The sequence below is a fragment of the Corylus avellana genome, chromosome ca6 (assembly GCF_901000735.1).
Source record: "Corylus avellana chromosome ca6, CavTom2PMs-1.0".
Lineage (NCBI taxonomy): Eukaryota > Viridiplantae > Streptophyta > Magnoliopsida > Fagales > Betulaceae > Corylus > Corylus avellana.
Window position 1 is genome coordinate 900907 of NC_081546.1, and position 60948 is coordinate 961854.

Here is a 60948-nt window from a genome sequence, read left to right on the forward strand (position 1 = left end):
GACTTCAATGATTAGTGGGTATATTTTGTGTCGCAAGATGGTTTCTGCACGGTGCCTTTTTGATTTGGCTCCTGAGCGAGATGTTGTGCTGTGGAACACCATGGTTTCAGGTTATATTGAATTGGGTGATATGTTAGCAGCACGCAAGCTTTTTGATGAGATGCCCAACCGGGATGTGATGTCTTGGAATACTATGTTGAATGGTTATGCTAATAATAGGGATGTTGAGGCTTGTGAGAAGCTGTTTGAAGAGATGCCTGAGAGGAACATTTTTTCTTGGAATGGATTAATTGGAGGGTACGCACGTAATGAGCATTTCTTTGAAGTTATGGAGACTTTCAAAAGGATGCTAGCTGAGGGTAATGTACGTCCTAATGACGCCACACTCGTGATCGTGTTGTCTGCATGTGCAAGATTGGGAGCTATTGATTTGGGAAAGTGGGTTCATTTATATGCTGAAAGTAATGGACATAAGGGAAATCTTTACGTTGGGAATGCTTTGATTGACATGTATGCAAAATGTGGAATTGTAGAAAATGCAGTTGATGTGTTCAAGAGCATGGGTACGAAGGATTTGATTACATGGAACACCATAATCAATGGTTTAGCAACTCATGGACGTGGGAGTGATGCCCTAACTTTGTTTTGTCAGATGAAGAATGCTGGAGAAATACCAGATGGAATCACCTTCATAGGAATTTTATGCGCTTGTACGCACATGGGATTAGTTGAAGATGGCTTTTCCTATTTCCAATCAATGGTTGATGATTACTCAATTGTGCCTCAAATTGAACATTATGGTTGTATGGTTGATCTGCTTGCACGAGCTGGTCTTTTAGACCATGCTGCGGAGTTTGTGAGGAAGATGCCCATGGAACCGGATGCCATTATATGGGCTGCCTTACTTGGGGCATGTAGGATTTACAAAAACATTGAGTTGGCTGAACTGGCTCTTGAACGGCTTATTGAACTTGAACCGAAGAACCCAGCAAATTTCGTCATGCTTTCAAATATATATGGGGATCTTGGGAGATGGAAAGATGTTGCACGTTTAAAAGTTGCAATGAGGGATACTGGGTTCAGAAAATTGCCCGGATGTAGCTTGATTGAGGTCAATGATTCTGTTGTTGAGTTTTATTGCTTAGATGAGAGGCATCCTGAGAGAGAGGAAATATATAGCGCTTTGAGAGGGTTGACAAAGCTGTTAAGGTCGTCTGGATATGAATCAGACCTGTTGGAGCTTGGGCAGGGAACTTAAAAGATAAAGGAGTGATATGACAAGCATTACCAACTTATCTCATATCATCCCGTAACTTGTATTGGATCAACCATCTAGGTTTCTTCTGTGCGGCTCCCAGCGGGTAGGTGCTAGTCACGTCCAAGTAGAATAGTTACAATTGGTCTTTCCAACCTATCCTTTTAAAAAATAAAAAATAAATAAAAAGAAAAAGAAAAAAAGAAGAAAAAAAGGAGGTATTGGACCAGATGTTCTTGTCACTAATTGTATTTTCTTTGATATGAATATCAATTTATTGATTTGTGTTTGTTAGATATAATAGTTGAGATACATTAATTAATAATATTATTTAGATAAATATTTTCGAACACATGGATTTTGAGGAACCGGGAATCATTTCATTGTCAATATTTGATTTTACAGAAAATAATATTATGTCTTGCGAACTCCTATCATCATGTCCATCTTTTCATCATGATAACACTCATTTCGCAGCTTCCAATTACTATGCGATACATCATCAATTTTTTTTTAAAAAAAATGTAAAAAATAAAAGTGAGCAATTATACCAAATTAGAGGAAAAAAAAAAAACCTGCAGGCAAGAACCAGGCCAGACCCACGGTGTGGGTCTTGCTACGTGTGGGTCTGGCCGGTAGTGAACGCTTCAAACTCCATCGGTCGTGGCCCGCTTCAAAACCCGTTTCTAATGCCTCAAAATCTATTTTTAATGCCCTAAAACCCGTTTCTAATGCCTCAAAGCCTATTTTTAATGACTCAAAACCCGTTTTTAATGCTTCAAAACTTGTTTTTGTGTTCAAAACTAAAATTTAAAGGTAGAAGGTTAACATTTTAAGGATTTTATCACCCTTAAATTTAGTGTATTTTAGTTTAACTTATTTTTGTGCACTTTTTATATTTTTGCTTATGTATGGTTATTAATTGGAGACTATAAAAAAGTGTTATGAGGATGGTCATGATAAAAAGTTTTCTCTTATATTATTTTAAAGAATTTTTAAATGAATGGAATAAACCAAGAAGTCGCTCTAAAAAAATCCTTGTCCAGATTTTGACAGGCTGACCTTCTTGTGTGTAGCTTCTAATGGGCTTTAGACGAAAGCCCAGGCCGAGACGCAAGTTTGGACCAAGATATCAAGGCCGTCTTAGGAGGACTTGGATTCCAACAGTGTTAGGCCCAGCTCAAGGTTCGGCCCCATGCAGGTAGGCGTCTCTGTGCGTTTCTTTTTTGTTTTGGTTTCTTTTGGGGAGTGGGGTAGTGTTGGACTTCGTACTTTGTAGCACGCCCATGATTTTTGATTTGGTTTGGTTGTACTGCCCGTTGTTGTAATTTGTTGTTTTATTTTTGAGGGTTGCTACACTTACAAACAAATCCTTGTAAACACGTGGCAAGAAAGAAGACAAAATAAATATAATTGTTTTTTTTGGGTGTTTTTGGTCCTTTTCCTTGCCACATGTGTTTGTCAGGATTTGTTTGTAAAAATCTTTTGTAAGTCTAGTATTTCTTTTTATTTTTATGCATTTAAATTTTTTTTAAAAAAAATTTAAAGACACAAGAATTTAACAGGTTTGGAAAAATTGCTTATGTGCGTAGGCAGCAACAAATGGGACAGAACTAGCATTTTAGGTTCGGAGATAAATATGCAAGTGCAGTAGGAATATATAGAAGTCTTCAGTTCTTTAGACAATCGCGTGTGCAATCGGGTGCAGTGGTGAGTGCGTTCGATCACACTACCAAATACTTCAGGCTCATTAGCCGTTACGTGTGCGGTCGATCGCTTTGTGACTAGTGCGATAGATTGCACTATTAGAGACTTCAAATTCATTAATTGCTATTTGTAATTTGTTTGTTCGAATAATAAAATTATTAAAAAATAAATAGAAAAAAAGAGGGGATTCAAATTTTATTTTAAAAGAATTATAAAGATATTTATTAAAAAAAAAACATAGAAAAGGCATTGTGACTTGAGAGACAGAACCACCATATAATTCCGCCCGCAAAAATATTGATGTTTCTTCAAAGAAAAATGCAATGAACGTACATCTCTCCCGGCCCTTTTTCTTCTTATGAAATCTTAAACTACTTATAAGATACAATGTATATGGAAATTTTTTGTGTCTTCTGTCTTGACTCTTGCCTTTTCTTTTTCTTTTCTTTTTTTTGTTGCTATGTTAACAATACTCTCTCTCTCTCTCTCTCTCTCTCTCTCGTATACACAGACACACGTACGTGCCATGTGTCACATGTGCACGCACAACTCGGCTGGAATATTTTTTGTTAACAAGGCCAGGTTTCTTTAATTTCTCGAAAGAGACATCATAATGTTGAAGGCCTTTCGATTAACAAATGTGTTTTAGTGTTATTATCATCGTCTGAGGACGACTGAGATGGTCTTATTAAGTATCTTAACTTGAAAAACCACATTAAAGAAAGGACAATAATTGAAAAACCATTTCCATGTTGACGACGTTCGTGGGTTCCCACTCTCAACGGCTCTCATACTTAGAATTTAATAACTTTATACTCATCTTCTTCTTAACTCCTTAAACTAACACCACCTACTTAATTTGTACATATTAATTATAAGTTCACTTAATTTTTTAATTAATCCATGTTTCTTTTTTATAAAGAAAATAGCTCTCTCTCTCTCTCTCTCTCTCTCTCTATATATATATATATATATAGTTTGGCGGCTTCAAAACCTGGCCCGATATGCAATGTCGAGTAGTGTATATGCCAAGTGGAGGGTAATCTAAGCAAGTTCTGTTTATTATTTGAATTCCCATTCCTTTTTAAAATTGATTAGTAGCTTAATCTCATTGATGTCTTTTTTAAATGCTTTTCTAATGACGGCCTCAAGCCTCATCTTAGCTTTAAACTCCTTTGGGTTAGTGGTAGTTGGTGGGCATATATGATAGTCAACTTGTTTCTTGGCAGAGTCCAGCGAGCCACCTCAAAAAATAATGAAACGAGCAGGACTCTTTTTTTATTTGCTGAGGAAATGAAACAAGACTTGTTATATATAGTTTTTTCAGCTGTACAGTTTTGATGAACTATGAAGGTGGTGACCCTAGTGAATCTAAAGACACATGTACTATATATATATATATATATATATATATATATATATATGCAACTGTCCCTTGGGGAATACTTTATTTTCTGCTTTAAAAAAAAGATTGAATTAGTTACCTATTTGATTGATGTGGCTATATATCTTTCTTTTTTCTTTTTCTTTTTTTTTTTTAATTAAACGATGGTTATGTTTGTTCAAAAAGTTTCAATTAATGTTTTTAATGGGTAGCTCAATTGACTAAAGACCACGTCTCATGAAGCGGAGGTTACTAGGTCGAATTTTCAAGAAAAAGGGAGAGAAAAACAGATCTTCTGAATATTATAGTGAGATCCCCACTCTAAATGTCATAACTCTCTTTGTCGATTACCAAAAATAACTCATAAAAAAATTTAAAAAAAAAAGCTCAATTTTTTCATTTTTTTTTTATCCATGATGCCGCCGGACGCACTGATCTTTTGAGACCCACATAACATATTTTTTTATTATTATTATTATTAATGTTTTTCTTTTTTCTGGAAGTGGTTATCATAACATTTGATTACTTGTGTACGTAGCATCACTTTTAGGGTTTGCCGCCGAGAAAATGGAGGAAATTTGAGATTAAAAAAGGCTAGTCATGTTTAGAAATGATGTTACACCACTTATGAGATTCTAAGTAATAAAATGAAGCAAATTCAACTTCTCTAATGTGTTGATGGGGTTCTTGATGCTGATACTACATTCTATAAGTCGGTCCCCCGACAATGGGTTTCCAAGATTCCAGCAATTAAAGTCGCACAAAAATGTACGACAAAACCAATGAGAACAAAACGTCGGTCGAAAATGGTTTGGTTCACGTTCATTTAGAGAAAATTTGGCCCAAGATGGTCGGTACAAAGGAACTTAATGATTTGCACAACGATGTGATGGGGAAATGACTTTGAAAAGAATGATGCTAGAAATTTTAATGAAAAAAGTTTTATTATTAGTCAAATATATACAAATTGCTGTGCTTATAAGTCAACTATATACAATATTTGTTGTCCATGAATTTAGTTTTTAGGGCATGGTTAAAATTACATATTTATTTCTCTATTTGGTTGTACTATTATTACTCGGACATTCAAATAAAGAAATAACTATTTCGTTAAAAAAAAAAGAGAGTAAAAGAATAGTTATTCCACTTAAACGGAATATCATCTTTTTCAAAACAAAAAACCATTATTTTCATGGGTTGGTCGGCCACCAAAAGGCTATGAGGCATTTTTTTTAACAATGATTTTTAGAATTATGGTATATTTTAGTTGAAATCTGATATAATTTTAATTAGGAAATTTGGTAATTCTCGTATTATCATGAAACGGATGAATAAAAATGATCATTATATTCCAGCTTTCTATATATATATGTTCCAAGTAACTCTCATTCTTATTTTTACGTAATCATCATTTCATATTGCAATATACCAAACATATTTATAACTCAATAATTACATCAATTTTTAATAACTTTAAACTTACATTTATAGTGTTTCATACTTTTTTTTTTCTTTTGAAAATGAGTCGGAGAATATATGATCATACAGTTCATTACGTTTATAAAGATCCTCATGTATAAGTCAACTACTAGATATATTAGATGTACCAGATTAATATTAGCTTCACCTTGAAAATATTCCGGATTCACAAAGGTTTTTCAAACTCCTTTTGTCAAATCTTTGAATTTTCACCTTTTTTTTTTCTTTAGGTAGATAGACGTTACTTTTTGACCCCAAGTAATTATGAACCATGCATTTGATTAGAAAAAAAAAAAAAAGTAATTATGAACCATAAACACTATGCTTGACTCTTGTCCTTGGAGCCTGGAGGTACACGTATTTTTGTGTTTTTTCTTGGTTTTTTTTTTCTCCTCCCCAATAACTCTGCATTTGCATTTAAATTTAAGCAAATGGCAAACGTGTAATTAAAAAAAAAAAAAAAAAAAAGCATGGCAAAGTGTGAAATGTTTGAGTTCAAAGTCTTGCATCTTCTCCCCCAAGAACTCTGCAAATTTCAGAAGATCCTATTCCCACGAGTAACGCACCATTGATGTTTCTCTCTTCCCCATTTGCCCTAATCCATGGCCAAGTGTCAAAGTAAGTGGAGGCCGACAATGGATGAGTTTAGTGAGTGCCGGTCAATTGTTAATCCACGTTGTGTGGCAAGAAGCTCATTTAAGTCATTCTCATTAATTAAGAAGTTGTTACAAGTCCCATTCGCACCATGTACTTCCATGAATTTAGAATCAGTTAATATGTTAGTGTTTAAGATGATTTGATAATCTGATATAATTGCAAGGTGAAAACAATAGAGAATATATGTATATATGGATATGGTCATGTTTATAGTGGTTTTAGATTCATCTCAACGGTCCAAATTTGATTGAATATGATGGTCATAATTCATAACCACCATGCCTCACTTAATAGCCACCTAAATGAGCATTTTAATACCTTCAAACTGCTAAATTTTCATTAAATAATCGCATGGAAATTAACAACCAGTTCAGTCGATTGAGCCTTAATCTCAGTCTACCAAAGTGCTTCAATCGATCAACATTCGACTAAGACATCTACTCAAGCTCTTGAGTTTTTGTATTGGAATGTACTACACTAACGTGCAAATCACGTGTGAAGTAACTGGCGTTGTCACCGCGAAGCTACTAACTCTCTTCTTCATTACTCAATTAAATTGTGATTGACCACACTATATATCTTTAGCGAATGTGGGTACAAATACCGTCCAATCTTTTATTTTTTCTATACACTTCAAAATTTCGGCTTTCCCTTCAAAATTTTGGGTTAACATTAATGATGTAGATCTTTTAAATTAATGCACTTAATTAATACTTTAGATACAAAATATATTTCATAATTATTTGAAATAATCTAACAAGTTGGAGCTAGAGTTGACTGCAAATCGTGTACTAAAAAGTATATATAGTTTGGCCGGTGATGATCAGTTTGTATATATGTTCGAGATCAAACATTAAAAAAAAAAAAAAAAAAGAAGCTTGTCGTAAGTTTGTAACCTTACATGAAAACATGATAACATCATCATCTTCTTAAAATGAAAACAAATTCAGGTTTATCCTCCAGTTGTCATGCAGTAATGTACTCAGCGACGTCATGATCATAAGTATGTAAACATATTTGTTTATATATTCTGTTTAACATGGATTTATCCAAAGGCTATTGGACATTAATATCACATCAGTTTTGTGGGATGTAACGTTTGTGTGTTTTGTAGCAATATTACTCATACACGTGTAACTTTAAAAAGATTGAATTCCAAATTGAAAATACCTCACAAGTGTGAATGGTTAACATATAATAGTTGGTATAAACAAACTTTTTGGTTAAATTGTGCCTCAACATGTTATATTATGATCTCACAAAAGACTTCTTAATGTGTCTATCTCTTAATAAATGGTATCAGACATATATGAACGTACGAGAGTCCCATAAATGTCAATCTGTGTAATAATGATAAGATTTCTTAACTCTATCCGTCTCACTACCCGGACTTTTGTTTTTTTAAAAATAAAAAATAAAAAAAAGATATCAACTAGTAGAGTTGGTAAAAGTTTTTGGTATTATATCATAGAGCTGACAGAGATTTCTGTCTTTACCCAAATTAAGCTGTTATGGATCATAAAGAAAATTAAGATTTATCCTAGCTCGATCGTTCGATCTACAGTAGTAGTCAATCAATGGATTTAAACTTTAAAAAATAAAATGTTCAAAAAGAAAAGTGTTGAGACCACTATAGTGCTTTTTCCAGAAGTTAATCCCAAAGATGAACTCTCATACATATGCTGCATGTGTCAAGAAAAATAATATATAAAAAAAAAAAAAATTAAGAAAAAAATAGTAATTAACTTAAGTGCGTCAAAGATATTATGGGACATATGCAATATTTGAACTTTTGAACTTTTGAACATATCAGTGTACCTTTATATATATATATATCTGCAACCAGAAGAACGTACACCAAAGGTAGGTCCATATTGATCATCAATATCCGATCTCCAATGGAGGAAGAGAAAGAATATGATCACTTTCGCCATTGAAGTCTTGTATATGGGGACACTTGTTTAAGGAAAGTGTGCGAATGTTTCAAGAGCACGCGCAGAATGTGGGCTTGACTGTGACTAGCATGAAGAAAATTTGCACGTTTGGAAAGAAATGGCATATATGTTTGAATTCCTATAGAATGAAACGACCCACCGCCAGCACCATCAAATCTTAAAGAGCCCACCGGATATTCTCAGTAATCAATATATATATAACTCTTAACAAACCCAATCATTTTATAGATAAGTTGTGCGAGGGAAACAATTCCTTAATTAACCCGCCCGTCACCATCTCTCATCTCTACGCAGCCTCACTTTCCATGCGCGCGGCAACTGGTTCATGTCCTATATATCTTTACTAACATAATTTACACCATCATACTTCTTCATATATATATATATATATATGAGAATTGTTATGGATATATCAATATTTTTTTTCATATTTAGTTCATCTCATCTTACAAATCAACCATTAAATTTGTGGACATGAAACTGTTATATCAGTATTGTACGATAAAAATGTGGTTTATAACAATATTTTTCATTACATATTAATTACACCATCAGTTAGCATATGACACTAAAATGAAGAGTAACTCATTTATTACACTTATTTGATGTATTTAATTAATTAGATATCTTATGACAGCTACTTAAATAAAACAAATAAAAAATCACTTAAAATGCATCACGCTTTTAATCTCCTCCTGATATCAGTAAGATATGTTATGATTTCTATCGTGGGATATCTGCACGAAAGTATGTTAAAAAGTATGAAGTTTTTTTTTTATAGAATTAAAAAGTACGAAGTTTAAGTAAGGGATCAATATATATATATATATGATTGAGGTTAATTTAAGTTAAAGATATGACGTGTATGCCACGTACGTACTATTATGCTTTTGTGTTAACTGTTAAGGAATTAATAAAATGATTCATGTTATGGTATTACGATGTATTGTGTCAAGAATAGTTTTAATGAGAAAAGTTTACGAAAGGTTAATTAGTTTTTCAAAATTTGTTTGCAAAATACAGTTTTACAAGAAGGTTTACTTCAAGAATAGTTTACGAAAATGTTTAAAGCACTATTTGTAGCCTCATCAAAACTATTTTTTAGTTATTTTCGTGAGACAATTTGATAAAAATGCCCTCACCACTTTGATAGAAAAAAGAAAAAAGAAAAAAAAAAGTGAGTAAATAGTACTCGAAAGCATTATTAGTAGTTTCACCAAATTTTACTCACTAAAAGTACATTTTTAAAAAATAAAAAAAAAAACTATTCACTTTTTTAACAGGGGGGTTTTAAATTAAAACGTTTTCTTAAGAAAAAAGGGAAAATGTTAAATTGGACCATACCAATAATATATATAGAAGCTTCAGAAAGGAAAGAATTTATATATATTTAACTTTTCATATTATTCTTAAATTTGAACTCATAATTTGTTTTTCTTTTTTCAAATTTGAAACCGGCCACCTCTTTAGGCCAACTTAATTAGGACACTTTAGAATTGAAACATTATTATTAATGTTCTATTTCATTAAAAATATGATGAGAAAATATCAACTTTTTCAATTCCTTTTTCCTATACTCTTTTCTCCTTTCCTTTCTAAACTTCTAAACATAATATAAGATATATATGCTCGATCGATCAGATGAAGACTCATAAAGTTTAATTGATTATCACCATGATGGTGACATTTTGTGACTAGGTAGGCCAAAAAAAAATCATGACAATGTTGATTAACTTCGCTTCCATTCCTATCTTTTGACCATGGTTCTTTATTTCAAATTTACTATACTTTATGCACGATTTGGAAAAAAAAAAATGGTAACATGAATCTTGCTTTCAATTTTCAACATTTTGAAAGCATGTTAAAGCCCACACTCTTTAGACCAATTTTCTTCGATAATAGATTTGAAACAAATGTCAACAAAAAACAATTTACTTTAACACCCGTACCGTGACTAGAGACTCTAAGGAGGGCTGCTTCTTCTTGCATAAGAAGAGGTTTTAGTCCCAATACGGGAACTGCACAACCTAGTAAGACAGGGCGAAAATTTGACAACAAATGTATGACACGGGAGATGGTTTTAGTATATTTGAATCGTTGTATTATTTGTATTATTTGAATCATTGTACAGTAAAAATGGTTGTTCTTGTGTACAATTCATTGTCAATTTTCATGGTCATTAAACATTACAAAATATAATATTTCTCATATTCTTATTTTGAAAATATTGAGAAATGTTCTATTAAGTTAGGTGCATAATTCCAATCGGTAAATGTCTCAACATCACTCATTTGATTAATTGCTTCTACTTATTGAGGTTGCTCATTATATTATATCTGCACTTTTTTTAGAGATATTTGAGGCTAGAGTAATGATATAAGAAGGATTAGAGTCTTTCAAAATGTAACGTAATTGTTAAAATTACCATTAAATTTAAGATTATTATTAAATTTTGATCTATTGGTGATTTTTTTTTTAATTATCTCTTGTCTCACAACCTGGAGTTTATGGGTTTTCTCTCTAGGGTTTTTTTCATGAAACCTAGAGGAGGGGTTGGTTGTTCTTAAAATCTAAAAGGGTTGTGAAGGTAGATATTGGAGATCAGGGGAAGTAACACTGGTGTGTCAAGAGGCAATATGGCGGAAGACATATCCAAACTCTAGGGAAAATTTTCTTTGTCGAAAGAAGAGAGTGTAGGAGTGGAGGTGCAGGACGAAGTTAAGGAAAAAATTGCTTTGAAAAGGAAATCATGTCTAGTAGGGAAATTGATCGTGGATCGCGTAATTGGCAAGAATACAATCAGATCCACGTTGATTTTAGGGTGGAAACCCACGGGGTCACTTTCTTTCAAGGTGTTGGGTGATAATCTTTTCTTATTGGATATTAAAAACGCATGGGACAAATCGCAGGTGCTTGAAGGGCAACATTGGGTGTTTGAAGGAAATCTCTTCTCAGTAGAAGATTTTGATGGACTTACACCTCAAACCCAAATGGGGTTTGAAACAACAGCGTTTTGGGTATGGATGTATAACCTTCCATTGGCGTATATGGAAAGAGATGTTGGCTACAAACTAGGAGGGACTGTAGGGGCGGTGGAAGAAGTTGATACTGATGAAGATTGCGTGGGTTGGAGGGAATTCCTACGAGGTGGTGGAGTTATTTGCAGTTCTAGCAAAAAGGATTTGGACCAAGCGAAACCACATGCTGCATGGGGGGGAGTTTACCCACCCCAATCATCTTGCCCAAGAGGTAGTGGGCTCCCTGCTGCAGTTAGGGCTGTTAAGTGAGCGAAATGTCTCGCGAGCAAGCTCGGGCTCGGCTCGCATAAGCTCGGCTCGTGCTCGACTCGAATATTAAATGAAGCACTTCATGAACACAAATCATGGCTCGAATATTAAATGAAGCAAGCTCGGCTCGACTCGGCTAAGCTCATGAACAGCTCGTATAAGCTCGAGTGTGTGTATATATATAAACTAAGTAATAGATAATTAATTATAAATCTCATAATTATTAAAACCTTAAAATTGTATTTATATTTAAGCGTTAGAGAATGAAAAATTCTAGACCATTCGTGATGAAAGAGAGAGAGCAATCATTAAAAAAACCTCGATTCAATTAGAGCAGATCCAAACGAAAGGAAGAAGAATCAAGCAGAAACTATTGAGGGAGATTGCGAAAGGCATAAACTATTGATGAATCAAACAGACCCAAACACTATCACTACATGTCTGGTGAGTGAGAGTAAGAGAGTGGGAAATAAGAGTTCAAGTGGAAGATCCGTTGTGACTAGTGAGGGGGATTGAGAGAGAGACATTAAAAAAATATTTTTTTGTAGGGGGCGTTGTCCCAATGCAGTCTGAGTGCAACTTGTTAACTTGTCCCACATTGTTAAGAAAACATCAATCTCCAAGTTTGCTTATCTATAAAATGATGCATATCCTCTCTCTTTGAAACCAAATGCCTTGCTGCATTGACTCAGGCTCCATACTCGACTAGCCAGGCTAAGCAAATACTCATATGCAAACTAACTTCTTAAGCTGTTTAAGAGTACTTGAAGTTAAATTTTTTTAAAAAAACAAAAACATTAAATATAAGAGCCAGCTCGCGAGCTGGCTCGGCTTGACTTATTATTAGCTCGAGCTCAATTTTTTTGGCTCGCCCTTAAGCTCGACTCGAGCTCGAGCTCGAGTAAAATTTAAACGAGCCAAGCTTGAACAAGGGAAGTTCGCTCAAGCTCGGCTCGTTTACACCCCTAGCTGCAGTACCAGCAAGGTTAATACTTGGGGTGTCAAAAAATATCAGGGAACTGGAACCGGAACCGGGAAATCGTGGAGCCGGTGCCGGTTTCGGTTGTAAAAAACCAAAAACCGAGGCTCTGGTTCTGGTCCTGGTTTTTGACACCAGGTTATAACCGGGAAACCAGAACTAGGTGTGTGTGTGTGTGTGTATATATAAAACAATATATTTCAATATTTTATATTAATATATATATATTTTGCTTCTGTTTTTAGCGCTTTAGGGTTCACACTTCACGCCTCTCACTCTTAGTCTTTGAGTGTCTTTAGTCTTTAGTCTTCCTATCCCAATAGCTGCCACTCTTAGCCTTTTAAATTGTTTTGTTCTATTTATATTTTTGTTGTTTTATCCACAGGATTTAGCTAAAAGACTTCTAAAGCTCGTGATGCTAGATGATTAGATGATTTCTAAAGCTGGATGATTTAAAATGTTTTGGCTCTCATTGAATGATTTGTGTTTGTAATATTGGGTTTTTCCAGCCCTTTTTATTGTAAGGGGGTACCGTACCTAATTTAAAATGATTTTTAGGACATTTTAAAAAATTGAATTTTGTCTCCAAGGGGTAGCTCAATCGGCTGTGGACCGCACCTAATGAAGCGGATGTCACTAGTTTGAATCCCCCTCCCCCTTCCCTTATGTGGACATATCAAAAAAAAAAAAAAAAAAAATTTATTTTCAAGGCCCATAGGCCCCATATAGGCAAATACATTGATTTTTTAGGATTTTTGGGCTTTTTTAGTTTTTTTTTTTTTTAAAAAAAAAAAAAAATTATTTGGAACAATCACAACAAAGCCCAGTTAATTTGGACAAAAAGCCTAATAGATTTTTTTTTTTTTAAAAAAAAATGGGCCCAATACCAAAAGTAAGCCAAAAAAAACAATTTTCTTAAAAAATGGGTTACCAAACTGAGTACAAACCGGAACCGGCCGGTAATTGGGATCCAGTTTCCAGTTCCGGTTGCCCAAAACCAAGAACTGGGGTACCCCGGTTTTGGCCAAAATTCGAGAACCAGAACCAAGTTAACACCCCTAGTTAATACTCATGCATCAGACGAGGAGCAACAAGTGAAATGGAAACCTCCTCTTTTTGGTAGATACAAGGTTAACTAAGATGTGGCGGTGAATACTACTTTGCAAACGATTGGAGTTGGAGTTCTTGGTGGGGATCATTTGGGCAAAGTTCACGCGGGGCTTAGTAGAACTATCTAGACGCTGTAGGAACCAGTGGTGGCTGAAGCTTTGGGAGCATTAATTGCGACATAATTCAGCAGGGGCTTGGGGATACAGGACATTGAACTTGGAAGGGACTCACTTCTAGTGGTAAAAGCTATAAGAGAATCTGGTACTCAATTGAACTCTTATGGGCAAATAGTAGGGGATGCAAGAGTGGTTCTTAACAACCGGAGGAGTTGGATTATTTGGCACATGAAGCAAGACGCTAACTCTGTTGCTCATGAGCTAGCTAAGGTAGCAGGGAGATATGACAATGATCGATCAAATCTGGATGGAGGAAGTCCCAACTTGTATTTTTGATATTGTTACTCTAGAGCAAATTGCGCTTTCAATTTAGAGCCTTGGAGCTCTAGTTAAGAATTTATTCCTAAAAAAAAAAAAAATTGCATCACATTTGGGAAGACTTTAAATATATGAAGGTAGAGTAATGATATAAGGAGGACTCTAGTCTTTTTAGAGTCCTCCCAAATGTGATATGACATTTTTTTTAACAGAAATTTTATAAGATTTCATTGATAAAAATGATCAAGAGCATAAAGCTTTTACATCATAAAGTATAAAGTTCTGATAAATCATAGCAAAAAATTATGAGGTTACAAAATCATAGATACAATAAGAAAATTCTTACAATCAAGTACTATCTATCGCTTCAACTTCCGCTAACCCATGTACAATTATAGTTATGAAACAAATCTACTCCAGGCAGACTACATCTAAGACATGGGTAGCCTAAATTTTCGAACTTTATTTTCTGGCCATGAGAGATAATCTCCCACACCGATCTACTCCTCTTCGGCCTAAAAAGTCAAGAAAACAACTCATGTCCTCGACCCAAAGACCAGGACAAAAAAAACAAAAAATCAGAAACTAAAAACTTAAAAAAAATAATAATAATAAAAAATAAAAAAAAATCCCCAATACAAGCAGTAGTGGAGGAACATGGAATCGTAGACATTCCCGAGAATACACGCCTTGGCTAATGAAAACGAGTAGATTTAAGTTTGAATGTGAAAGAGACTACAAAGAAGACATTGAACAGTATTGTTACTAGGGAAAAGGGATAGAGACGGGGAAGGAGAGCGTCATTCTTCCATCCTCTGTCTTTTCTCGTCTAAAGTCTAGTTCCCAAATGTGATGTGGCATTTAAAATCATCAATAGATCAAAATTCAATAATAATTATCTCAAATTTAATGGTGATTTTAAAAGCCACATCATATTTAGGAAGACTCTAGTCCTCCTTATATCGTTACTTGAGGCTAATATTAATCATTCCAAAAAAATTTGAAGATTTTGAAGCTTCAAGAGATCGCTTACCTTGTGAAGAATTTTTAGAAAAACGTTATTTTAAATTAAAAATCCTAAGTGGTTTGGTTTAATTATGATGTATTGACTGATTTTATATTTTCGGTTGTTAACTTGAGGTACTTTTATATTTTAAATTAAAATTTTGGAGTACTAGATTACATGGAAGGCAAGAAAAGTTCACAAAGTCCAAATTTTTGGGCCAATCACGCGTTTTATTGGGCCACGACTAGAGCTCACTTCAGCCGCATTTCCATTGATTTGTCCCATTCTCCATTTTTTTTTTTCTCATGCATTTGTAGTGGGAAAGATCCACCCCTTATTAGTTTTGTTTTCTTGTTGTTGTTATGTTTGTTTTCTTTGTATCTCTTAAAAAAACAAAAAAAAAAAACAAAAAGCTTATTAAAGAATATTGATGCCCTCGCTAACGTGTGAGAAATTTCAAAACGTGTATCTTTTAATTTTTATTCGTCCAGATAAGAGAAAGATGAAAAATTCAAATTAGTCACCTTCGCTTCCTTTTTTTTTTTTTTAACACGTCCACATAAGAGAGAAATGAAAATTTCGAACTAATGACCTCCACTTCCCTAGCCAATTTAGAAATTAGTACAATCAAAGGTTGAGTGTTGATATTTAATTTCAAAGTATACATGTTGTTTTTTTTTGTGAAACCATTTTAAAGAACACAATCCATGAAATATCAATTCATTAAAAAAACCACAAAACAGAATATTAACAGCAACATAAATGTTGTTATTAAAATAACAGGATTTATGTTGTAATGTAAGCAACGGTCAAGATTGAATCTCTAAAAAAAAAATTTCATTTTCTCTCTCCTATTAAAAGCTTCTAAAAGTAAGTCAACTTTAAGATTTAATCTTAGACTAGAGGATCCGTCCGGCTGAGCATATATACCATAAATCGAAACACCAGGAGATATTAAATTAAATGGTATCCAAGAAAATCTAAAAAATTCATCTCTATCTCTTAAGTAAATATATCAACTACTTTCTGTATATATATGACGCTCAAAGCACACCAACTTTAAGACACTGACTATATATTACAGCAAGCGAGAAAGAAGGTTCCAGCGCCAAGAATCAACATTGAAGAAGAAAGTAATTTCGAAGCAAAGCAGAGCTAGACAACAATGCCGCTGTCCTGATCAAGACAAAAAAACCCCCTCCCTCCCTCCCTCCTCCGTCACACAATATTCATTGCAGTCTGCAGTGGAGTGACCGTTGGTTTCTGAAGGGTATTCCGTATAGACTAGTCCTATATGCCTGATCATTTTCTGCACGGTGCACAGCTCAGCACTACGCCAGCCTGTGCATGTCCCTCCCTATGAGCATCAACCCCTTCCCATTATCCCATTCCCACAAAGTCTCTGTCCTCTCTGCCTCCAAACCCCTCAGGCCACGCTGGCCTCGGATGGGCTCCACAACCAGTACGCCAATCGCCACCGCCCATCGCAACGGCAAGAAGGAGAAGATCGTTGTCGTCATGGGGGCCACCGGCACCGGAAAGTCCAAACTTTCCATCGACCTTGCCACCCGCTTCGGCGGGGAGATCATCAACTCCGACAAAATGCAAGTCTACAAGGGTCTCGACATCACCACCAACAAAATCCCACCCAACGAGCGGCGCGGTGTCCCCCACTACCTCCTCGGCGAGGTCGACCCGGAAGACGGCGAGCTCACCCCCGAGGAGTTTCGCCAGCTCGGCGAGTCCATCATCTCCGACATCACTTCGAGAAAGAAGCTACCCCTCATCGTCGGTGGGTCCAACTCGTTGGTACATGCGCTGGTCGTGGAGAAGTTCGATCCCGAGTCAAACGTCTTCGACGGGTCGGGGTTGGTCTCGTCGGAGCTGAGGTACAACTGTTGTTTTCTCTGGGTGGACGTATCGTTCTTGGTGCTGTCGGAGTACCTGTCGAAGCGGGTGGACGACATGCTGGATATGGGGATGTTCGAGGAGCTGGCAGAGTTTTACGACCCCGCCGAGTCCGAAAACACGTCCCCTCGTACCGGGTTGGGGAAAGCCATCGGAGTCCCAGAGTTCGAGAGGTATTTCAAAAGGTTCCCATCCCCCGCTGCCGATCCGGTGCGGAAGAGTGCATACGAGGAGGCGGTGAGGGAGATAAAGGACAACACGTGTCAGCTGGCGAAGCAGCAGATAGGGAAAATCATAAAGCTGAGAGGAGCCGGGTGGGACCTACGGAAGATGGACGCGACGGAGGCGTTAATTGCGGTGATGACGTCAGCGGAGGGACGTTCAGAAATTTGGGAGAAGCAGGTGCTGGAGCCAAGCGTGAAGATTGTGAAGGCTTTCTTGGAGGAGTAGGTTTTCCAGCCTTTTACAGCTATGCTCTTACTAGTTTGTTACTTCTATATTTTTGTTGGGAGGATTCTCTCTCTCTTTCTCTCCCTCCCTCTAGAAAATTGGTTTTAGATGATCGGGGGGTAATGTCCTCTTTCGGGTCGGGTATGGTGCAATGGTAAGCATGGCTCGCACCAAAATGGATCGAGGACGGGACACAGTTTTGGGGAATTAGGAATTAGTCTCACACAAACAAATAAAACAATTAACACCACAGCAAGCATGCAAGTAAAACACATTTTTGCCAATTTTGTTCTCTCTCTCTCTCTCTCTCTCTCTCTCTCTCTCTGTGTTTCTCCAATGTATTATTATGTTTTTGGAGCATGCTCGCGGAGAAACTCGTCGCATTCTCGACAGCCTTACTCACACAAAATGTTACAAATTTTGCCTTTTCTCGTTTGCCCCCACAAACTTCAATTCATGCACCAAATTTACATCCTACTTCTTACCACATTTCACATGAATTCAAATAAACTTGAAACCATGGCCACACAGCAAAAGAAATAGACAAAAAGTGGGGGAAAGGAAAACGAGTAATTAAGGTAAGGGAGATTTACCAATCATTGGTTCAACAAAGGGAAGTTGTTCAAAAAGTCTCGACAAATGGTTGCGCCCATCTATAATTGTGCTGCCCCGTGGTATACATGCATTATTTTATTATTATTATTTTTTTTAAAAAAAAAAAAAAAAAAAAACTAAACTGAACTATAAACTGTCTGCGAGGATAATTAAACTGAAACATAATTACTTTTATTCGCAACTTATCTGCAATTTTTTTGTTCAATATACTGTACATACATAACCCTAAAATACTATGCATACATCAGTAAAAGGACACAAATGCCAACTAGACCCAAACCAAAAAATTGTGATTCGGCACTGTAATAGATTTAATTAATATGAGAAAAAAATAGTAAAATTACTTTATATAAAAAATTAAAAAAAAAAAAAAATTGCAGCAATTTTCTTTTTTTAATAATAATAAAAAGTGAATTTTCTTGACTGAGAGTCTACAAAAGCTACAGCTCCTCAAGTCCTACGGATCAAACTGCATGCAGCCTTTAGGCTCACCCGACCTACAAATCCCGTGCTGCAATAGCTTTAAAATAAACAATTTTTTTAATTTTTTTAGGTAGAATTGTGAATTCACGACTTAGATATTCTTCTTTTCATTCTCAATACCATCTCCCCACCATCTCTTCCAAGTGCATCTTGATTTTTTCAAAATAAAAAAAAAAAATTTAAGAGGAGAGATGATGGTCTGGAGATGGTCTGGAGAATGCATAGAAGCATTCCTCTAAGTAAATATATCATTTCTCATCAGTAACTTTACTAGTGTCTTTTCTTTCCACGCCACGTGGTAACTGTAAATACCTTACATACTTTTCTTTGTTCCAAAAACTTGTTCTTGAAATCTGTGTAAAAACGTAATTCTAACCCGTGCCACGTGTTCGACTACAATCTAAGTCTCTTGTCTGTGTCCAAATAAATGCATGCAGATTTATATTTGGAGAATGACACAAGTCAGATTCTAGCTGTCCTACTTAAAAAAATAAAATTCTAGTTATCTTCAAAAGATAATTCAATTGACCGTAAATTATGCTTAATGAAAGTAAAAGATATTAGTTTGAATCTTTTTTTTTGTTTTTTTTTGAACAAGTTAAAAAAAAAAAAAAAGGTTAGATTTGACACTAGATAAATTTTTTTTTTGTTAGTTTTTTTTCAATAGTATTTTTTTTTTCTTGTTGAACAAGAAGTACTTTCAGCATGTGGCTACGAGGTTTTGACACTAGATAATTAAGTTAACAAATTTTGCTTTGATTTCAAATAAGTTCTTTTGTTAATTTATCGTCAAATTAATTAATGACTTGTCATAGCTCATGTCTAACAATTCATTGGCTAATTTTACAATCTGGGTGGAAAATTTACACTAAATTACCGACTTACCCTTAATATACAACTTATAGAAAAAGCCAAAAAAAAAAGAAAAAAAGCATTAAAATGAGGAAAATCCCACCCCTCTATTCATAAGGACTAATTTAAAATAGAAAAATAATTTGTATCAATATTTTTTCATATTTTTTTCATTTTATCTTATAAATTAACCATTATATTTGTGAATTTTACATAAGTCGTTCAGATAAGTCAATGTTGGACAACACAAATCTAGTTAATGATTGATTTATTGAATTTATAAAAGAATATGAGAGCTATAAATATAGATAAATTATTGACACCAATCATTTCTCTTTAAAATAACATAAAAACCTATAGACTAAATCAATCTCCCCTAGGGTTATGGCATCTATTTTGCAAATTGGTCATAGATTTACGGCAAGGAGCTAGAAATTAAGGACTTAAAGTATGGTATCACATGTGGGATGTTCAATGCCCCCGTTTATCTCGTTCGTTTACATTGACTTTCTGATAGTTGAATGAAATCTCCTTTGAACAAATTAAGAAACTTAAAAAACCGTTTGACCATGCCTTGCTCCCAAGTTCCAACTTCCATCTCAGTTGGTATTCACGGGAAATTAATTTCATAATAGTTATTTACTTTAATTTGTTTAATTGTTTTTCTTTTGGTCGTATGAAAGAACCTTCAATCACTTTTAATTCATGCTTTGACCCATCACATGAAATGCGGATTATATTATTGTGTAATTAAGGCCATCCGAAAGAATGGTCAAATTTCTGCTTCGATTTGGACTGCAAATTTAACATAGCTTTTATAGGGCTTACCTACCCTAACAAGTAGATGGACCGCATGCTCGAAACATGCTATAAAAACTCTCTCGAATCTTCTCCTCAAATGATCGGCTAAACTAATTATGGGAATCTCTACTCAAATAAAAGTCAATATATAGGTTGAACCTTTCTGTCATTCTATTATGATTCTTTTCTTTTTGTCAGTTTTTCTGCCCTCTCTATTGCAAAATAGACGTGCTGTCATATATTTGATAACTAACAATAATATTGGTAAACAAAGTTGGCAACTTCGCATTTTGTAGAAATGTGACATCACTGATTTCAGATCATAAGAAACATTCTTTTGCATTCTGATTCTTCTGAGACCATAACAATAGAAGCTTCTTTGCATAATGCAGAGTTTTAGGATGAGACATGGACCGCCATTACCCCATAATTGCAATTTCCGGTCAGTTGATATATTGTAAAAGAGTTCATATGAGATTTACAATAGCATCTACTCAAACAAATAATTAGTCTTAACAATTTGAACGAAAAATTTCTGAAGATTCTTTATCTGTTATCCCCATACTCCCACATGTTCCTCTTTTTTTCTGGGAACTCCCGTGCATGTGGTTTCTTTCTTTCGATTTCTGATATCTATTAACTTCTTGAAAGAGAACGAAGCTAAATATGGGGGGGTTGCTAGTGTGGGAGTTGACGTTAAATTGGGTTCCAATTATAGGTTGGACCTACCAATCCAGCTCATTTTGATGAGGCTCAAATAATCAATTTGGCAAAATGGGTCATTTTCATTTTGGTTTGTGAAACCAACATTCCCCATGTGACTGCAGACTTTTGTTCATATTGGTCATCTTTTTATTTATTTATTTTTTTTTCTAGTGATCTTAATCCCCCTTTCCCTTTTGTTGGTATTCCGTGTGTTTTATTTATAATATATTAAGTTATTTGAAAGAATAAATAATTCATATAAGATGCTTAATTATATTAGGACTAAACTAAAAATAAGAATATCATATTCTTATGAATCCTATTAGATTTTTAATTATTCTCAATTGTTATGTTTTTTCTTTTGGAGAAGTGCAACTAGTAATTAATAATTAGATATAAGATGGTTTTATTGTATGATAATATAATGGCCCAACACGCAGTTATGCATTTTCAACTTTATGTCTCTTTTTGACACAACAGGAAGTAAAACTATACTTTTTATTTATTCAATTATTTTTGAAGTCAGAATGTTTTCAGCCTCAATATATTATTCCTAACATGGTCTTTATTTATTTTCGTAATAAATGGGAGGAAGAGAGTTGGCTGAGCATTGTCTCACACACGGACAGAACTAGGATTTTTCAACGGGATCAAAATATAAATAAAGAATCAAACCTAATTTTGATAGAGATTAACTCTAATTTTTAGGCTCAAATGTTTTTATTTAACTACTTATAAATATTTTAAGAAAAAATTTCAAAACGTTATAACTAAGGGAGACATTTTCTCCGAGCCCTGCAAAGTTTAATTGTTGTATATAATTGAAGTGATGAACAACTAGAAACTCATTATGTCGTTTGTACGAATTTTCTTTTTAAAATCTATAACGAGCACGTTGATAAAGAATTCAAAAAATAATTCATCTTTTTTCTTTTTTCTTTTTTTGATTTTTTTTTTCTTGATAAGCTGAAAATGCAGTGGAGTATCATTAGTGCAAATTGGGAATCATTACATATTCTCTACGTGAACTCCGAAATTTACTAGCTAGAGTTGATATAAACAAAACTAGTTTCCTAATCTTCCTATGAACTACTATATATTATGATTGTTGTGATTAAATTATATATGATCAATTGAAGCATGCGTCTCAAATTTGTTAAATTCACCACTTGCACCAAGCACAAAATGCAACACTACATGCTTAATGTTCAAGTTGCCACGGTGCATGCGCAAATGTGCACAAAGAAGCATGATTTTTTTTTTTAAGAAAACTATGTTTTAGAGGGACAATGAGGTACGTAGCTGTAATTAACAAAACCCATACGCATTATAATTACCCTGGCAGGCAGACAGGCATGTTTCTACATTCACATATGGAACACAGTTCAGAGCACATTAGGAAACAAGCCACTAAGCCTTCAACCAACATGTTGTAATAAAATTATGATGAAGTTGCAATTAAATAATTTATACACTATTTGTGAATAAAGTGTTGAATCACTGTTTATCTTAAAAGCTTAAGTATAACAATATGTTCCTCAACAAGTAAGATTTGTCCCATGAAATATTTAATTTAAAATAGAGTGTCATGAATTAACCAATGATCGGGAATGATATATAAATTTAAGAAAGTTGATGAAGCAACAGGGAATTGAATTAGAAATATGGGGAAATGGAACAATTTTATAGTGGCTAATCATAGCTATTACAACCCCTGGATGGGTGGCAGCGCACGGGGATAGTGTTTGAGAACACATGAAGGATGTCCAAGGTCGCTGTGTTTTTGGCTTGCTATGAGGTTGTCGAAAACTAATTATGATGATGTGCAGAATTATTCGAAAAAACAAAGCAAGCCCAAATGAAAGTATAGTAGAATATATATTATATGGATCCATTGTGGTCCAAATGGAGCTATTTTATGCTTGGCTAATCACAGCGTTGCAACCTCTGGATGGCTGGCAAGTCATTGAAGGCTAACTAGTATACCTAGCTCGGCTAATTCTAAACAACCCCAAAACCCTCCAATCCTCCCTGTCGGTCGGTCGTGAATGTGGAACATGCTGGTTTTAATGGAGCTAGCTCTAAATAGGAATTTTGCTTCAAGAATCAAAAACTTATAGAAATATAAATGGGAGGGAGATCCAAGGAGTGGTGTTTGAGAGAGAAAGACAAAAGCATCGAAAAGAGAGATTGTTAAAAACTAAAATATACAAACCCACTCAGCAGTCATCAACATTAATATTGCTTTTGAATATGCAGAGGGCTAAGGAGAGAGCCTCCGTGCTAGCATGCCCTCTGATAGAGATAGACAGAAAGGCAGCAGCGCCAGTGCGCGTGCGCTTCCTTTGCGCATGATCCTATAACTCCATATTTTAACTCCACTCTGCCACTGCTGTGAGTAGTTTACAAAGCACAATGCAAGCGTTTGCGCTCGGGGTTTGCAATTTATGCTGACTCATTTTGACCACACATACACTTGGTTTACACGGTAATTAACACAAGAATTAAAATCTTTAATCTATGTGTAAACTCGTCCTTGTTTGCTTTAAGCCTAGGTTTCCATTTCATTATTATGTTTCCCCAAGGGCCATGTCTCCTTTATGAACATGCTCTTTTTCTTGGAACTTGTGCAAAAACAGGACAACTCTTTCTAACATACTTTTAGTCTTTTCCTAGGAACTTGTGAAAACATACGACATCTATAACCAAATAGATAGTACCCTATATAACCAGGGAATTCTATCCGTAAAATAATTTAGTCATCTAAATTGTTAATGTTAATTTAATAATTAAGTTATTAAATTTATTTATTTTTACTAATTTAATCTTTTAAGATAAATGATAATTTAATATAGTATCAAAACTTACTACAAAACGAATGAGACCTACACTACTTAACTCGTGACAAAGACCGAAAAAAATATTTGCATTCACTTGAGGGAGGGCATTGAGGAATAATTTCATATTGCCTGTAAACAAGACCTTGAACATGTTTATAAGAAATTGGCATCCGTTTCCTATAAAAACGATTTTATGAGATAAGTTGGGGTTACAAATTTCTTCAGTTAATACTTCGTATAAATAAAAAATGTGAAAGAGTTTTTAAGATTCAATTGTCTCAAAAAATTGTAAAAAATAGGATAAAAATTGTTCTCATTCTTTTAAAATTTTGATAATTTGTTCTTACCATTTTGCTTAACCCGTTCCTCTCTATTTCTAAATCGAGAGTATTTGTTTCCCTCTTTGAAGGGATGCTTGGACATATATACGTACTCAGTAAAAATAAAAATAAAAGAATATACGTCAATTCTTAGTAGAAGGTTACCAATTTCCGCAACTGCCTGCCCTCTTTGTAAAATTGTCGGAATTCCATGCAATTCGAGCAACCCAAAAACTTAAGATTGAAGTGGGCTCATTTTGATTTGCACTTCTGTTCTGACTTCTGAGCCGAAGAGTTGTGTTTATCATGACTCATCACAGCTGCCCACCAACATTGGCTCATATGCGAGGCCTACTATTCAAGGGTTCAAGTCCGACTGGCTTTCATTTGGGCTTATTGGGCTCCATATGGAAGTTGGAAGTACTTGACCATTGGGTCCATATAAATGTTTGTAATAAAGGAACGAAAAAAAAAAAAAAATTAATTTAATTGAAGAATAACTGAATAACTGATGAAATTTAGAAACATGATAAATAAAAGATAAAATAAATCTTAATTCTACCTTATTGGACATTTGACAACAATGTGTTGTGATTTTTTCTTCGTATACTATAATTACATTTTACTGGAAAACAACCTAATTGAAGAAGGTCGGAACTAGGAAAACAGTTGAGTGAGGAAGCAGCATTGGTTGATTTTTGACCATATATTAATCGCTGCCTTAGCTGCACGTGGTTAAAAGCAGCAAGTCAAGGAAATTGCTTCGGACCTAATGGTTTTGATATTGTGATAGATAAAAAGACTTTTGAGTTTCTGATTTTGACAATTAATGATCTTAGTTTTAACCATATGATAAATAGGTCATTCCGTCGATTTTTCCGTAAAAGTGTTAGCTAGTATAGTTTTTCATATAAGACTAGTAAAATTCTGTCACATGTATTAAAAGTCATATTCTCTTACCACATATGTCTTAAAAAAAAAAAAAAAAAAAAAGACTGAAAAAAAAAGGGTAGAGACTAGAGAGACTAGAGAGGAGGTGAAAACCCATCTTTTTTGTCTTTTTCTTTTTTTTTTTTTTTTCTTTTTTTTTGTATTTAGCTTTTTCTCCTTTTATTTTATTCTTTAAAAAATATATATATATATTAGTAACTTCACTTTAGACCCTTGAATTACTACGAGATTAGACAAGCTCCCCAAACTTCAAAACCTCTTAATTTGAACTCATGAACTTTTAATTGCAATCAATTTGAATTCCTCCGTCAAATTTTAAACGTTAAACGTGAAACAATGATGTTTATACCTTTTAATTCTTATTTTTTTTTTATAAATTTTTAAATTTACCCTTAATTCCAAATTAAAAAATTAAAAAAAATTAAAATTATAGATATTTTGGTCTTTTTAAGTATTGCCGTTAGAAGTTAACGGCTAAATCTAATAGAGTGGTTTAAATTAATTACAATTAAAAGTTCAGAGATTCAAATTGAAAAGTTTTTAAGTTTTAGGAACTTGTCAAATCACGTGGTAATTCAGGAATCTAAAGTGAAGTTAGAAAAAAAAAAAAAAAAAAAAAAAAAAAAAAACACTGCTCATATGACTTGACTTTTAATACATGTGAATGGTTTTATTGATCTTACGTGGATAATGTGTGAATTGACACTTCTAAATTTTACCATTTAAAAGTTGAAGGAGAAAATTAACATACTGACAGATTTGTGACATATGGTTAAAATTAAAAATACATGTCCTTAGCTATCACAAGGCCAAAACTCAAAGGAGTATGGAGCAATTTTCCTAAATATACACGCCAATAATCATTGCTAATAGAAAAATTTTAATCGTGGGATTTGTTGTCAAAGCACATAAAATTTTAATCTTGCTTTCCTATGACCAGAAGTTGGAGGGGGAAGCATTCCTGTTTATAAAATTCAAACTAGTTTAAGATATACACAAATTCAAGCATTCCTGTTTACCCAACTATGCAAATTCAAAACGGAGGAAACAAGAGAGAAAGTAATGTATTTGAATTGTGTGTACACAACTAGACCTTGTCCGTTGATTATTTAATTATCTATATATCTATCTTTTTAAGGGTTGAAAAAACATCGGGGATGATTTCGGTCAGTGTTTCTTAGTTTGTTCTTACCAACTATTTACGGTTCTTTTTATTTATACGCATAAAATGTTGAAAAATATTTTGTTTCATTGTCCTACAAATTCTGACCAAAAGCATTCCTGCTTTTTATTATAATAGGTAAAATGACTCAAAATGTATAATTAACGAGTTAATCGCTAACTAATTAAATTGATAATTCAAATTTGTTATTTAATCATTTTGCTAATTATAAATTATTACATCAATTTCTAAGAAATCTTATAATAAAACTTGCAATAACAGCAATCCTTGCACAATAAGCCGGCAAATGGGATATAAAAACTTGCAAGAATTGAATATTCACCGATTCCTCTTTTAAAATTACTCACCAACTCCCAAAAAAAAAAAAAAGGGAGGTCAACCGTCGCTCATCTCTATTAATTTTTTGCTAGTGCTGTCTAGCTAGCACGATCAATAAAGATAATTGATAAATTAAAATAAAGATAATAAAAATAAATTAAAAGGATGGAATAGTTTCAACAAAGGACTAATTTGGGTCTGGTCGTTCTTAATTAGCATCACCTACCATTCAAGATTATAGATTTTGAAAAGCTATTTTACTTTTTCTTTTTTTACTATTTTTTTTGGAAAGTAATGGATATACATTTCGTTTCATTTATTAAAATTCCTGTTTCATGGATTTGACTAATGAATATATGTTGTTGATGATGAAAAAGACGGTGATGGATTCTGACCATGATACCATGAGCTTTCATCTGTCAACATCGGCATCTTTGGATGGCTACTGGTTAATTTGTCTGATTAAAGCTAACCCAAAATTGCTAAATTGGTCTAGGAATTTGACTATTTGACAAATAACATTTTAGGGTTTTAAAAATTGACCAATTATTTCGGTGGATTACGCATTTGACTATCTCATTTAAAAAATAATTAGTATTATTTGAGAAATATCAAAATCTTTAATGACATTCAAAATCGCATCCCATTATTGGCACACTACATGAAATAATTTTTCGCTTTTAAAATTTTAAGAAGATATTTGTCTAAGAGCAAACTCCATAGACCAATTTAAACATTTTTTTTTTTCCTTAAAGGAATAAACGATATTTCTGCACTAGTTCTATAAACTCCCACCTTTTTTTTTTTTTGCTGCATAAAGATGGGATGATTTTAAAGGTTTTGGTAGATACACATAATCACAGTTAAAGGAATGGACTTTTTATGAATGGAGGCTATGAAGCTGGCTTTGGCTTTCCGCTAACCCCCCCGCCGGCTCATGCTTTTGCTAGCTACGTACGAAGAATATTCTGATTTTTGAACAAGCGCAAGGCATCAACTAAGCTCGCTTCAGTTGACTTTTGAAATGATTAAAAATTCATATATACAAATTTAACTTGCCTTTGTTTATCTTTTTATTAATTACTAAACACAAGGATAGCTGTTTTAATTCTTTAAGTTAATTAAGGTGTTGATCTACTTATTTATTAAAGATAATATATAAAACTTCAGAAACTTTGACTTTAGTGACATCTAATTAAACTACACGTTTGAATAGTTGTGTTCATATTTGATCCAAAGTCAAATAGCGCCACAAGCCTTGAAGAGTTGACTTGATCCCCAGCATTCAAGGAATAGTTGTCCCCATAAGGACAAGACCCTCTCTCCATTTAATAAAACAGTCATTTCATTGTTAGGATATATATATATTTCTTTATGTTTAATACAGTGAAACAAGAAAGCGGAGCTGAGATATGAAATTTGTACTATTTTGCAAGTTTAACGACACACATGCTACATTTGGATCAAGCCCACCACATTCTATGCATGTTTGTTATGACTTATGAAGTTTTAAGCTCATTGTTTTACTCTGTAAATGGTCTGAACCCACATTATCCTTGTACTTTCCCCCACTCTTCACTCCTGGCCATTCTTTTTATTTATTTTTTGTATTCATGCCTAAATATTCTGGGAAACAAATGGGAAAGATAGAAAGATAATAAATGAATAAATAAAAATAAAAAAACTAACTACAATACTCTATTACAGGTACTGCTTAACAAATTTAATAAAGTTTTCTTTCAAATCAAACTGTTGGAATTTTTTTAAATTTAATTTATTAAACTGACATGTATTCAATCAGTGTATGTGAAAATGCATATAAATATCACATATATTTTGAACATATATTAGTTTAATAGGATAAATTAGAAGAAATTCATCTAACCAATTTTAAAAGAAAACTACTTATCAATATGTTTATCTTAAAAACGATTCTTAATTAATTGGTTACGCATGATTCAAAACAAATCAAACATCGAAGATTTAGGTTTGGCTTGACATGTTGTTTAATTAGCAACCTAATTAACTGACACAAAATAGAATAAATAACTAAAGTTTGAACAAGGAAAACAAACAACTAAATTAAGGAAAAAAAAAAAAAAAAAAAAACCATATACAACACCTATTTAAAAATAAATAAAACAACTTGCCCTCCCGCCAACTGCGCCGTCCGCTGTCAGCCGACAAAGACTCCCAAGAGAACAACTAATGGTAGCGTCTAACAGCTTCTTTCCGCTAGACCCTTACATTTTAAAACCGTTGATGAATCTCTTTTATATATATATGTCAACGGTCAGAATCGCTGGCTCTCCTTCCCCAACTACCCTTCTATATATTCGGCTACCTCTCTCTTTCCCTTCCTCTTCATCCCCAAACAAAAACGTATATAGAAGAAGCGCAGTTTTTTCTTTGTATTGGATCCAAGAATCTGTAATTAAGCATGAGCACTGCAAAATTTCACGTGGATGATGATGGGAATTCAGGGAGGGACATCAAAGGTCCACGTCCGTCTCCGTTGAAGATCAACAAGGCATCCCACTTCATTCACAAGTCATCTTCGAGTTCTTCAACGTCAATGTCTTCGGTACTTTCTGACTCCGCCGCTCCGGCCAGGCAGCAACAGCGGCGACCGGTGATTATATACACCCATTCTCCGAAGATCATCCACACCCAGGCTCGGGATTTCATGGCTCTCGTCCAGAAGCTCACCGGCGTGTCTCGTCCCAACGACGACGAACCCACTGCCCAACCTGATCATCATCATCACCATCAACCCCATAAGAGCGATATTAAGAGCTTGTCTTTGGAAGGTGGAAATGATCGTAACGTGAAGCCTGTTAGCCACGACGACAATGACTCATCTTCGGCTCTCACCGATGAGAATTGCGGCGGCGGCGGGAAGGGAAGCTCGTCCTCCTTTTTGTCACCGAATCTAAACCTAAACCAAAACCAAAACCAAACCAATCAATATTTCGCTGATATCCCTTTGTTTACCCCGAATTCGAGCAGTTTCTACTGCTCGCCTCGGCCTGTTTACAGATATCCTGATTCGTCGTACGCGTCGCCAAACGTGGGTAACTCCATGTCACCGTCCGTTTTCGAGTTTCTGAAAGGGCTACCAGAATACTGAGATATATATATATATATATTTGAGGGATTTGGTGTAATGGATTTAGAGGGTTTTAGTAATTTGCTGCGTGCATTGTGCATAGGTTGGTGTTTAAATGTCTGATTATTTTTGTGTCTGTTTGTTTTTTTACGTCTCCAAGGTTTTGGATATCGATTAGATAGCATCCGTTGTGAATTATAAGATCATTTAATTGATTCGTTGGCCACCCAAAGGGAAGATTGATCCTGCTCTGTATGGTTCTAAATAATTAATGTCCTATATAAATAAGTTAAATTAGTGCTTTTGATGTATCTCTTTGTATTCCTCTTCTTCTTCTTTCTTCTATATATACACCAATTAATACATCATTCTGACCCATAATCTCTAGCTTGATTCGCACGTAATTAAGGATGATATATATTGCTAGTTAAAAAGCACACCAAGTATATGCTAGTGGATGCACATCTCATTTTGTACCAAAGTTTAATTAATGCTACAAGGTAGTAGTAAAACATGCACCAATTTGATTAATCATTTATGAAGTTTAATCTTGATCAATCAATGACATGGTTAACTTGCCTCCAATCGTTGGATTCCTTTATGAGGATATGGCACTTCTTTACTTATTAATGGACCATAAACTCCTGGGTTGAAACGGGAGAGTTGAGGGTTCCCCCACCTATCAAAAAAAGAACGAAATAATTATTATGTAAAATTTGAATTATGCTAAATCTCTATGTAATCTTTTAATTATCAGTGGAATCTTATCTTAGCCATAATAATTTAAAAAAAGAAAAAAAAAAAAAAAAAACCTACATGCACAATTCTCAAATGAAAAGCCATTTGACTTCACCGATCGACTTCATCAAGTTAATAGACGATTCAGTTGCCTGCGAATTAACCTATTCCGTATTTGGATTTGCGTCTCACAGCAAAAGAATTACCTTCCGTCAACCGAAGTTTTCTATTTGTGAACGCCCCGGTAAAATGACATGATCATGTGCTTGAAACTTCCCGGTGTTTTTGTCAGACATAATTTTAAGTTACTCGCATGCAATGGCAAGCAAGTGAATTTTGTGGTTAGATGTATTATATATATATATATGCATGATGCTACCAAATCTTTGCTCGGTCGGACGGGACATTGGGTCACCTCACCTGCAAAGCAGGAAGAAAACCACCAAAGATACGCCGGCCTGGAGCCAGTGAGGGAGCTTCGACATGCAGTCTTTTTGAGGAAGGTAGTTGCAAAGTATTAGTACTAATATTAGTATTGGATGGAATATTAATGTCAATAACACAGTAGTTGTGGCCAGTTCTGATGATGTAGATGGACATGGGCTGGAATGATCTAAGAGGCACACACTTGGCCCAAATTTTAGCCCAAATTCCCACCCAAAACTAGATAAATCTGAAAGTTATGGAGCATCCAGAATTTCTGATTTTGCTATTCAGTTTTAATTTTGAAACCACGACAAAGCCCAGATGTTGAACTGAATTTTTACACGGTTGGACCGAATCATGGCCACTTTAAAAAATAAGAAATAAGATCATCGGAGTGATGTCGGTTTGGGCCAGCCTCCAATGAGAAGCTTTCGATGATGGTTAAGTCAAATAAATCTTTTTAATATATATTTATTTAATAAAGACTTTTCTAATTATTTGACGTCTTACATTTTTTGGAGTTTATATTTTGAAAGTGGTCCCTTGACGGAGTTTCCTATGTTTCGTCGTGTACTAAGTGCATAATTATGTAATAGCTATCTAATGGACACGTAACTCTAAATTCTTAGAGCTTTTTAATTGAGTGGGGCTTGGTTATTATTTCTGTATCAGCTTTTTTTTTTTTTTTATTAAAAAAACAAAATTCATTTGTATAAGCTATAAAACTTAGCCACTTTGACTTCAACAATTTTAACTTTGATTTCCGACCAACCTTGTTACTAAAGAATTAGGGTGATGTTAAACATCACGCCAGGATGATTTGATATTTTATAATAATAAAATATAATATTTTATTATTATAATTATTAAAAAAAAATGCCTGGCATGCATGAACAGTCATGCATGCCGGCATTCTTAATTCATGACTCAAAGAATTAATAGTAAATTGAGCACGAGTAAAACAAAATCAAAGTAGTTCTCAAGAAAATGATTTACAAGAAACAGTCGGGGAATGCCAACTTTGAAACAAAGAAATTTTATTTGATAATTATATATTGTCATGTAATTTAACATTTTAAATAATACATCTTATATTTAAATGATTTGTACACAATAAAGCAAACTCTTTAACTGTAAAATAAATTCCCAGCATTTAACTTTTGCCCACACATGACATCAATCTGGTCCAAAATTGTACAAAGTCCATTCAAGCTTGTGTACCTCTAAGTAAATGGTTTGATCCAAAGTTTGAGATTACCGTGGATAAATTAAAGATAAACTATCATTTAAGGCACGTTATTCGTGTCTCAAATTTCTTGGTAATTGGAGTTGAAATTAACCTTAATTTGAATTTGTCAACAAATTATCTCAACATTCACACTGTTCGAATCAGCAAAGACCAACCTTAGTCCACACGCTTCATAAATCAACACGTTTGTTTGAGGAAAGAATTATTAATAATGATTTTTTTATTTACTTGCCCACATTAAGAATCAAAGATCCTATTGCTGAATCACAAGCAATATGTGATGGAATAAAAAGGAAAAATAAAAATAAAAAAATTATCAAGTCTAAGAAAATATAAATATTTATAAAGTGGCCTCCCCTAATTTTTTCACAATTTTCTGTTGTTTTGGCCACTTCCACAGCCAAGATAAATTAACAGCGAATTTACAGCGAGTCACGACAGAGTCAGTTCCGTGCACCGCTTCGTTACTCATTCGTGGAGATATTCGTCGGATCCAGTTAAACTCGCTAATGGCGAGCTAATATTCCTCACGTCTCCAATGGTTAGGTCACCGTTAGTGTCATCCCTGACGTAGAGCTTCTCGACGCCACCGAATCCGACATGGCCCACCATCTTTCCGAGCTGGGGCCGCCGGGTCCACTCGGCGAGTATTGCCGGTATTCGACACCGGACGCGTGTGTCCCACACGCGCAGCGACACGCCCCCGGAACAGCTAGCCCTCGCCGCCGTCAATATCATCGGCGGGGAGGACGACGTTGACACCGTCGGAAAGAGTCGTTTGCCGCCAATATGGGAGCAAATTCCCTTCTCTTTGTTGGTGTCATAGACGGAGATCAAACTTTCCGACGAGTCATCGTCGACATCGAAGTCCAACCCTAACCCCAGATGGTCCCAGAGCTTCACGACGCTCCCGCCGCCGGCGAAGTCCGCCCACGAGAACCGTCGCCGGAACTTATTTTTACGATTATGCCCTTCGCCTTCCGCGTATCGACCCGACCCACCGGCCACCCGGAAATCTTCATCCGTAGATCGGCAACGATCCCATTCGGGTTTGTCGTCGTCGTCGTCATCATCATCATCATCTTCTTCTTCTTGGTCATCTCCGAAAGAAGATGACGATGAGGAACAAGTTTCGTCTTCGCTGTCAAAATCATCATCGTTGGCGAACTTCAAAAGAGGCTCTTTAGCTATCGACTTCTGTCTCCGGAGCTTGACGATCAAAACCTTGAATCTGTTCACTATGGTGCCCAGAGACGCGACCAGTGCAAGAATCAACGCGCCCCATTTGGAGAGCAAAATAACCCGAGAAAGCAGCGATGGGTTTTGCAGGGAGACCTCGAAATCGTCCAGCCTGTTGAATATCACCGCGACTTCCATCAAAACGACAGAGTTTTGGGGCAGAGAAAAATGGTAGTGTTGAGAGAGGTAGGTGAAGAAGTGGAGGCTTGAGACAGTAGAGGGCGTGGGCTTTTAAAAGGGAAATGAAAATGCTTCGAGGCTTCTGCACGGTGACGTGCAGGATAACGATTGGCTTAGTAGAATAGAATTCTTGGCGACACGTCAGAAATGGCATGCGGCCTTTTTGGAACAAGAATAGGATTGGGATGGCTGAGTCAGCGTCGAGGGTATGATGTAGTGAGTGACTATGGGGCTCTGACTCATAGCGGCATATGCTCACAGAGACACAGAGGATCTGATCCTATAATACATGATATGGTGGGTAAGGTCGGAAAGGTCTGGTCCCAAATTTTGTGGTGGTCAGGTTTGTGAAGCCTCCACCACTCGGATGTTGACACGCGGCGATAGCTAAGTTCTTGTTGGTGCAATATTTTATTTTGGAAAAATGGTTATAGTTGTTGAGCTTTTCCGGCAATTTTCCTACGAGAAATGCCATCTCAGTTAAGTTGGCATGTTCCATTTATTCACACCAATAATTAACTAAGCATGTCAATTCATTTAAAAATGTTTAAAAAAATATTAGGAGAATGCTAATTAAGTAGTATTTCAATTTTTTTTTTTTTTTTTTATAAAACTCATAGAATAGCTTACATAAATGTCATGGGCACAACCTGAATGAAATTAATGGTTTAGAACAACATTTACATTGGAATTAGTAAATTTGCTCTCAATTGCTTAAAAAGATAACTATTATTTTTATTTATTTTTTATTTTTTATTTTTTTTACTTTAACTACTTAATTTTTCAAAACACCTACCTACCTACGTCCTAGCTTTCTATTTTAATATTTTTACTATTCTATTTAAATATTTTTCTCAATAATTCTTTATTCTTTATTAAGAGGAGAGATAATGTATTAGATAAAAAAAAAAAAAAAAAAAATGGCACATCAATTTATAATTAGAAATTTATAAAAAGAAATTAAAGAACCCATACATCACTCTCTTGTTCTGTTTGTTTCTTAGATGATTGGTCGATGTCATTCCCCACCACAAAGTTATGATCAACTAAGTTGTGGGCGTTATTATGTCCAACCATTTAGTGGTCCAAAACAAGAAAATATGACCAATGTCATGAATCATGTGAATTAATTTGGATTTTTCTTTGCCACTGATCATTTTCTCTTTTTCACATTAGGGTTATACCCCTCCTTTATCTTATTCTTTCTGTTCAGATATTAAGTGGTCCAATCCAAAACCCTAAAATCTGAAACATAGACTTTACTTCCTGATTTTAAACAATTCCATTGTTTATATCGTTGGGTACTGTTCATAGTAGTGGTCCAATTTCATGAATCATGTGATTTATTTCCCACAATTGTGATAAAAGAATCTCAACTGGGTTATGGGTATAGTCCTCCTCCACCTAACATTTTATCTATCTCACATGTTAAACATTTGGATTTGAATTGGGTCTAGTTTTAGTTGAAACCGGACTTAGTGTTGTTGTTAGAACAAATAATATTCTTTATGTCTGGATACGAAACTAAAACTTGACTCAAGCCAAACGCTTCCGAAGATAGCATTAAGTGTGAATAATTTCAATTTCTTTACTGATCGTGTAATTACTATAGAGATTTTTATTAGTAATTTTGTTGTTTAAATTGCTAGCTCAAACTTATATTTTTACTTTAATTGACTAAGTTGATGTCATCTAACCATATTATCCACGTAAGTCACAGAGTCAATGAGTCACCACTGAAGAAAAGTGCAAATAAGACTAGTGATTGAAGGGTGGCGGTGGGCCGGTGGGGCAAAGCACAACCTGGACGTGATGCCTTTTTATAATTTCAGAGTTAAAGGGAAAAATGTGGTGGGTGGGTTCCAGTTGTTGGCTCAGTATTATTAGGTAGGTGGTTATTGGTTGAGCATAGATAGGCTCATGGTCTATATACCCAATTGGATGTTTGGTACTCAAACATGACTCATAATTGCTACCATTAGATATTATGCTATCGTGTTGGTGATGCCATGTCAAAAGCTTTTTACTATATACCAAATGTAGTCTAACATCTCACTTTCATATTATATTAAGAAGGTGAATTATTTATTTAGATAGTGGGTAGTAATCCTATGTAATATTTAAGGACGTCAAGAATTTATAAGTATAAGAGACAGGAGTTTTGTAATACTCTTAATCCTACATCGTGAAGATGAATAGTTAACATTGGGTTAAGAGATTATAAAGGCAGTCGTGAATATTAAGTTTTTCATTAATTTTTTATTAGATGAGATTAGACTTTTATAAGTGATTCTAAAGAGTTTCAAATTGAAGTAATAAAAACAGATGTGACTTTTTTTTTTTTTTTTTTTTTTTTTCATTTAGATCTAAGGGGAAAAAATCTATACGTGATGGTAGTATGAGGGCCTTGGAGGTGTAAGTGAAAATGTGGTGGTAGTTTATGCGGTTAAAGTATATTTTGTCAATTTAAAACCTCGTCTCACGGGTTTAAACTCCTCCTCAATAAGTAAGATCCAACGCATGAAATATTTAATTAAAAATTAATAATTAGAGTAAGTCAAAAGTTCTATTATAACATTATATTATTAAATCATTATTTATCTCAAAACTTAAGTTATTGATTCAATCATTTGATTGCTATTCTAATAAGTGTACCAACATGTCTTCTCAAATGGCAATTGGCAAAACACCATGACATCACATCTCTATGATATATTGGACCATAGATGTTGATTTGAAACTAACGTCGATCAAATGTCTCAACCAATTTGTTATAATATTAATAAAATAATTCATTCAACTACTTTTTATTAGCTTAATTTTTTTTAAAAATAAATTATAATTTAACAGAAAATCAGAACAAAAATTATGAAAAGAACTTATAATAAGTATTGTTTTAACACGATTAAAACCGAATTTCATATTGTTTATGATACCCATTGGTTTGTTCTTTTTTGGGTGAAAGTAGACGTCTAGTTGTGTGCATTTATAAACTTACTTTTCTGGAACAATTCTTTGGTTTTGGTTTTGGTTTTGGTTTCTCTTGTGTGACATCCAAAACAGAGACGTAATGAATATCCGAAAAGAAAGAAAGAAGAAGGAAAAAGGTAAGCCACCTAATTTCATTATCTTAACGAATTATACTTGTTCCATACATGCAATAATCAGATATTTGTCGTCCATTAATGGTCGACATGACAAGAAAAAGAAAAGGATAAAATAAAGAAAGGCACGCTATTGATCAACTGTCATTATTTCCCTTCTACAGAGGTTCTTAGTAAACAAAAAAAAAATGCTCTAATTATTGACCATCTTTTATTACAGAATAAATTAAAAGGCATAGTACTGAGAGGTTCAAATAAAAAGAAGAGCATGATTTAATGTATTTCATTTCATCTTTTTATTTTGGAAAAATTACAGTTTACCTTCTCAAAGTTGATAACATTTTTTAATTTGAACACCAAAATTTCAATTTTTACAATCCACCTCCCAAAGTTTCAAATTTTTACAATTTAACCAATTGTATCCAAAACTTTTCATATTGCCCATAATTTTTATTTATTTATTTTTTATAAAAAAAAAATTTATAAAAAAATTTCGGTCCATCTGGCCATTTTTGCACCCCCAAATTTGTTTTTTTTTGTAAATAAAATAAAATAAAATAATAAAAATTATGGGCAATATAGTAATTCAGGGGTAATATTGGTCGAATTGAAAAAAATTGGAACTTTGTGGGGGTGGATTGCAAAAATTAAAACTTTGGTGTTTGAATTGAAAAATGCTGTCAACTTTAGGAGAGTAAACTGTAATTTTTCCTTTTATTTTAGACAAAGTTTTTCTTTAAGTTAGATTATTGCAAAATTCTTTTAATTCATGCTATTAAATTGACATATATCATTAAAACATGTGAATCTACTATCTAGCATGTAGTTTTAATGAGGGTGCAAGCTGGCTGGGGCAAAATATACATTTAATATAAAGAATTCTTAGAATTTTCTCTGGCCTAACTGGGATGTTTAATGTTGATTTAGGTCAAATTAGTCCTGTTTGTACAGATTAATAGATTTATTAAGTGGCTTAAAAACAAGTAATACCTTAGGATTAGGACTTAGGATTGACTTATTGGGATTTGATCAATGCTCTTAAGCTTTCTAGCACTGGGGCTATTTGAAAGAAGCCTGTGAAGTTTTATCCGCACTATGCTCCACCCTGTTTCCTGAAATTAAACATATATTGATGGCTGTTCTCAAGGCTGCAGGTCCAAGTTTCCTTATTGAGTTGATTCGTGTGTGTGTGTGTGTGTTTTAAAAAGAAATTGTCTAGAAAGTATGAGTTTTACTCCACATAATTGATATAACGATTTATTTATTTATTTATTATTGTAGGGGAGAAAATATCTCATTATGGGTCTCAACTGCTTACACTTATTTACAATATGCCATCATCCACTCACTTTGTGACACGTGTGCATACAATTTTTTGAACCTAGGGATAAAGGAGAAAGGACATTTTCTAGGAGCTAGTCTTCTTCCTCTCCTACAGTTCCTTCTCCATGGGACTCCAGGAAACTCATGCCTCCCTCTCTCGGAATAGGATCCTCTCCATTTCAAAATCCCTCCATTTCCTCCATTTAGTGCATTTTGAAGGGTATTGTATTTATTGCACTACCATCATTAAAATTTTTGGACAACACTACCCTTCAAAATACACTAAATGGAGGAAATGGAGGGATTTTGAAATGGAGAGGATCCTTTTCCCCCTCTCTAGACGTCACTCACGTCTCTCTCCCTCTCTCTCCCAGAGATTCATCTCTCCCTCTCTCTCTCTCTCTCTCGTATATTTTCTATCTACAAACAAAGATGCTAACTTAGAGATTCATCTCTCCCTCTCTCTCTCTCTCTCTCGTATATTTTCTATCTACAAACAAAGATGCTAACTTAAGCATCGAAAAGTCTTTGGCACCAAACTGAAGACCCTATAATTTTACCCTTATTTTGCAGGAACACCATTGTCGTACAGGAAGTCCTCTCATAGCTCAACCATGAAGAAAAATCGCTGGCTAGCAAATTTACAACCATAAAACACTCCAACAATTATCATGTATAACCCAATGATCCATTCTTTGTATCGTATACGATACGATACAATACATATATTTGACATGCCTAATGAACCATTCTCCGTATCGTATAAGATGCATGTATTTGACGTGTGATAAACTTAGTGATTGTTACCTCGTATAACCTAGGCCCACTGTCTCTATATAAAGTTTTTTTTTTTTTTTTTTTTTTTGAGGCTTTTCAAGCTAGTGTGAAGCCAAATAACACAAAAAAAAAAAAAAAAAAAAAGAGAAAAACAAAAGCACCTCCTAGAGCAGAGAAAAGTTGTGAAGAAAGGCATTGCTACTTTGGTAAGAAATTCATGAATGAGAAATTCCTCTTTGCATGATTATTCTCTTCTAAGTTTTCAGGATTATTGTCCTTGTAATGAATTTTAGGACTTGGATTTTACTTGAATGTTTATTTTACTTTGTCAAATTTTGTTGCTTAAAGAAAATTTCAGTAAATGTTGTAATATAATCTTTTTGACATCATATGACATCTCATATGCCAACTAAATTCAAAATCCATACCTTTTTTTTCTTAATTTCCATATAGTAATTGTGCAGGATCTTTGTAACGTATATTTTAGAATTCTGACACTTTTACAGTCAAAGTAATGTTACAATCCCAAAACCACACCACATTTATCCGTCAATTCCGTTCTTTTTAGTTCCTTGCCTTTCCAAGCACGTAGCAGCAAGATTCATTTCCAGCCATCACTTCGCTTCCTACTTTAAGAGGATACCATGAACGAAAGCTGACAGACACACATGACACATCCATACTTTTGCAAAACAATCATTGAAATGATTTCTTTTGGTTTTTCATACAGTTCACACCAACCTTATCCTTAATTGTAGTTTTCTTTCTGGGTTCTCTGTTCTTTTACTTGAAAATACAAGAGAAAGGACATAAAATGGTTGCAGTGATGTTGATGGTTTTGAAGGGCGGCAGGAAGATGAAGTGCTGCAGAGCCCAGATAGTGGCTATTGTGTCACTGATGCTTCTATTCCCAGTCATTAATGCTTGGGGAAATGATGGGCATTACATAGTCTGCAAGATTGCGCAGGTAATTGATCATCTCTGTTTCTGTCCCTCCCTCTCTCTCTGTGTCTCTCAGAAATATTCATTCCATGTGTTTGTTTCTGTGTTGTAATAAACAGTCACGCTTGAACAAGGCAGCAGCAGAGATAGTTGAAGAGCTGCTTCCAAAATCTGCAGAGAATGAATTGGAGAGTGTGTGTTCATGGGCAGATGAGATCAAGTTTCATTATCCCTGGTCAAGACCCCTTCACTACGTGAATACCCCTGATGTTTGCAATTACCAGTTCGAGAGTGAGTTTCCTTTCTCTCTTCTTGTCCCCCAACTCCCTTTTTCTTTCTTTTTCTAGGGTGTTGGTGGGGTAGCTACCATCCTCCAGCACTAAACCGCTAATTTTCATATTGAGTTCCCAGAGTTGTGTAAAAAGTTATCTGTCTGAGTTTTAACATGAGTATAAAAATATATAGCTAAACTATAATCCAATCTATTTAATTAAACGGGTCAAACCCATCAACCTTAACCCACAAATTTCACGTTGGTTTTATGTCGAATTCGTAAGCCGTGTAAAAAATTACAAACCCTAGTCACAAGTCAAGTTCTAAGTGTAGAGTAATTGTCTCATACTAAACAGTCATTTCAATATTCAGGGGATTGCAAGGATGAAAGTGGAGAGCAGGGGAGGTGCGTTGCAGGGGCAGTCCAAAATTACACCAAGCAGCTGTTAACCATTCGCAGCAATGATAAGAGTTCGAGTAAATTCTTGAACAAAAACTACAATATACTGTTTCTTTCACCATAAAGTGCTTCTCTTATGGATGTTCTGCCCATTAATGCAACTTTGCTAACCAAATTGTGTTTCTAATTCAATGAATTGTAACTATCAGATAATCTCACAGAAGCACTCTTATTTTACTCTCATTTTATGGGAGACATTCATCAGGTACGACACATATAGACAACATGTCCGGATGTGATACGTTATCTTCACCAACTACTGATACATCCTTAACTACAGTACTTGTTTATTGCAGCCTCTACATGCGGGTTTTGCTTCAGACAAGGGAGGCAACACCATTGGTGTTCACTGGTATACGAGGAAGCAAAATCTTCACCATGTGAGTCTAGTAACCAATTTAGAGTCCGTTTGGTTTAGTGATTTCAAAATATGTTGTTTGAAAGGATACGATTTCAAAACCATATTAATGAAGTTCGTGTTTAGTGAAATCGTGGTTCAGCCTTTAAATCATACTTTTAGCTTGCAAAATCACTGGGGTAAATAAACTCACACCGATGCATACAGGTATGGGACGACAACATAATAGAGACGGCTCAAGAAAGGTTCTACAACTCTAATGTGGATGACATGATTGGTGCAATTCAAAAAAACATTACGGTAGCTTATTTGCTGCTTAGTATGTCTGTGTTAGACTTGGTATATGTTTATGTATCTTCATCATCAACCTAATGTTTTTTGATTTTGTTTTTTAAAATATATTTCAACTACAGACTGCATGGGCAGATCAAGTTCAGACATGGGAGAACTGCAGTTATACTGATACAACGTGTGCAAACGTGTATGTTTCACAGCCACAGTTTATTAACCTAGTATTTATGAGCAAGTTCATTTCTATGTCATATGTTCATTTTGTATCACTAGTTCTTTCAACTTTAGCAATTAGTCCTTGTATTTTGATTTTTTTTTCTTCAAAACCTTAGGGTAGATAGTATATTGAGTATTTCTTGATTACTTTATCATAATCAACTTGATGGCTATATAAAGCTAGATTAAATTGGTTAACTTTTCTGCAGATATGCATCCGAAGGCATCAAAGCAGCCTGTGACTGGGCATACAAAGGTGTGACTGAAGGATCAGTTTTAGAAGGTAATTAACCAGTAAATCCTTATGAGTTCACCAGTTGTGCTTGTTCATTTGTTCTTCAGCATATGAGAAATAATATGAAGACTGTTTGTAGATGAATATTTCCTCTCCCGGTTACCAATAGTCAATTTGCGGTTGGCCCAAGCTGGAGTTCGGTTGGCAGCAATTCTCAACCATTACTTCGTCAAGTGATTACACGTTTCTTCAATGCTTTATGAGATTTAAGTACTAGCACACAGCTGAAGCTTTAGACCATTCTGGTGGTCAATCAGTATCAATAAGAAACGAGGTTGCAGCCATTGCTTCTTTAGATATGAAACACATCATGCTTCTCGTAATCTTCCTCTTTTCTTCATGAAATTACGTTGCACACATTTCTACACAAACTTGACCAATTATTTAAAGTAAAAGGACACTTTCTGATATTTTCTGGCTACTGCTGCTTCGGAGGAACTTTGAGTAGATTATAAAAATGGAAACCACACTAATATAGATGATTCTATCTAGTGTGCCACAAAATTATCAGAATTTGTCAAATAAGTCACCTTCCCTTCTCATCATTAACTGCATTTACATTCTGAAATGTATCAAACAACATTTCAAAAAATAAAAAAAACCATAAATCAACTCAGTGATTGGAAATGTTACAAATGTAGCACACTCGTTACTTAGGTTTCTTCACAACAAGGACAGGGCACTTTGCATTCTGAACACAGTAGTTGCTCACACTCCCCAGAAGAGCCCTGTATCAACACAAGGCTATCAGTGGCCAATAATGGGGTGGCCTTCTTTGCATTAGCATGCATCATGTTAAAGCATATTCCAAATTGCCAATCTAATCTTATGATGGAAAACTAACCTTTTGATTTTTCCAAGGCCACGCTCACCCAAAACAAGTAAACTGATGTCAAACTTTTGAACCGCGTCACATATGGCCGTACTAGGATCCCCAACCTCTGTAATTGTCTCTGCTTTTACCTACAAAAACAACATTTATTCAACGGTGTGGTCAAAAGGAAGAAACATATGAAATTGCATATTTCTATATCTTAAATGTGAGCTATCTAGAATGTGCATAATTGAAAAGAGAAAAATACCTGTTAAATTGCCATGTAAACCAAATTGACCAAAAAGAATATTAGAACTTTTAGAAAAGGAAGGAGAAATTAATAATGGACGTACCCCACAACTAGCACATATTTCCTTAGCTTTCTCCAGAAAAGCCATTGTAAGCTTCTTATGATTTTCTTGGACGGAGTTTGTTAACTCCGGAGCTGTCATGCACAAACAAATGTATTTTGTCAATAGAAACTCCAACATCTCAAATAAAATTTCCAACTCATTGTATCATCCCGCAAGCATACTAACTATTCGAAAATGGAAAACAAGAAGAAGAATGGGAAAAAGGCAAGGGGATCAGCTCTCCAAATCAGCATAGCAAAACCTTTGCCCCGGTTAAAGTAATGATTAAGTGGTTAAACTTATATCTTCCTATTAACTTAAGCTTTTGAAATAACTAGTAATTTTTCATGGTTTCAGAACCAAAAGTCATGAGATCAAATCTTAACTTCATCAAATCACCTCCCATTTAAATTAAATATTTCACGTGTTGAATCTCACCAATTAAAAGAGAGTTTGAACTCACACGTGAGGGAGAGTATTAAAGTAATGATTAAGTGATTAAACTTACCTAAATTTTTGGGATAACTGGTAATTTAACAGCCACAACTTCTCAGTTACACGACATAAGGAGTCTACATGAAACCCTTCAAGTAGGAGGTGCATGCTCTGATTCTAAGAGACAAAGCTACACTCCTCTGTTCAATTGAAACAAAAGTGAAGCACTTAATTGAAGAATATCACAAAAAAATAAAAATGTAAGCATTAAAATATTAATTAAATGATTAAATTTATTATTTTTTTATCAGCTTAAACTTTTGATATAAGTAGTGATTTAACCCGTATCATAACAAAAAATTTTAGTTTGAACCCGACTTTTAAAATTGACCTCATTTCAATTAAAGATTCAAATAAATCACGAGGTAAAGTTTAATAAATTTTTGTAAAAAATTTCCCTCATTTCAATTAAAGTTTGAACCCGACTTTTATTATGAGCTAGCAAGGGTTTGGCTTGCAAAACAAAAGTAGAACAAAGTAGCTAATACAGCTTGTTGCACTTCCCTATTTGGGTATAAAAAATCCAAGCATACGACAAAGAAATCACAAAGGATTTAGGAATAATAAAATTCTATTAACTACTGAACAAAACCCAAACCCACTTTTTCTTTTTTCTCTTCAAAATTCAAACCTTAAAACAGAAATAGAAATAGCGAATCATCATTTGCTCTGTGCTACAGAAACAAACGCCAAAGAGCATAAAAGAGGCAAAGAACTTAACTGGCTGAAACAGGGCAGTACATGCGAGCAGAGCCAAGAGGCGCGGAGAAGGTGTAACTACTTCTGGGAGGAGGCTGAGCCATGAAGATCACAAGCGGTGAAGTTGTAATGGATTCTTTGAGATTTGCAAGCACCCAAGTGAGAGCATAGTGACTGTAATCGCTCTCATCAATGGCCACCATCACCTTCCTTTCAGCTCCTCCTCCTGCACATTCCCCAGCCATTTACTTAGATTTAGGCCTCAGACACACACAGATAGTACTATGTTTAGGGTTTTCCACGCAGAGATAGTGTGTAGAGCGGTTGGTTTCGAGTTTCAGAGATAGTCGCTGCTCTGTAAAGGTCGTTGGGAAAACAGAGGGCGGGTTTCCTAGGTCATAACGGCCAGTCAACCTTGGACTTTTGGTCCCACTCGACAGTACTTTACTGGTAAATGGAAAAAATGGATAAGGATCCTCTCTTAGTGTGCCACGTCGAACTCCCATAAAAGATTTCTTTTTTCTTCTTCTTCTATAATTCAATCTCAAGAATTGTGTCCTTTTGACTTTTGTTAGGTGCATCGTGAATGATTAACAACCAGTCAGCCCCAATATTTATCTGTTAATTAAGGATATTATCCATTGTCTGAGAAACAACGACCCAAATGCCTCTGTTTTTTTTTTTTTTTTTTTTTTTTTTTTTTTTATATATTAAACATGTTTTTATGACACTTTTAATTTGTATTTAACCCTTATTTTCTTACAAATAGTAGGTGACTGTGTTGCATATAAATGGTCCGAAAAAATTATTGTCAAAATATTATTTAAATAATTAAATTTATTATTATTATTATTATTATTACGTGATTCTCTATTGGCGTGAGCTCAGCAAGCTTTGATCTTTTGGGCTTGTGGGGCTTACTTGAAAATATATGAAGCTAGGGTGTACCTTATGGGCCTTGCGTTGGGCCAGGGGCTCATTACTTGGGGAAAACTGAAAACTGACATACGTTGAGAATGACGTATGCCAAAGTTTAATAAAATGTTACAAAATTCAGTGTAATCATGTTACTTATATCAACAATTTGTTCATATTATGAGCGTAACATCATTCTAATCATGTAGTATAAATAAAATGATTTCACACTTATGACTTATCTTGTCATCATTCATCACCCCATTTTCTCACGTTTGTGCCTGTCATGACTCACGGCATGGAAATGCATGACGCGATGGCCTCTTACTTTATTGGCTTTTCTTGAGGGTGGATGATTGCCAGGGTGTGAATGTGAAGGCTCGTGGCTCTCAACGAAGCATCATTGGGCCACGGAAACGGTTGCAAAATGTGCAATAACTAACCCATCACAGAGACAGGTGTCCAATCTTGCCGTCCATTTACATCAACAAAAAGTTATGCTATGACGAGAGGGATAAGGATTGAGGTGGTGGAATAGGCGGTCCAACAACCTCCGAGGCAGATAAAACGTTTTTGTTTTTTAAGAAATGTTTGTCGGCCTATTTTAAAATTAATAATATTTTTATAAAAATATAAAAAATAAAAAACCATAAGTCCACTCATCAGAAGAACATGGAGACCCGAATATCTAGGGAAAAGAATTTATCAAAAGAACATGGAGACACGAAAATCTAGGGACAAGAAAAAATAAAAAATAAATTACATCTGATTCGCGGGATTTGCAGAGAAAATTTAGGGAAAGTATAAACAATTCCAAGGTCAAAGTAAGAGATTCAGGGGATTTTAAATTTTTAAGAGAAAATTTAGGAAGAAGTAAAAACAATATAAGTTTTTTTTTTTTTTTTTGTACCATGCCCATACAAGAGAGGGATGTGATTCGACCTAGTGACCCGCAGTATAAATAAAAACAAAATAAGTATTGGAGGCCCACAAAAGTTCAAATACAGAAAATCTGGATAATTCTCGCAATAGAGTATATAATTTATAAGTAATTGTCTATATTTTTTATGTATTATCTTATAAATTAATTAGATTTGTGAACTTATGTGGACTCCATATAAGTCAATGATGGACCCCACAAATTTAATAATTGATCTATTGAATTTATAAAAAAAAATATAAGAAAAATATGAATAAAACAAGCCCGAGTGAAACCCTAATGCTAAGATATTCATGAGAATGTGAGGGAGCATCACAAAACAAAAATCACCACATGTCTATTTAACAACGAAAATAGTATCATTGCTAAAAATATTGGTTACAATGAGGCATGTCCACACACTAGGATATTCTAAATCAATCGATTGAAAAGGGATGAAGTGGTTGTTGGAAATCTTATACAAGTTCTTGTGAGGAAGGAGAACCTTGAAGGAGACAATGAATTGACGAAGCTCACCTTGATTAGCAGCCCGGAAACCTGTATTTGAAGCCCAAGAACCAGTAACTCACGTAAGCATGTATTTCGTTTGTTTATGTTCTACATTTGTTGACGAAACACATAAACTATTATATTCTCATCGCCATTTTCATCCGCCGGCGCAGGAGGCGCCGTATCCCATTCTTGATCCGCCGGTAGTGCTGCTGCTTTTGGAGAGGGCAGATCTTTGTCAATATAGTAAAGCTTGAGTCCCAAGCTTTCCTTTATTCGGCAAAGACATGTTCCACTTCCGCCAATCTCGACTTTACTAAGAAAATTCATTTTCTTATTGTTCTTGTCTTGTAAAGATTCATTTTCAGGATCTTCCATGTAGTCCTTGTGATAAGAAATCGTTGACATTTGTTTCAATACTATGTTAAATCACTGCATGTCTCAAAAGTTTAAGTTAATTATTTAATTAATATTTTAACATACCTCATAACAAAACAACCAAAAATTAAAAAAAGTCGAATTCTATAATATTCCCCGATGATAAGCCCTTTCTAAACCTACCAAAAACTTTACGGCATAAATCATTATCTATTTAGTTCTTTCTTCAAAAAGTTTTTTCCTTTTTTTTTTCCTTTTTTTTTTTCAGAAAACAAGACGTGATCCAATGGAAGTGAAAATTCAAACTATATTTTATTTTCTGATTGTGGATATTCAAATTTATTAGTCGTTTTCATTGCATGCACGTGGAAAATATGGTTGGTAGCATATCAAACTCACTGGACCTTCCACTGCTTCCACCATCAAGTAAACGAAAGAAAACCATTCTAGTATGTACCTTATAATTACATTTGTCTATATATCTTTCACAACAAAAATATATAGGCAAGGACGGCACTAATTATGTGTGAGCCATTTTTCAATTTTTTTTTTCTTTATTTTTTATTATTCTTAAGTTTATATATATATATATATAATTTAAGCTTAATCCTTATCAAAATTAGGCTTAAGTTCTTTATTTATACTCCCTTAAATCTGCTTCCGCAACGGAAGCCTTTTAACCACTCAAATGAGAAATTTGGTTCCGTCCTAGCTATATATATATAGGGCTATACTTTTGTCTATCTAAATGTGATTTTGACACATTGTGTATTTGGGAATTTTTTTCTTTCTAGTTCAATAATGGGGAAAAGGACAGGTGGTAACATTATTGAAACTGCTACTAGACTAGACGTCTACACATTGCTGACTCTGCTACTGGGAAAGCTCATGCTGCCTTTAAAAAGCTTCTTATCTCGCAGCTTGACATTAACAATCCTAATCTTTTCTCAGATTGAAACATTTCCTGCATAATTGTTGATCTCCATTTATATTTAGAATTCGAAAGCTTTGAAGACCCTTAAAAGTGCCAGTTTTAAAGCATATTTTTTGTCAAGTAGGCTGTTTCTCACCTTATATTTGTAAGTATTTTCAATTAATTTTCCATTTTTTTCTTTCATCTGAATTAAAAATTAAAATAATAATAATAATAAAAACCCTCTCACTTCCTTCTACTTCCATCTCCTACCCTTCCCCTCTCCTTTTGTTTTTGTTTTTTTTTTTTTTTTTTTCTTTATGTTTGTAGGTGTTTTCCGACCATATCAACAACTTCAGTCTCTCCGCTATACGTCCATACACCTTCAACCGTGTTGTACCATTAATCTCCTCTCTAGCTGCTGCTAGTTACCGATTGTTTGTTTGTGTTTTTCTTTTGAATAAGAGATTTCTTCTCTTTAGATCTGCCCTCATAAGTGAGGAGAAATAATCACGTATAAGAGGTTATTTCTCATGGCCTGGATAATTAGGTGTGAGTAGCTATCTTTCACGGCCGGTTCAAATAAATTTTGTTAGGAAATTTGACTACTCATGTCTTAGATCTAGTATGATCGGAACAGATCTGCTATTTAACTATATTTGTATATAGGTTACCGAAAGATTGAAATCAGAAATAGCACATGATTGTAAGAATTTTTGTTTGTATCTATGACTTTGTAACCTTATAGCATGTGACTATAATTTTTGCAAAATTTTATACTTTGTGCTATAAGAGCTTTTTACTTTGCTATATAAGAGTTTTATGCTTGTGATCTTTGATCAAAAAAATTCTCAAATTTCAGTTGTAAAAAATAAAAAATAAAATAAAAATCCCCCTCTCACGTGAGAAATGTTATATACAATAAATATCGGTAGTTATGGCAGGTGCTTTAGCAAACGCTCTCATCCAATTTTAGTGGTCGGCAAGCATACCATTACTTTGATTGATCTTTTGATGAAATTAATTTTCTTAAAAAGTTTTATAAACGGTTGTCAAAGGTAGACGGGGTTACATCACTTTAATTTTTTCTTTTATATGTATGATGTGATAAGCATAAGTTGCCGTATAAAGCTATAAAATATCTTATAATACAACCGTAATACCAAAAATATTTCCTTTTTTATTATGCTTTAAATAAAAAGAAGATGGTCCCTTAGAAAACGGAATTTACTAATTCGAATTTATTTGTTCTTATATTTGCTGTTGAATTCATTTTTTTTTATTAAGAGTCTTAAAATATTGTTTTTGAATTTTTTAAAAATAAAATTCAAAATATTAACAAATAATTCAAAACATAAATATTTACAAATTATTCATAATTATATATACGTCACATCACAACTAATAAGGAAAACATCATAAAAAGCTTTCCAAACAAAGTAAAGGAAGAAGCACTAAATACAAAAAATTAATAATGTAAGACCAGAGTGTGTTAATACACGTCTCGTACCACTTGCTCAGAGTGGTTGGGGCCCATCAGCTGCGATTCGACGCCTTAATCAATTCAACGAGCTGTTCAATTTACACACTCGCACGCCATATTCTCCCACGTGCTCTAATACCATCTCTGCCCAATATTTCTCAGCCCCCTTTTATCCCCACGTGCTCTAATTCATTTTCTTCTTCCTCTTATATTTATTTCTCTTCCGCTCTGCTCTCTCTCTCTCTCTCTCTCTATCCCCGTGAAAATGAATTTTCATTTTCACAAGCTGCGTTTCTTAATCTTAATCTCTATGTTGGTTATCAACAGTATAATCCGATTGGCCGAGCCGATACCGACCACCGAAGACGACCGGTCATTCTTCGACCCGGGCTGCTGCTTTGGATCCAAGCCTTCGTCGGCGGCTCACAAGAACCGGACCTGCCTGTCAGCCACGGCTTCTTCGCCGGAGATATCAGGTACGGGCTGCGAGGTGTGGACCAGGGCGTGCTCGGAGGCGGTGTTGGGCTTGGCGAGGCGGCCTGAGGCGGTGGAGTGGGTCAGGGGCCTGAGGAGGAGGATCCACGCGAACCCCGAGCTTGCGTTCGAGGAATTCGAGACGAGCAAGTTGATCCGAGACGAGCTGGACCGCATGGAGGTCGAGTACAAGTACCCGTTGGCCAAGACGGGTATTCGGGCTTGGATCGGGACCGGCGGCCCGCCTTTTGTGGCGATCAGAGCTGACATGGACGCTCTCCCAATTCAGGTTTCTATTTTCATTTTTTCAAATAGTATTGGGTTTTTGTTGATTTTTCTTGTTAGTTTAAAAAATGAGTAATATTATAAGTCATCTTCGTGTCATCTCAAATGTGATATAACTTTTAAAATTACTGTTGAATTTGAGAGATGATGTATTAAACTTTAATTTATTAATGATTTTAAAAAACACATCACATTTAAGATGATTCCAAAAAAATTATAAGCAGACATTTAGCATTACTCTTAAAAAACTATTCAACGTACTCTCATGGTTGAAGAACTTTTGGAAACTTGAAGTTCAATATATATGTTTTTTTCAATTTTCTTTTTTTTACTTGGTGTTTCCAAATTTGGAATAAGTTGATTTAGTCACTCATAAACCTTCATTTTAAATACCATGGTATGAAATGATTAAAAAAAAACACATATTGAAAATCTTTCGATGTATAAATGTAATTGTACTTTTTTTTATGCTGACGTGTAGATTAAGAAACATATATCAATTTATGGATGTCTTATAGTACAAATAAGAATTATCGTATGGTATTGTCATGTCATAAAGTACAGTGTGTGGTCACGAATGTACTACCATAAATTGTATGTAATATATAAAGTATAGTTACATACATACATTATATAAAGCAAATAGATATTTAATGTTGCATGTGATGGATTATGGGTACAGTTCAGATCCCAAGGCAAGTAGGTTTACCCCCATGGCGGCGTGGGTTACTCTTTTATGGGCAGTTCTTTCTTTTTACCTGTGATGATAAATACCTTTTGGAGGCTGCACTGAAAATTGGTTAGCATGAAAAAATTATCCAGATATAAGGCTAGATTTGGGGATTTTTTTTTTTTTTTTTTAATTTTTTATTTCAAAAAGTATTTTGATGTAATATAAAAATAAAAATAATTTTGTATTGTTTGTTAATGTTTTTAAATCAAAAGTGAAAAAATAGTGGTTTAATTAACAAATAAAACCAATTTATTTGTTCCAGGAAGCCGTAGAATGGGAGCACAAAAGCAAAGTTGCAGGCAAAATGCACGCTTGTGGGCATGATGCACATGTTGCCATGCTTATTGGTGCTGCCAAGATATTGAAGACTCGCGAACATCTATTGAAGGTTCGGCTTTAGCTCGTTTCTATAACTATTAATGGTTTAAATTTGCCCTGAATTTTTGTTTTATGACTTATTTTCCTTATTTTCTGATTTAATTAAAAATAATAATCATCTTATATAACCAAGTTTTTCTAGAAATTAATCTCTTTGCCTTATATAAAATCATAAATGTTTGAATTGCTATTTGAATGTGCATGTTATGCCATCACTTGCAAAAGGGTTAACTGCATGGTAAAAATTGTGAGGGCCATCCTTTTTTATATTTTTTTTTCCCCTTTTTTTCATGATTAGTTATATGTCGTTAATAAACTAGATTAGAGTAAAACTTTATCCTTTGTAATTCTGAATGTGGGAGGATGGATCAGTTGGTGCAATACCTTTGGGAAGGGTTGAATTTGTGTGGACAACATTGGATCCACAAAAAGTGCAATAGGATGATGGGCTGTATTACTCCCTCATGTATTGCTACACATGACCTTAAAGGATTTCCCCATTGCTGTTTGGACATTTGTGTCAGAACTTGTCTTGGCATGATCAGTTTGCTTGGCAATGGATGTTTCTTCAATTGTTGTCATGAACATAATAATGCCTCCATTAATATTTTTGCTTCTGTCTTGTCTTTGCTATTTCTACTTTATGCCTACTTGATTGAACCGTGTTTCACACCCACGGCCACGGGGAAAGAATACTCAATAAAAAGAAATTTCCCAAAGGGTTGAAATCGATTGTCAAAAAGACTCCTTTCAGTAAAAATGGCACTCATTGCATTCCCATGGATGTAATCATACTGCACGAGGAGCTTTGTTAACTAACACCATTGACTTACAAAAGGAGCATTGATGAGCTTTGGGATTCCTTGTTTAGTTGGTGTAACCTTGAAAGTTGTTTTATTCTTTGACATCTTTGGTTATAATTTGACACATCATGGTTGATTTGTTGGGGTGTGATGTGTGAACAATATTGGGCCCTTTTTCTTTTCCTGTTCTTGTTTTAATAATTGTCGGGTATTGCATTTGTCCCTTATTCTATGTTGGGTGTTTTTCAGAATCAGAAACCCACAATGAATAACACACGCAGGACATTTAATTTTGGGATATTTCATGTTAAAACATAAGAAAATGCTTTAAAGTATTGGAGCTCTTATTACAATTTTTTTACAAACTGTCATGTCAATTTGTAAATTTCGTAGTAAGAAATATAATATTATGAATAGCAGTTTAATTTAATTGCTTAATAGCTGATGTGTCAATTCACATAAGTATCACTACTAGAAATCTTGATCCACCCAAAAACAAATCCAAATGGGAACCTAAAAATTAAATATTGATACATGAATGATAATCTCTCGAGTGCTTGGTCCTCAAATAGAATATGTTAATTCTTTGATCTGTTTAATGAGTGTTGGCTTGTTATTCTTATTTGCTCACATGCTGGAAACTGAATATATTCTCTACTCTTTCGGTGATGACCGAAGAAAACTCTTGACTTTTCTTATGCGGTACCTAGCCGTCAAAAAGGTAGAACCAACAAAAGAAAAAAGAAATAAAGATAGTACTGGACCACTGGTGACACTATTATAAGGGATAGTTATAGTTTTCTGTCTTAAAAGAGGGACAGTCGTTTTCTGTCTTAAAAGAGGGACAGTCATAGAAACTGTAGAAATGGCCTTAAGTGAAAAAATAACTAGAATTCTCTTCTATTCATCTCTCTCCATCGTTTATTTTTTCACAGGAGATCTCCAAATTTTTTATTTATTTATTTATTATTATTATTATTTTTTTTCATATAGCAATGTTTTTGTCTTTTGATTGATGAAAGCATGTGAGTCAGTTTGGGTGTGCTGATATCTAAGCGAAAGAATACTTAAAAAAAAGTTATGGAATTGATGGGCCATATAATAAAATATGATTGGTGTCCGTTTCACCAATCCAATAATGTGTCATAATACTTGTTAATTTGTTAGGGAGTGGTTGGAAGATTGAAATATTCCAAACAAACAATCAAATTTGCCTTCTTTGTTGGGAAAAAAGAGTGTTAGGTATAGGGTTAGAAGTAGGAGAGGTCTTTAAGATGGAGACGCAAAGTCTTCTAATATCAACATTCGCATATTCATAATTTAGCTGTTTTCTTTTTTGTTTACGAATATTTTTTTCAATAGTGCTAATCTGCACGTTAGTCTTAACAACATTTTGTATGGTATGGTATTGTATTTCAGGGTACTGTGATACTGCTGTTTCAACCAGCAGAAGAAGCAGGGAATGGCGCAAAACGGATGATCGGGGATGGGGCTCTGGAAAATGTGGAGGCCATATTCGCAATTCATGTATCCCATGAACATCCTACTGCTACTATTGGGTCAAGACCTGGTCCTTTGCTCGCCGGCTGCGGCTTTTTTAGGGCTATAATAAGTGGGAAAAGGGGCCACGCTGGGAACCCCCACCACTCGCTTGACCCCATTTTAGCAGCTTCAGCCGCAGTAATCAGCTTACAGGGTATTGTGTCTCGTGAAGCAAATCCTTTGGACTCACAGGTATGTCCATATCTCAGTTATTTCTATTGTACTCCTAATTCTGTCTATTTGCTTGCATGTCTACGTTTATTTTGGATTGACTTATCCTTTTTTTCTGCTCAGGTTGTGTCGGTGGCATCATTTAATGGAGGCAACAACCTTGACATGATCCCGGACACTGTGGTCCTTGGTGGCACCTTCAGGGCTTTCTCCAACACAAGCTTTTACCAGCTTCTCCAAAGAATAAAAGAGGTTTGTCATGTAACTGGTACTAGAATTAATTGTACTAATGTACAACATTATAGTTTTTATTACAATTTCTTTACAAACTGACGTAACAATTCATAATTAAGAGTATCTAATTAACAAGCAAGCTATTAATTAATTAAAATGACAAATCAAATTTTTTTAGTTAAATCATTTCACTAATTATGGACTACAACGTCAGTTTGTAAAGAAACTTATAATAAAAATTGTAGTACCCTTAGCAGCCAACACCCATGATAAATAGTAATGCTACTCTTTACAATCATTTATCACACTCATTTCATACAATATAAAATATGTGAAAAGTAACATTATTCGTGATAAAATTATCATCGGTACGGTTTACTTTAGGGCCTGCTTTTTTTCTTGCTATAGGAAAGATAATAATTGTTTCCCAGGATGTGGGGACAATAGAAATTTATTTCTAACTAAAAGGAATCCAGAGGTGCCCTTTCACTTAACTATCCAGTTACCAATATTCAAACAGGTGAGCTGACAACACTCTTCATCATTACAAACAGGTAATTGTGGAACAGGCCATTGTTTACAGATGCTCGGCAACGGTTGACTTCTTTGAAAATGAGTACACCATATATCCCCCCACTGTGAACGATGAGAAAATGTACGAGCATGTGAGGAAGGTGGCCATCGATTTGGTGGGTCCAACAAATTTCAGGGTGGTCCCACCAATGATGGGTGCTGAGGACTTTTCCTTCTACTCTGAGGTTGTCCCTGCGGGCTTCTTCTACATAGGGGTAAGGAACGAGACGTTGGGTTCCATACACACAGGCCACTCACCTTATTTCATGATCGATGAAGACGTTCTACCCATAGGCGCTGCAGCTCACGCCACTATCGCAGAAAGATACCTCAACGAGCACCCGTGATGTGCTCTATGAATTTTGGTCCAATTGAGGGATGATAAAAGGGAAAAATCTCTCATGGTGTAAAGAACCAAGTGCAGTTGTAACTAGTACTTCGATGTTATTGTTGTTACAGATATAGTTGTTCCTTTTTCATCATTCTGTTCATTTATAAGCATCAAATTGCCTCGATCAGATTCTGGATTTGGAAACAAAACCAAAGAGAGGATCATTTTTGTTAGTTAATCCTAGGTTACATGAGAATATAAACGAGGAATCTCTTTACCGTTCAATAAGAGGTGTGCAAATTTATCATCGAGGATTACTAATTGCTTTCTACTCAACCCCATCAGACCCATTAAAACAGAACACGATCCTATCCATTTAAAGTATATGGGGAGGAACCATTTCATGATCCCAACGGTTAACATGGTGCTTCATCATTGAAAAAATGTTTCAGCTTATGGCTATAACCCATTACCTGCACAATTCAGCACCTAGCAGAACAATACATGCGTATGTATTTTGTTTTTGTTGTACGAGGACAAAAAAACTCAGAAAGCTGGATGTTTTACTCTAGATTACATCTTTATTGTATTGTCATGTGGACTAAACAAGAGTACACTCTGCACTCAAGCACCTACATTACTTCAGCTGTATAGAAACGACAGACGGCACATGTTCATTTCCAATTTCAGTTCAATTCTCATGTCATGAAAAATTCAAGTTTTTTTAAGGTTTTTCACATAAAACAGTGCGCTATTTTATTATAAAAAGTCTCACCTCTTTTCACCACATAAACATTTAGCAGCTTGTAGAGCAAAATATGTAAGGATGATGTCAGCACCAGCCCGTCGGAGACACATTAGTGACTCCATCATAACCTTTTCTTCGTCAATCATCTTCAAAACCCCACCGGCCTTGATCATTGAGTACTCACCCGAAACCTGAACCATGAACAAAGAAAATTTGAGCACCACCCAACACGAGTCCATGAAACTAAGGAAAAATAACAAACTCAATGGGGAAAGGTGAGTTCCAGTATAACAAAAGCAAAAAGAATAGTAGGGGCAGTGGGTGCTAGTTACAAAACAAAGATACTTTGAGGACATCCACTAGAATCCCACATCTTTGCAAGCATAAGGTGAAAGAGTTTTCTTTTGCTAATCAATACTAATAATTGCAGATACCTGTATAACAAGTAACAAGGATGGGATCATGCCATGTACATGAAAGCTAAAACCTTTCTTTACGAGAAGAGTTATCAAGACAGTTCAAGATAATTATGATATTGTTTTTCTCGATCTTTATGTGTTTCTGCACCAATAGTTGGTTCATAATAGCTTGTCCTCAAAGTTAGAGCTACCAGATTTTCACTTCTAGTGCATAGGTGCAAACAATCATTTTCCATGACCATGCGGAATATAAGTTATTGAAAGTACCTAATTAAAGGTGAAAGCAGAAGTATCGCATAATTAAAAATGATATTGGAAGTATGAAAGTTAATGAAGGTACCTGATATGCAGCAATTGGCAAAGAAGAGTTATCTCGGAGAAGTCTTATAATATCCAAATAAGGCAGCCCTGGCTTCACCTGTCACCCGAGTTATAACTAGCATACAGTGAACTTCTGCCTTACGTAAACATGTTCAAAGATCAACAAAAAGGGAAAAAAAGAAAAATTACAAACCAAGAGGATATCAGCGCCTTCTGACTCGTCTTCATGGGTCTCAACCAGAGCCTCTCTATAATTGGCCGGATTCATCTGATAACTTTTGTTTCCAAATTAAATGCAAGACAGAGCATCAGAACATTAGATAACAAATTTAACATAAAACTTTTCTTTAATGAACTACATACGTTTTTTTGTCTCCAAAGCGCGGATTTGAGTCGAGTGCTTCCCTAAATGGACCATAAAAAGAACTTGCATATCTGTTACCAGCATGATAAAGATAGACATTACCGAAACAGCAACCAACACCAAAGTGGAAAAATTAACGCTATCCGACAAGTCAAAAGTTCTGATTATTACAATAATTGGTCAACCTAGAAACCAGGTGCAGACAAATCACAGTACAACCACCAAAAAACAAATCAAGACTAAAATGTAATAGCATAAAGAAGATATTCACTAGATGGGAGTTCGAGGGAGTGAGGTTGCCCCATTTTATTTAGATAGTGATTGAAAAAGGAAAAAAATGAGAAATCATTTAAGCAAATTACTTCGCTGTATAAGACATTATCGAGACATGCTGAAAGCCTTCAGCATCCAAAGCTTCTCGAATGGCTCCTATGCGTCCATCCATCATGTCACTTGGACTGACCACATCGGCTCCAGCTCGGGCCTATGTGTAGAAGTAACGAAGCCAAAAAAAACAAATAAAAAATAAAAACTAGTCAGGTAATAGTAGTGAAACACATAGCATAACAACATGTAGGTAAATATTAGAAACCCCTACAAGGTTGCTCTATAACCAGAACCTTGCCCCAAGATTCGTATGTAAAATGAATCACAGGCCATAGTATACTGGTGCAAGAACCTTGCCCCAAGATTCGTATGTAAAATGAATCACAGGCCATAGTATACTGGTACAAGTTCTTGCAGACTTAAAGCAGCTAAAAGACCTACAATCTTTCCCTACTTTGGAAGTCCAAGATAAAGCAGTTTTCAATCATTGTCAAGTGGAAAATCTCAGTTTACCCAATTTTTGTTTGCCAAATTAAGGAAACCTTTAAGAACATTCCGTTTGAGAAGGCTTAAAAATGACAAAATCAAAACATGTGATGGGCCATCACACCACACCTTCAGAAACCTCAGGAGAGTCCCTGATATATTTTGAAATACCAATAGATGTATCTGTTATTTATGCAAACTGTAAAAACTAATTGCAAAGAATATAATCTACCAAAATTACCTGGGAAACAGCCTGCTTACACAATTGGTGTACAGTCTCATCGTTCATTATAACACCTACAGGGTATCAATAACATATACATAGTTGAAATTAGTAACTCAACATTGGTATCCATGTGAGATCAACAAATAGAATGCACAAAAAGGCCATGAAATCGGCTACGTTAGAATAATGATCAAAAATTTGTTGAAACTTAAAAATTGATTGTAAGAAGTTATTGACGTGCAATAGAAACTTGGGCATAGAAAGCACGAGCATATCCCACATCACCAGCTGTCTAAGGCATTGGAGCATCCTACTGTCTAGAAAAGTCATTGGTTTTTTGCCTACTTGAATTGATTTCCTTTCAGTTCTCAGAAAACATTTTTAAGAAAGATCAACAATTTTCTTTTAAATATAATAGCAATATCTAAAATATCACATATATCTATCTTACCATCTTCTCGGACAATACCGTCATGGCCATCAGAGGAGTAAGGATCTAAAGCAACATCAGTGTAGATCACCTGATGAAAGACAGATTTAAAAAATAAATAAAATAAAATAAAACTTTTTTAAAAATGTCATATTTCCAGATAGACAAAGAACTTTGACCTTAAAATCCATCTATAGCCCAAAAAATTAAATGAAGGATAATGACTTACGAGATCAGGGTATTTGTCTTTGAGCAACCGTATTGCTCGAGGCACTAAACCATTGTCGTTGTATGCTTCATCTCCCGCCGAAGACTAAAAGCAAAAGGCCAATCATGATACATCATTATGTGGAACAGAAGAGAAAACCCATTCTTACCCCCTGCCCCCAAATCACCAACCAAATGAAAAAGAAAAGAAATTAGCGAATAAGAACCTTCAGAGCATCTGGAACTTTGGGGAAGAGCACAACACTATTGACACCGACATCCCGAGCCTTTCCAACCTGGTTCAGACAATGCTCACTCAAAAACTTGTCCGCAATTCAACAAAATAGATTACATTTAGATAATGCATTGAAAATTAAAAAGTGCTCTAATTGGATATGCTAATTAGCTCTATCTAAGCAAAAGTTCATTCAGGATTTGTCTACTACCATATCAGCTCAAACTATAACTTCCAACTAGTTGTAAAAGTTCCTGGATACGTACAACTAACATCTAAATAGTTAAACTAGTCTAAAGAACCATGGAGAGGCGATATGATTCTAAACAGTTAACAGTAACTTAGTCATCTACTCATGAGTCATGATAGTTTCTAGCAAAGCTAAATCTTTAATAAAGTCTAACTTTCGTTGGGATACACCAGTAAACCTTTGAACTATTAGTGTATTACCTTGAGAATTAATGACTGGGATATAAAACGTAAATGCAAATAACTTTACTTATGTGTGACATGTAATATCATCGGTTAGAGTTAATATCACCTCTTCCACAAGTCCATGTCTCCACCCAAGCCTATAACATCCAGGCATAGCGCCAATAGGTGTGTCCTCCTCACCTGCAAGTTTCGTGAAATGACATATTCATATCATACAAATTGAGGCAGGTTTATGCATAAATGCAGCGCGAGCACACACATGAGAGAGAGAGAGAGAGAGAGATGCATATAACCAGAAACGTAAACTACAAAGGAAAGGTTCACATCAATACCAACCTTCATGAATAAAAAGTGGATAGACAAAATTTGCAGGTGATAATTGTGTCTCCTGGAACGCTGCCCGCAGTACAGGTGACTTGCGGTTACGACGAGGACGTCGATTCAGTGGCTGACACAAACCAAAAACAATCACCAAGGCAGGGGTTGCAGTTGCCAATAATGATGCTCAAATCCACACAATACAAAGCCATTCAATCAAATCCAACATTTCACATTTTGACGTTCTAAAACTTTTAATATTGAATCAGTCATTTTTTACTTTCTAATACTTCTAAACCTACTTCCCCAGATTACACCGAATATGATTGGATCATAATACTATGTTTGTTCAGGCTATCTAACAAGGTTATCCAAATGATATCCCAATGCTAATATACTCACAAGTGAAGGGACCACAGGAGTTCCAACTGGTGCTGCCGGCTTGCGGGGCACAGGAGGGGCTTTCGGCACGTTCCCAGCCACAACAGCAGCCTCACATTCCTCATCACTCAATCCCATCTTCTTAACTGGTCCATCATTCTTCTCACTCGCTCTTACAACGAAAAGACGAGGCCGGCGAGCTGTTGTTCCAGTCCTAACACAATTGAACTTCAAATTCCTTGATGGTCTAAGTCCAATATAGTTCTGGCAATCCAAACCCTTAATTGCTTGAACATTGCAAGGCACATTAACGATACTCGAGGCCATAGATTATCCCAATACTAACCGAATGTCTGTAGCGTGAACATACACACAAAACAGCAACGATCATAATCAAAAGGTCGGATATTTAAATATAAAATTTGAGAATTTCCGATTCTATGTTTTTCTATTAACACCAGAAGCTAATTGAATTCAAAAGCATCTTTTTTTCTTCAATTGACGTCTGTTTGGTTGCTGAGAAAGCCGAGGAAAAAAAATTTAAGAGGGGCCGATACTTATATAAAATTTGAGAAAGCGGAGCAAAAGAAACGAAATGTCCAAAGTTTTCTACTAAGATTTCAAAGAAATTTCGCCAAAAAGTTGTCTCACGCTCAACAACCAAAAGTTGTCTCACGCTCAACAACCAAACGCCTTTCTCTACTCTTTCTTCCTAAGCAGCCAAACAGAAAACAAGAAACCTTAGACAGATCCCGCGAGAAAGTGGTGGAAAACCTTACCTTGGATGCGAAGAAGCCGCGGGAGATCTCGAGAGGACCTTATCGGATGAGGGGAAACTGAGGGAAGCCAATGAGAGGAGGGCTGTACGCAAAAGATGAGTGAGGACGCTGGCATTTGATTATCTTTCTGTCGTATTCGTGTCCACCACCTAACCACTCTAAAAGCCAGACAACCTTACTGCTGGACGGCGACGGATTGTGATTCTGTGAATTAAAATTTAAAACACGTTCTTCAAAATTTTCAGCTATCTTATTAAATAAATTTTGACATTTTTTTAATTACTATTTTTTAATTAAATAATTATAATTTTTCATATTACCAAGTATCATTTTTTTTATTCGATATCTACTATCTTAGTATTTATTACTTTTAATTTAAAAATAATACTTAGGCTTTGTTTTATTTATTACAAAAAAAAAAAAAAAAAAAAAAAGGAAGAAGAAAAAATCGGTGTTTGGTACAACTAAATATTATGATCAAATCGAAAACATTTTCGGTTAACCAAAAACCTTCTTTAATTTTTCATAAAATAATTTTCTCTTTCTGTAAATTGTAAATTATTTTTTGTGTTTGAATCTCTTTTTCTTACAGTCTTTTTTATAATTTATT

The 60948-nt window shown here is 34.8% G+C and overlaps 8 protein-coding genes across 10 annotated transcripts in view; 5 read left to right on the forward strand and 3 right to left on the reverse strand.

Annotated features, from left to right (window-relative positions):
• LOC132183904 (pentatricopeptide repeat-containing protein At2g44880-like) overlaps window positions 1–1491 on the forward strand; it is a gene marked incomplete at its 5' end in the record, with an annotated part of 2099 nt that extends 608 nt beyond the window's left edge. Inside the window, one exon of the mRNA XM_059597369.1 lies at window positions 1–1491. This exon is cut by the window's left edge and continues 608 nt beyond it. Within this exon, the coding sequence (XP_059453352.1) occupies window positions 1–1258 (1258 nt within the window).
• Window positions 1492–16600: 15109 nt separating this feature from the next.
• Window positions 16601–17611, forward strand: LOC132183905 (adenylate isopentenyltransferase-like). The gene has a single exon (XM_059597370.1). The coding sequence runs from the start codon at window positions 16601–16603 to the stop codon at window positions 17609–17611; it is 1011 nt and encodes a 336-aa protein (XP_059453353.1).
• Window positions 17612–29119: 11508 nt separating this feature from the next.
• LOC132185926 (VQ motif-containing protein 8, chloroplastic) lies at window positions 29120–30015 on the forward strand. The gene has a single exon (XM_059599741.1). The coding sequence runs from the start codon at window positions 29120–29122 to the stop codon at window positions 29807–29809; it is 690 nt and encodes a 229-aa protein (XP_059455724.1). The 3' UTR covers window positions 29810–30015.
• A 2396-nt stretch (window positions 30016–32411) lies between these two features.
• On the reverse strand, window positions 32412–33652 carry LOC132184696 (uncharacterized). The gene has a single exon (XM_059598422.1). The coding sequence runs from the start codon at window positions 33576–33578 to the stop codon at window positions 32670–32672; it is 909 nt and encodes a 302-aa protein (XP_059454405.1). The 5' UTR covers window positions 33579–33652; the 3' UTR covers window positions 32412–32669.
• A 5879-nt stretch (window positions 33653–39531) lies between these two features.
• LOC132184201 (endonuclease 2) lies at window positions 39532–42286 on the forward strand. The gene is made up of 9 exons (XM_059597739.1): window positions 39532–39791; window positions 39886–40057; window positions 40412–40516; window positions 40649–40704; window positions 40796–40879; window positions 41065–41157; window positions 41271–41338; window positions 41574–41647; window positions 41739–42286. Exons 1-9 carry the CDS (start codon window positions 39639–39641, stop codon window positions 41834–41836), a joined length of 903 nt encoding a protein of 300 aa, XP_059453722.1. The 5' UTR covers window positions 39532–39638; the 3' UTR covers window positions 41837–42286.
• LOC132184202 (uncharacterized) lies at window positions 42109–44380 on the reverse strand. The gene is made up of 4 exons (XM_059597740.1): window positions 44043–44380; window positions 42827–42918; window positions 42504–42622; window positions 42109–42387 (listed from the first exon to the last, which is right to left on the reverse strand). Exons 1-4 carry the CDS (start codon window positions 44263–44265, stop codon window positions 42309–42311), a joined length of 513 nt encoding a protein of 170 aa, XP_059453723.1. The 5' UTR covers window positions 44266–44380; the 3' UTR covers window positions 42109–42308.
• Window positions 44381–49365: 4985 nt separating this feature from the next.
• Window positions 49366–54808, forward strand: LOC132183705 (IAA-amino acid hydrolase ILR1-like 6). The gene is made up of 5 exons (XM_059597093.1): window positions 49366–49901; window positions 50893–51018; window positions 53231–53545; window positions 53648–53776; window positions 54313–54808. Exons 1-5 carry the CDS (start codon window positions 49404–49406, stop codon window positions 54676–54678), a joined length of 1434 nt encoding a protein of 477 aa, XP_059453076.1. The 5' UTR covers window positions 49366–49403; the 3' UTR covers window positions 54679–54808.
• LOC132183706 (delta-aminolevulinic acid dehydratase, chloroplastic-like) lies at window positions 54689–60472 on the reverse strand. Of its 3 annotated transcripts, none has more exons than XM_059597094.1 (14): window positions 60339–60472; window positions 59581–59912; window positions 59197–59308; window positions 58967–59040; window positions 58418–58486; window positions 58213–58296; window positions 58005–58074; window positions 57569–57624; window positions 56877–56998; window positions 56514–56585; window positions 56344–56425; window positions 56170–56247; window positions 55438–55601; window positions 54689–54815 (listed from the first exon to the last, which is right to left on the reverse strand). In XM_059597094.1, exons 2-14 carry the CDS (start codon window positions 59884–59886, stop codon window positions 54785–54787), a joined length of 1320 nt encoding a protein of 439 aa, XP_059453077.1. In that variant the 5' UTR covers window positions 59887–59912; window positions 60339–60472; the 3' UTR covers window positions 54689–54784. The 3 variants fall into 3 exon arrangements, with proteins under 3 accessions (XP_059453077.1, XP_059453078.1, XP_059453079.1); XM_059597095.1 differs by having other exon boundaries at window positions 54764–54853; XM_059597096.1 differs by lacking the exon at window positions 54689–54815 and having other exon boundaries at window positions 55209–55601; window positions 60339–60471.
• Window positions 60473–60948: the final 476 nt, after the last annotated feature.

Coding starts and splice junctions, on each gene's coding strand:
- LOC132183706 (XM_059597094.1), bottom strand. CDS start 59,886: ATGGCCTCGAGTATCGTTAATGTGCCTTGCAATGTTCAAGCAATTAAG. Junction 59,309..59,580: donor CTCCTGTGGTCCCTTCACTT/GTGAGTATATTA, acceptor GGTTTGTGTCAG/CCACTGAATCGACGTCCTCG. Junction 55,602..56,169: donor TGCCAATTGCTGCATATCAG/GTACCTTCATTA, acceptor TTCATGGTTCAG/GTTTCGGGTGAGTACTCAAT.
- LOC132183905 (XM_059597370.1), top strand. CDS start 16,601: ATGTCCCTCCCTATGAGCATCAACCCCTTCCCATTATCCCATTCCCAC.
- LOC132184202 (XM_059597740.1), bottom strand. CDS start 44,265: ATGGCTGGGGAATGTGCAGGAGGAGGAGCTGAAAGGAAGGTGATGGTG. Junction 42,623..42,826: donor AAATATGTGCTAGTTGTGGG/GTACGTCCATTA, acceptor TTGTTTTTGTAG/GTAAAAGCAGAGACAATTAC. Junction 42,388..42,503: donor GGCCTTGGAAAAATCAAAAG/GTTAGTTTTCCA, acceptor GTGTTGATACAG/GGCTCTTCTGGGGAGTGTGA.
- LOC132183705 (XM_059597093.1), top strand. CDS start 49,404: ATGAATTTTCATTTTCACAAGCTGCGTTTCTTAATCTTAATCTCTATG. Junction 51,019..53,230: donor CTCGCGAACATCTATTGAAG/GTTCGGCTTTAG, acceptor ATTGTATTTCAG/GGTACTGTGATACTGCTGTT. Junction 53,546..53,647: donor CAAATCCTTTGGACTCACAG/GTATGTCCATAT, acceptor TTTTCTGCTCAG/GTTGTGTCGGTGGCATCATT.
- LOC132184201 (XM_059597739.1), top strand. CDS start 39,639: ATGGTTGCAGTGATGTTGATGGTTTTGAAGGGCGGCAGGAAGATGAAG. Junction 41,158..41,270: donor CAATTCAAAAAAACATTACG/GTAGCTTATTTG, acceptor TTTCAACTACAG/ACTGCATGGGCAGATCAAGT. Junction 41,339..41,573: donor GATACAACGTGTGCAAACGT/GTATGTTTCACA, acceptor ACTTTTCTGCAG/ATATGCATCCGAAGGCATCA.
- LOC132185926 (XM_059599741.1), top strand. CDS start 29,120: ATGAGCACTGCAAAATTTCACGTGGATGATGATGGGAATTCAGGGAGG.
- LOC132184696 (XM_059598422.1), bottom strand. CDS start 33,578: ATGGAAGTCGCGGTGATATTCAACAGGCTGGACGATTTCGAGGTCTCC.